Source organism: Aquarana catesbeiana, linkage group LG06 (genome assembly GCF_042186555.1).
Source record: "Aquarana catesbeiana isolate 2022-GZ linkage group LG06, ASM4218655v1, whole genome shotgun sequence".
Taxonomy (NCBI): Eukaryota; Metazoa; Chordata; class Amphibia; order Anura; family Ranidae; genus Aquarana; species Aquarana catesbeiana.
The window spans coordinates 38214388-38286476 of NC_133329.1; the positions used below are offsets into that span (position 1 = coordinate 38214388).

The following is a 72089-nucleotide window of genomic DNA, read 5'->3' on the forward strand; positions in this document are numbered from 1 at the left end:
TTTCATTCTCCCAGCTTTATGAGAACAGTTTGGGGATGGCCCCTTCCTGTTCCAACATCACTGCTCACCAGTGCACAAAGCAAGGTCCATAAAGACATGGATGAGCGAATTTGGGGTGGAGGGACTCGACTGGCCTGCACAGAGTCCTGACCTCAACCCGATAGAACACCTTTGGAATGAATTAGAGTGGAGACTGTGAGCCAGGCCTTCTCATCCAACATTAGTGCCTGACCTCACAAATGAGCTTTTGGAAGAATGGTCAAACATTCCCATAGACACTCCTAAACCTTGTGGACAGCCTTCCCAGAAGAGTTGAAGCTGTTATAGCTGCAAAGGGTGGGCCAACTCAATATTGAACCCTACGGACTAAGACTGGGATGCCATTAAAGTTTGTGTGTAAAGGCAGGCGTCCCAATACTTTTGGTAATAGTGTGTGTGTGTGTGTGTGTGTGTATGTATGTGTGTGTGTGTGTGTGTGTGTGTGTGTGTGTGTGTGTATGCCTCTTTCCAATACTTAAATTTGGCATTTACTTGAAAACTTTACAGCCTCTCAGCAGCTTCGTGTCCAGCCACCTATAAAGGAAATGGTGCCTCAGCCATTTTTTTTATTAACTACATAACTGAATTACATGGTGTTCTTTATAAATGAACAGTGTACATTAGTTACCCTTTGTTGGGGCACACATCAGCCTGTAGATTAGAAGGTAAAATTATAAACAAAAGACACAACATAAATGATAAGATTTCAAATCAGTTTATTGTGAACACATTGCATGATTATTTGCTATGTGTAACAAGTATTAAGAATTGGAAACAACATTATTATGGGTTATAAAATATATAAGAAAAGATAACAATGCAAAAAATATTCACTTCTAAATAAACATTTCCATTGTTCCACAGATACATTGGTTAGAAAAAAATGCATAGGAAATCAAGCTGACAAAACTTTAGCATGGAAAGCACATTGCTAAAAATGGTAAGAAAAATCTTAATCCCAAAAATAATAAAATTAAATTGAAAAATTACAATTCTGAGCTGTCCACTAGAGATGAAAGAGATCAAGGTCAATAAATGTCTCAGTAAATACAAGGAAAATGGTGATATTGATATAAAGTATGATGATCTCATTGATACAATGGCAAATGCTCGCCTAACAGTGATATAGTTCAGAAACTCCACAAAAAAAAAAAAAAAATTCTGACTAGGACCAGATTGCTTACATCCATAAGTCCTGGAAGAGTTAAGCTCAATCATTTCTTTTCTTAAATTGGGGTTCCCACTTAAAAAAAAAAAAAATTAAAAGTCAACAGCTACAAATACTGCAGCTGCTGACTTTTAATAATCAGACACTTACCTGTCCCACGGTCCAGTGATGCGGGGGATCGAAGTCCCGCTTGCCCCCCCTTCCGCTCGGCGGCGCCGGCATTTTAACTGTGGGCGCCCAGCTGTGGCTTCACAGCCGGGCACCCACTGCGCATACGCAAGCCATGCGCCGTGACTGGCCGCGCAATCATTTGGGACAGGTTACGTGTCCCAGATTGACAAGAGGGAGGGGGGAGAGGTGATCTCCCTTCCTGCGCCAAGGGAAGTGACGCCCGGAGCCCAGGCATCGAAGGAGGCAGACTACGCGGGACCTTTAGCAACAGGCATTTAGAGGTGAGTAAAAAAAAAAATTTCTCTTTTTTTTTTTTTTTTTTTTTTTTTTACTCACTGCTTTAAAGCGGAGCTGCACGGTAGCACCCGAGAGCCGATGAAAACATTGGTTGGGGTGCCGACATTGCGGGCTCCCTGGACAGATAAGTGCCCTAATAATAAAAGTCAGCATCTTCAGTATTTGTAGCTGTCGACTTAATTTTTTCAGTGGGAGGATGAAGCTCCTCTTTAAGAGCCGGTTCAAATATGTGTGGGACTGGTTTCCATGTGATTGATTTTTTTTTTTTTAAGAGTCCCATGCAGTTTCGTACACCGGTTCAGGTGTGAATGTTTAACATGTATGACATTTGAAATCGCACCTGAACTGGACAAAATCGCACTGGATTCTTTTTAAAAACACACTGCAGCCAGCTCGCACATATGTGAATCAGCTCCATAGAAATCAAGTTTGGTTCACATATATGCGTTTCGGATGTGGTTGTTTCCATTTACTAAACATTTGTAAATGTATATATAAAAAAACACCCACGCCCAAACAAACCACTTACTGTATAATAATATAGTGATGCAGCTGCTATCTGTTAGACAGTGCTTGCTAGTATAAACAATATATAAAATAATGTATGTTAAAATATGACATATGTGCTCAGTATAAAGAATTGTGCCACTCTGTGTGATCCAAACAAAACAGTTCATAATAAACCCAATATATTCAAAAAATGTATACTAAATTATACCTAATATGCTAAGTCCAGACAAATGTGCAATTCCTGCATAATCCAAACAAAGGAAAGTTCATAAGTAGTGAAGAAAAGTGTGTAGTGTTTAAAAACCAAAGCATAGCAGATCAGACTGATCTTTCCATATGGCATTAACCACCTGCCGACCAGCCGCTGTCATTATACTGTGGCAGGTCGGCACGATCCCACGTGCTGTAGTAGCTGTACGTCTGCTCCTTTAAGCGGGATAGCAGGCGCACGCGCGTGCCTGCTACACTGAGGGGGTGACGATACTCGTGGCTGGCAGTCATCGAGATCATGGGCATGAGAGGCAGAACAGGAACGTGTGTGTGTGTGTAAACACACAAATCCCTGTTCTGTGAGGAGAGGCATATCATGAGTTCCTAATAGCTAGGAACCACGATCTCTCTTCACTTATAGTCAGTCCCCTCCCCCTACAGTTAGAACACACACTAGGGAACACAGTTAACCCCTTGATCACCCCCTAGTGTTAACCTCTTCCCTGCCAGTGACATTTATACAGTATTCAGTGGATTTTTATAGCACTGATCGCTGTATGATTGTCAGTCATACCAAAAATGTGTCAAAAGTGTCCGATGCGTCCGCCATAATGTCGCAGTCCTGATAAAAATTGCAGATCGGCGCCATTACTAGTAAAAAAATAATAATAATAAAAATGCCATAAATATATCCAGTATTTTGTAGACGCTATAACTTTTGCGCAAATCAATCAATATACGCTTATTGAGATTTTTATTAACAAAAATATGTAGAAGAATACATATCGGCCTAAACTGAGGAAAAAATTGGCTTTTTTTAAAAAAAAAATAGGGGATATTTATTATAGCAAAAAGTACAAAATATTATTTTGTTTTTTTTTTAAATTGGCTTTTTTTGTTTATAGCGCAAACAAATAAAAACCGCAGAGGTGATCAAATACTACCAAAAGAAAGCTCTATTTGTGGGAAAACAAAGGACATCAATTTTGTTTGGGTACAGTGTTGCATGACCGCGCAATTGTCAGTTAAAGCGTCGCGGTGCCGTATCGCAAAAAAATTCATTGAGCAGCCAAATCTTCCGAGACTGAAGTGGTTAAAGAGGAAGTAAACCCTGATGGGTTTTACTTCCTCTTTTGCTCGCTGCTGCAGCCTGCAAATGAAAAGCATAATGGGCTAGTATGCATCGAATACTAGCTCATTATGTGCCACTTACCTGCAAAAGAATCCAGCGATGTCCCCTGTGTAGGCAGCGTCCATCTTCTGGCCCTTTTCCTTCTGGGCCGCAGACTCCGGGTCTGTGATTCGCCGGAGCCGCGTGACGTCACTCCCGCACATGCGCACGGGAGCCGCGATTAATGGCATAGCCTAGGGAAGAAACAGCACTTTGTTTCGTTTCTTCCCTGCGCATGTGCCGTTGGAATTTTCGGCGGACTACAAGTGAAATATCTCCTAAACGAAGCACGTTTAGGAGACATTTCCACTACCTATAGGTAAGCCTTACAACCACTTTAAGTAAGAAAAGGTCCCCATACTGACAAGGTACTATGGCTTTTGGATCGGTAGGAGGTGGTGATAGGGCATTATATTGTATGTGAGCTGCCTCTTCTTTCTTGGTCATTACTTTCCTGGTCATTGCCCTTTTAGGATTCATCGTTCTAAAGGATTGGAGATCACGCTGGACTGACTCACTCATTTGAGGGTCTGTAAGTGGGTGATGATGAGGGTGGATGGGGAGAGATCGCGTCCGATGATTCTGGCCCAACTTAGCAGAAGAGTGGCGGTGAGCCCTTTTGTGGGGCTTGGGCTGCTACCTCTGGGTATGGCCAAAGGGCCGTTTCTGTATTTACTTATAGGGATAGATAAATGGAGCACCCAGTATCCAATTAGAAGCAAAATGGAGGTAAATATGTAGTCATTTTTATTGACAGTAGCAAAAACTGATCAAGCCAACGCGTTTCAGGGGAACAGAGACTCCCCCTTCTTCAGGGCTGCTGCTGTATGTTAATAATGAATGGGGCTATATCCCAAATTGTTCTGTCTGTGACACCAAAATCTGGTTAGTTGCTGATTCGTTTGGCAGTGGTAGCATATTGAAGGCATAGAGCAGCAGCCCTGAAGAAGGGGGGAGTCTTTTTTTCCCCCAAAATGCATTGGCTTGATTCATTTTTGCTACTTTCAATAAAAATTACTACATTTTCACCTCCATTTTGCTTCTTATTGGATACTGGGCGCTCCATTTATCTACCCTTTTATGATTCATGTACAGTAGATAATAAAATAAGCAACACTTTTGGAATGGCTGTTACGATAGATAAAACAACTAGAATCACTCCTTTGGTCCCAATGCCCTATTACGCAATGCAGCCAGTGTCCTCAGAATTCTTAGAACTCAGGTCCCATTCACACCATTGCGCTGCAGTACAATTACCATTACCACATGCATTATCACAATGTACAGTAATACATGATTGCCATGTTGGTGCAATGCGGTGCTATCCATTCAGAATGGCTCCCTAACACACCTTGCTTATGAACATGATTTGCACTGCACAACAGTACATAGTGATGCACTATGTGTTCTGGCTTGGTACATTAAAAAAATAAGTAAATGCACATTTTGGTGCATTAGACAGCTCATTCAAATGGACTGCTTTAACACAACGCGCATTAACTTGTGGCATAAGGGGCATCAATACATGTGCGTTAAAGCATTGTGACAACATGAACCTAGCCTTAAGGCACACTTTAGGACAAATTTTAAAACAAGCTTTGAATCCAGCCATGTTCCCTTGTCTGATTTTGAATTGTCTCACTGGCATCAACCCTGTCATTCACCTTTATGCAAAGCCTGAGATGATGAAGGTGGCCTCTTGCACAGTTCCCATCTAAGCACTCCTGAAAGTTGAGACAGTGTCTGCAGGGGTGAAGGAAAGGTACAAGTGCCAAGGTGGTGAAACTGGTTGCTGGAACTTGAGAGCGCTGGTATTAGGTGAGCAGGAGTACAGCTGGCAGTGCACGGTAAATGTGCCAAGTTAATTTAAAGGTGGAAACAGGTTCCAAGCCAGGTCTAGCCACAGCTGAGCTGTAAGACGCCAAGTCATAGTGTGGGACAGGCAGAAGTTGGCATTGAGGCAAAAATTTGCTGGGCAGAAGTGTAGTCAATAGTCCAGTCTGAATTCGGTAATGAATCTTCAACAAATTTTATGAATTCGACAACGAACATAAGCATGAAATCTGAAAGCAGGTCAGGAGGAAGCTGGGTCAGTAACAGGATCAGGATCACGGGAACAAGACTGAAGACCATACAGTAAAGAGGTTGTGTAGAGTTCAAGTTTTTAAATAGCCTGCTTAGTGGCAGTTAATGTGTGTGCTAGTCCTCACATGAGCATGCTCATGCTTGTACATGTAGTCTGACATTGTGCATATTTATGTGCACATACATTCGCTTGGCAGCTACTGTTCCTCATAAACGCTTACTAATTGCAAGGTTTTTTTGGTCCAGGGAGACAAATGTCAGAGTATGCAAATGAGGATTTTAGATAGAATTGTTATACTAAAAACTATATTTAGAAAAATTATGTCTTCAATGTTCAAAACCAACATATACAGTATACTGTATATGTGAGTAATGGCACAAATACAGCCATATGATTTTTATTTGATTTTAAAAGATTCCTGTAAACTTGCTAGAGCCTGATCTTCTGTGATCTTCTTCCAGTCTTTTTGAAGCTCGGCTGAGTTTGCAGCATATTCGTATGCAAATTCATTATTAAAACGTACAAAAACGTATTTCCAGTAATCTGAGGATTTGAGGCTGTTGTCAGGCTGAATTGCCCAGTCTGGATAGTATTTACGATATTCTTTGTATGGGTGAAATTTTCCTTCTGTGTCAGAATTTTTAAATCTAGCATTTGATACCACAGAAGTAGAGCAGATGTCAGTGACTAAAGTCTCATTGCTGACCCATCTGTATCTTCCCAGTCCCTGAGGTCTATGGAGAGATGCAGAGTGCTCCTGGTGATCACCACCGGTATTCTCACAGGGGACCTTACAGAAAGGACATAGCTTACCACAGCCAATAACTTTATTCAACAATTCTTCCTGGGGCTTCAGTGTGACTCTGGAGAGAAGGTGTTTAATGTCCAACAATTCTGTGTCTGATAAAATTTGCTCCTTTACGCTAGTAAGATAGAAACCAATGTCCTCAGAGAACTGGATGACATTTGCTGTATTGTGGAAAGTGATCACTTTCATTTCATTCTGTGAAATCACTATTTCTTTGTCTAGTGACTTGCAGAAACTTTCCAGAAATGTCACAATGGCTTCTGTTTTTAAACATTCCTCACTCTTCAGAACATATTCAATTTTTTCTATGATTGGAGATAAAAGTTTTTCTTCTAAGGTTTTAAGAGTTGATGGACTCTGGTATTTCTCAGTTATGTACTGATAGACCCAGTCTTTCAAAAAGGTCCTATAATGATTAATGTACAACAAATATTGTTTAAATTCATTTTTCTTCAGCAAGTCCCCCAGCACAGTTAACTGGAAATCACTTCTGCTGTTAAATATGTGACCGTCAGAACTTTTCAGAATGTCATCAATGATTTCCTTGCCAAGATGTCGTAGTATATAATCAGTTAGTGCTGGCTTCAGGCAGAGCTCACAGAATTTTTTGGCCCTACTCTGACACTCATCTTTCTCATGGAATATGCTCTCAAATGTGGTCAAGTATTGAGGTTTTAATTTTTCAAGGCAAATTTTGGGATCGTTTTCTTCAATGAACCTGTCATGTAAGTCTTGAAATGCTCTAGATGCTTTTCCAAAGATAAAAAGTTTTATATCTAGCTCAAATTTGGAAGAAAAATGAAGTTTTGTAGTGGTTTTATCTTTGAGTTTAGCATTGATCGTGTGTAGCAACTCCTGAAAGTAAGTATCATCATAATCTCCTGTGTTGCCTGCCTTCTCTTTGATGTACGAGTTACATATATCTATCAAAGTTGTTGCAAGATCTCCTATCTTTTCCAGGTGTGTCGGACTTATATAGACTAGATTGCGACTTAAAGAAAAGTAAGTCCAGTCAACATGGATTTTGTCAGTAACAAATGGATTGATCCCATAGTCATCTAACCTCATCACATTGTTTAGATCTTCATTAATACCACCTCCCTTTACTCCCATTTCATTCTTAAGCTGTTGAAGAATCATTTGTCCAATGTTGCGTCTTGTCAGCTCCTCTATTTGTAAATCAGACAGTGTTTTCTTCCACATCTCTTCAAATTCTTGCTTTGCTTCTATGTCAACAAGTTCACAATTTCTTTCTCTGCAGCTTTTTAGGAGATTTGTTAATTCTTCTTCTATCAGTTTCTGAGATGTCTTCTGAATATCCAGAATCTTGAATTTGCCTTTTTGGATTGAAACCGCCTCATTAAGTTTATTAAGAGCATTCCTTTCCAGTTCTTTTTTCAGGAACTTCACACTCATGAAGAAATCTTCCTTGTATCGCTCAATGAGATGAACATTCTCACATTTGTTTTCAAAGTATTTTTCTAGTAGCTTCAGCATTGTATTTTCCTCTTCTAACAGTAAACTCTGAAGATTACCTTTAAACTGCATGCACAACTCAGTATTGAGACTACCTGCAGATTGATTTCTGATGTAAGTTTCTTTGGTGATCATCCAGCCATGAATTTTTTTGGTAAATTCCCATTCCCACAGAGAGTATTGCATAGACAGTTTGGTGTAAGCTTCAGCCACCAGACTGTTTCTGAAACTAAAGATGAATTTCTCATGTTTAACTGCTCTCCACAAACTATCTACCCATGTGATGAAGTCGGGAATTTTGCACTGAGTGTTGTTGGAGCTTTGTGATTTAAAAAATCCCAACAAATACTTCTTTAATTCATAAACATTTTCACTGTAGCCAAAGTTTACTGGAGCCATTGGTGGAACCCCTTGCCACAGTCCAGGAATGTACCAATTGTGCTTCTCTGGATCATAATTCATCACATCACTGAAACAGGTAATTCCACGTTTCTTTTCCATATTTGCAGCTACTCTTGTCATTTCATCAAGTTGTTCCAGAAATTTCTTCCGGTCTCTCATGTTCTTATCATGAGCAGACACATCACTGACATTTTGATGTACAAACTGGCAGTTGGGTTTCTTTCCAATTTCTTTCATGCGAAGAAAAGCATGGACCACAATCTGTAAAATATCCTTCATTTCTGATGTGTTCTCCATGGCCATATTAATGATGGTGATATCACTCAACCCCACCACTAGTGTGGCCAGTTCATTGTCATGTTCATAACTGTCCTCCAAAGAGGCCAACTCTGGAGCTTTCAGCCCCTCGGTGTCAATCACCAGGATGAAGTGACAGCCCAGCTCATTCTGGAAGTTCTCTTTCACTCTTAAAAGAGTCATGAAGGCTCCTCGTGTGCATCTTCCACTGGCCACCGGGAATTGCAGACCAAACATGGTGTTCAGAAGGGTGGACTTCCCTGTACTCTGCACTCCCAGCACAGTTATCACTCTCATTTTGCATTGTCGTCCTGTCTTTTTGTCCAGCTCAATCAGAACATCAGTTATCCACTGTAAAGGAATATTAGAGGCATCCCCATCAATCAACTCCAATGGGAATCCATCAAGTAGGAGATCAGCAGCAATTCCTGGGAGTTTAGTGAATTGTCTTGTGTATTTATTATTCTGTTTAACAACTGTAGAATACTCAGCCTCATAAAACTGTCCCAGCTCACGTAGAAAATGTTCTATTCCTAAAGAACTGTCTGAGATCTTCTTATCCAGCTGCTTAAGTTCTGAGGTATCGGATTTACTGTTACATTTTTCCTTGTATTTAGACTGCAACAAGGAAATATTATTTCTTGCAATTGAATCCAGTTCAAATTTCATCCATTTCAAGAAATAATGTTTTTCAGCCTTGGAGAGGTCAGTAATTGCTGCAGTAAAATTAAATATGCCTACAGGAATGTGATGCTGGTATTGTTTTTCATGGAGTGAACTGAGCTTTTGTTTGAGCTCGGATTGATATTTTTGAGCATCTTTTTCCCCTTGATTCGTCATTCTGCAAATTTCTTTTTCTACTTTTGACAATTCTTTCCACAAATCTCCCTGTAATTTCAGGGTTTCCTTTTTATATCCTTCCACATCTTTTATTACAGAAGTAATCTGGCTTGCATTTTCTTTTGCTTTTCGACATTCAAAGGAATTCTCATCAACAAAGATATGAAGTCCTTCAATTTTATTTTTAGTATTAAACAGATTTTGTCTTTCTTTCTGACAGTCCTTTAAAACATTCTCAATGCCATTTTGAATTTTTTTCACCAATGCTGCATCATTTTCTGTGCTGGTTTTGAGAACAATATTTGTTGCACTTATCTTTAAAATTGTCATTAGATTTTTTATGTGCTTCGAGGTCTCCGGGTTTATTTTTTTACCTTTTTCTGGAGTAAAAATAATATAAAACTGGATGTCAATGTTATTGAATGATGATAACAGTTTGAACTGTTTCTCAGAAATACTTTCAATGAATATAAACACAGCTGATGAGACTCGAGTCAGAAACATAAACTGGTCCCAGTTGGTCTCCAGGTCTCCTCGTAGGTTGGTCACTGCGATGGGTTCTGGGAAAACATCAGACTTGCCACAGGGAAAATACCAGGACATTTCCACCAGTCCATCAGATATTTTCCTCTCAATGTTTCCGCCCTCCATATCATTGTGTATGAAGAAGTTTTGGTGTTGTTGGGCTGAATTAAGGACTTGATTTAAGATTTTAGACTTGGATAGCTTGGTGTTACCCAGTCTGATGAAGGAGAAAATTGGCATGGAAATATTTACCACATTTTCCTCACTGAACCCTTTACTGTCAGATAGTGACTGAGGTCTCCACTTCTTAACAATGTCCCTCATAGCCCAAAGCATGAGGGTGCAGTGTGACCCATCACAAGCAGGGAGAAGCAGAGGGACAGCAAACTGGCACATAGACAATTTGGATACAATCTCTTGTTGTAGAAAACTATCTGAACAATGCAGGAAAACACACAGGACATCCAGAGGGTGAATAGATTCATTTGGACGATTTTCCTCTTCAGTCATTGACTCAAACATGTTTTCAATTGAATTGATTATTTGTGCATCTTTTCCATACTGAGTATTAAGTGCAGCTCTGTTCAAGGCCATCAGCTTTCTCAGAAAATGCCATGGTACATCTTGAATAGTCTGGGGATGGACATCACTCAGAGTCTCTGCGCCAATTTCTAGGATTCGACTCAATGTCAGTTTGGAATCCGTTAAATTCTCCATTTTTAAACTGACAAGAAGTTCACAGAAAATCTTAACTTTATCTGTAAAAGAACATAATGGTTTTAATAGATAACCTAATGTTAAGCATTACCATAATACATGGTTTAAAACAAATGTGCATGCGAATGGTTTTCTACCTTGAAAAACAAGGACAATCATCTTTTTCAGTGAAGAAAGTCCATTACTTGGAGACTCCCACATTTTTATAATGCTACTTTGGGCATTAGATTTGGAAACCCGCTAAATTTAATACATTTCAAATGGAATGGCCATGTTCTTTGGCTACGTCAGGGTTCTGGGTATGAAACAATGGTCTCAATACATATGTGAATACGTTAGTGCTGTAGGTATATTACAAGCTGAAATAGCTGGCTGGTAGGGGAGTTCTCCTGTAGGGATGACGGGGTGCCAAAAGTAATAAAAAATGTTGCAGTTCCAGGGGAAACACTGCTCAGGCATTGGGAATTGTTAAAGTAAAATATACAGTATATATATTAGATTGTGGCTTTCCGATTGTCCTGAGAAAGTTTTCAGATAGTAAGTGACATGGTGGTTGGCCAGAATAATTTTAGCTGTATTTTGTAATGGTTTAAATAAAAAAAAGTGAATGAAGCAGAGAGTGCCCTATGAAAAATTTAGATAAAACAACAATAAACAATACAAAATTAAGTGCCAAATATCACAAAATAGAAATATCTAACTCATTTGTTTAAGGGATTTTTTTAGTGAAATACTCCTATAGCTGAGGTGACTCACTTTCTGGAAAGTACTTGGACAGATAACTTAGTGCTGGAAATCTGGGGATCATGTTCTCAAGTTGACACAGGAATGTCTGACAGTGTTCATCTTTCTGTAGTATGATGTTCATCATTTTTTCAATTCTCCCTCTTGGATCTTCATAATGTTGGAGTGGAATCATCTCATTCGGGGTTATGAGGCCTTGAGATCCCAACTCATCACACAGACCCTCTACATCCTCCTCAAACACTTCCGTTAATTTCCATCGAAGGCGTTTAATCATCTCTGCGGCATCTGTGCCAGAAGTCATGATTTCTTTATTTCAGAATCTAAAAATAAACAAATAAATAAAATGACAAGTTAATGTGCAACTATTCATTTTTAAAATTAAAATGTATTTTAATAACCACATAATTTACCCTATTTTACCTAAATCGTGTATGTAAAAGCAAAATAATTCTGGATGGAGTAGGGAAGGATTGGATCTTTTGTCTGTTTTTTTTTATTGCTAGCTGTGTCCCCACTGGGGAGATGCACCTGATCATTGCCACCAAGACAGAAACTGAGGGGAAATTATAAAGATTTTTACACTGTCACAGGAAGTGAGACTAAATCTTCCAATGGGTCACCTGTTCCGGTGACAACTGTATAAAAAGGGAATTCATCTCATTTTGATGCACTCAATTCCTGTTGTGGCTTCAGGGACAAGAATATAACCTCCCTGGCGGTATGGTTATTTCAGATTTTTGGTGCTGAAAGCTGTACCATTATTTTGCATGGAAGTTTTTTATATTGTAGGCCTGTAATTCTTAGGAATAACACACTTGAATCTGTCCAAACAAGTCTAGTAGACATCCCGGGTATGAAAGTTTGAAACACAAAATCATAAATTCTAATAGAATGAATAACTATAAATAATTATAAGAAATAATATAATAATAAAAATGATTCAATAATTTAAACAAATAAAAAACACTGATTTGCTCAGTTGCAGAATTGTCGCTGTCATTACTTTCAGTGTTTGATGGATTTCTCCACAAATCACTATCGCTCAATTCTGCAAGTGATTCTAATTTACTAACGCTGGTTTCTAGCTGGTCTAAAACCATTTTTGATGTAAAGGGCCCATTTTGGTTGCTATGGACTGTAACGATATCAAGTACGGGACATGAAAAGCTGTAGCTAGCTGCCATCTTGTGTGGAAGTAGCCATGACAGTTTGGCTAACCATGTAACCTCACAGAGAACTCTGAACTCTCTCCGTTCCCCATCTTAGGAATTCAAAGCTTTTTAAGTTCAACAGAAAAGGTTATCTCAACAGAGAAAACAGAACCAGGTTAGGTCAGTAGAAAACATTTGTTGTAAGGGCAGTGTTCAGGCCTGTCGTAAAACTGTCACCCTCCCCATTCAGAGCCCTAACAGGCCTCGGTTGTAAAAATGTCTGAATACACCTCACTAGAATAAGTATGAAATTTCAGCATGTTTCATAACTTCTGACTTAGTAATAGCACAGCCATAATCTGGACATATTTAGCTTCCTCAGATAATATGGAACGTTTCAAGTCCAGACACCCCTATGTCAGGTCATATGGGAAACCCCTGGGACCACTTATTCCTCCAAAGCAGGCTATACGTTATAGATATGGCATGTTTAGACTTGTTTTGAAGGAAATCTCAAGTTGAATAATAATATGGATATTTGGAGTCTGTAAACACTATAGATGCAGATATATGAGTATGTATTACAAAATCTACCTGGGACGTGGTCATGAGTGTAGACACCTCCCAGCAACCAACCCCTAAAACAGGATGACCAGATGATTGGTTACTGGTCGCTGTCAACACCCCCTTTGATTTGACAGAAAAGAGGAGATGCCAAGACAATGGGGAGTTCTCCTTTTACCATCCAAGAAGAAACATCTGCCAAGTCGAGAACCGATTACCTAGCTCATCGATCGAACTCTGATCAACCCTCGGACATTAATTGCAAGTATTCTTCCTTCTCAATTCTACCTTATTGCTTTGTGGCTGTATATTGTCTTTATCTTTTGAAACATCTTTTTTCTGTAAATATTTTATTTGCATCAACTTTGACCTTTTCATAATAAACCCTTATGTTGAAAAGTGTTAACCTTGTCTCTAAAGCTCTTAATGCAAGCTATAAACGAACCTGCCTCTTGAAGGGCGCTACTGTTGTAGAGTAAGACTCCGAGCAAACCTGTCTGTGGTGGCAGTGTGTGTGGCAGACGCTTATTCTAAAATTATAATTGGTATTGCTAAATTACGAGTCTCCCCCGGCTCAGTCTTTTAAACGGGGGTGGTGGCAGTTAAAGGGTTAATTGTGTAATTAGCCCAGTGACAATCACTCTCAGGCTGCTCGCACCTAGATTGTGGTCCCGCAAGCTGTAAAATCTTTGTGCTGGGCACAGCTGAGAGTGGCATTGTTACGTAAGTGACAGCGTGGTGTGAGGTTGGCTGGTCCTTTGTCGCGAGTTAGCGAGGAGGGCAGGGATCTGACACCCGCGTTCGTCACATATTGGCTGGCAGCGTAGTGGGATAGTTTTGAATGAAGAGCATTCAGTGCATTGTTAGGAATTAGCTCTGCACTGAAGGATTGTAACCTTTGTGGAAACAGTCCTTAGAGACAAGCTGGTGCATATTTTTTTATTTTTATTTTTTCAAGAGAGACATACAGCAACAGCTCCTTCCTACACCTTCTTCCTATCTCTTCTTTCTGTTCTATCTTTTCTGCTTGCAAAATGTCTGGGTTATCAGCATATAAAAAGATGAACAAGAATGAACTGACTGTCGAGTGCGCAGAAAGAGAAATTGACGTCGGTGGCAAAAATCGTGAAGGCTTGATACATGCCTTACAGGAGTTTGATATCCGTGCAGACCAAAACCTGGGGGAAACTGGACCAGAAAGGGTTTCCGCTACTCCAGAGCCCAGTGGTTCAGAGGCGGCCTCACCAGATGGGCAAGCAGAGACTGACACTGGAATACCACGGATTGTTACCTCCAAGTCACCACAAGAGCAGGCCAGCATCAGATTGCCTGAAACCATCATAGACTCTCTTCAAATGCAAGAAACTCTACAAAACCTCAGGAAGACAGATCCTGTGGTGTACCTGCAGTTTCTTGAGCGCCAGGCTGTGGCCGAGAGAGAGGCTGTGGAACGCAGGGCTGAGCGAGAGGCGGCAGAACACCAGGCTGAGAGGGAGGCTGATGGTCGGCACGAATTGGAGATGGCTAGGCTCCAGCAGCAGCGACAGGCTCAGAACCTCGGATCCCTAGAGCACAGGGATGCCTCTCTGCCAGTGATCCCGGCAGCCAAATTTCCAGTTATGGAAAAGGACAGTGACATTGACGTGTATCTACTGTCGTTTGAAAAAACTTGCCGTCAGTACCATCTGCCCCCAGCACAATGGGCCCGGTACCTGACGCCAGGGCTACGAGGCAAGGCCCTGGATGCTTATGTTGAACTGTCAGAAGAGCAGTGCGATGATTATGAGGCCCTAAAGGCTGCAATCATCCAAAAGTTTCAGCTAACCCCGGAAGTGTACCGGAAGCGTTTTAGGTCCCTGCTTACGTACCACATTCCGGCAGTGGACTAAAGGCTTGAAAGCCGATTCTTTTGAATCCCTGGAAGATCTTATGATTGCAGATCAACTTTTGCACATCTGTCCTACAGACGTCAGACAGTTTGTGCTGGAGCGAAAGCCAGCCTCTGCCAAAGCAGCAGCAGAACTGGCAGTTACCTATATCCACTCTCGGGTATCTGACCATCACAAGGCTCCTCTGAATGGCTGGAAAGGAGGGAAATCGCACACGGCAACCCCTCCTCTGCCTACCAACCAAGTTCCTCAGCAGCCGGAACCTGCAGCTTCTGGAGCCAAGGCCTTCCTAACTGACAAACGCAAATGCTACAACTATGCAAAGAAGGAAGAAGTGTATCACCACGCGGAGTGGCACCGTGGATACACACAGCATATAAAAATGTGCCGCGTCCTATCAAGTATATGAAAAACGAACAAGAGGGACTTTTGGACTTTTTAGGCACAACTACAACAAATTAATTATATAAAAGATACCATTTTATTAACTTGAAAAGTACATAACAAAGAAAAAGACATTACTTAAAAAACCATAACATATGTATGTATTGAGGTACTCGCTATACAACACCATCTATCATATCTAGTTATTCGGACGTCTGGATATACATCTCACATCTATAGATCAATCCGAAATGATGGCTCGGTAGCAAGTCTGTAGTCAATTCATATCACATAACTCTTTAATGCTCGACATGTTTCGCGTATCATTACGCTTCTTCAAGAGCGATGCAGGATATGTTGTAGATTGTAAAATATGTATAAAATCACCAAAGAAGTAATGCTCCGCACACCCTCTGCGGTCAGAAAAAAACCAGCAAGTTGGTGCATCTATACACATCGGGATAAATGTGGGCTAATATAGCTTAATACATAAGCCTATTCCAGTATTATTTATTATAGGTATTCATCCATATTTATTGCCTCTTCTGTATGTCCCTAGGTTCCACAAAAGGGCTCAGGTAATCCTAGATTAGGGGTGCCATCGGCCCAGTGTTATCAAAGGTGGTATGCCAGTAGTATGTCCTGAGTGTAGTAGAAAAGGACCTGCGACGTGCGGTATCCTCCTGAGGCTGGAACGGCACTCCGTTCCAGCCTCAGGAGGATACCGCACGTCGCAGGTCCTTTTCTACTACACTCAGGACATACTACTGGCATACCACCTTTGATAACACTGGGCCGATGGCACCCCTAATCTAGGATTACCCGAGCCCTTTTGTGGAACCTAGGGACATACAGAAGAGGCAATAAATATGGATGAATACCTATAATAAATAATACTGGAATAGGCTTATGTATTAAGCTATATTAGCCCACATTTATCCCGATGTGTATAGATGCACCAACTTGCTGGTTTTTTTCTGACCGCAGAGGGTGTGCGGAGCATTACTTCTTTGGTGATTTTATACATATTTTACAATCTACAACATATCCTGCATCGCTCTTGAAGAAGCGTAATGATACGCGAAACATGTCGAGCATTAAAGAGTTATGTGATATGAATTGACTACAGACTTGCTACCGAGCCATCATTTCGGATTGATCTATAAATGTGAGATGTATATCCAGACGTCCGAATAACTAGATATGATAGATGGTGTTGTATAGCGAGTACCTCAATACATACATATGTTGTGGTTTTTTAAGTAATGTCTTTTTCTTTGTTATGTACTTTTCAAGTTAATAAAATGGTATCTTTTATATAATGCTACAACTGTGGTGAAGCCGGACATCTCAGGGCGCAGTGCCCTGAGCAGAAGTTGACATCACCTGGCCATCCGGCCAGCAACCCTTCTTCCGTGCTGTTCGTCCGCAGGAAAACTCGGGTAACCACCGCCAACTTGCAGCCAGTCACCGTGGGCCACCGGATCCTTACTGGGTTCCGGGACACAGGAGCTGAAGTCACTTTGGTCAGACCAGAGGTGATAGAAAGAAGGGACATCATCCCTGGAAAGTTTTTTACCCTCACCGGAGTCGGGGGGACCCGCTCACGAGTACCCCGTGCCTATGTTTTCATTGATTGGGGTGCCGGAAGTGGGATGAGAGAAGTGGGAGTCTCGGAGGAGATCCCCACTGTGGTGTTGTTGGGTGCTGATTTAGGTACCCTTGTTTCTTACTATGCCCCTGCTAAAAACACCCAGGATGCTCCCACGGAACTCTCTGGACCTACCAAGGTACTGTTTACAGATGTTGGGGTAATATCTGGGCAACCTGTGGATGGACAGAGGGAGGGGGAGGGTGGAGTGGAGGTTCAGGGGTCTTCTTCACCTACAGAAGGAGAGGAGGCCCCCTTGCATGTGCCAATATCAAATGCTTGTGTAGCTGATGTTAAGAATGTAATTACTGAATGTAATGATGTTATGTCATTGTTGGAGGTCACCCACAATGCTGGGAGGGTGGAGAAGATAGAGTCTCTGGCGGGAGAGCCCAGGAGTGGCCCAGGTGGCCCCATTCCTGACTCTGACCCAGAATATTCTGCCTTGACTACACCCCAGCAGTTGTCCTTGTGTGTCACAGGACGGCTGGTTGGTACTTGTAGTCCCTCGCCTCAGCCAGCACTGCTGAGAGACAAAGGCTTTGCAGTGTTCAGCAGGCCAGCTGTTAGCTCCCCTGCTGAGAAAAATAAACAAAAGCATGATAGGGACAGTGGGCATAGAGGCTGTACTGGTCTACAGGCAGGAGGCCTGGAGACTGAAAGGGTTAAACAGTTGCTCACTGTGTCCAGTCAGCCTAAGGGGAATGTGTTGAAGGTGTCACCTGATCTGGTCTGTGATGGTCCAGGTGAAATCAGGAAGGCCAGGGTTGGAGTGAAACACAATGGTTTGTGGCCTAACTTGATGTTCACACAATGTCCCAGCACAGCGCCTGTCATTGGCAGAGACCGTATACCTGAACGGAAAGAGTTAGGTGCCCTGGTAGAAGTGATAGCTGACACTGAGGGAGTGGGCTTAGGCCTTCAGTCCCACTCACCTTTCCTTCCACTCCAGGCACCCATGATGCTGGCAGTGCTTACAGCATGCCGTGTTTGGGTCATGGGAAACCCTGGGAGGGCACCCCATGGCGTCCACAAGATGGGCGACCGGGTGTATCCTTCCCTCACCCTTGCAGCCCACCTTGCCTTGCAGGAGGCGCAGACAGGCGGGGCAAAGGAGACTGAGGAAATTATGCAGTTAGGGGTCGTTCAGGGAGCTCGGACAGTCTGGGCGCCACTGGTAGTCTTGGTCCCCAAAAAGGACCAGACGACCAGGTTCTTTGTGGACTACCGGAAGCTAAATGTCATCACTACTGCAGATGCCTAGCCCATGCCCCGGATTGATGAGTTGTTAGATAGGCTGGCGGCCGCCCGTTATATAACAATCATGGATCTGAGCAGGGGGTACTGGCAAATTCCTCTGGCCCCTGACGCTCGGGAAAAGTCGGCCTTCATCACCCCATTCGGATTGTTCGAGTTTACCGTCATGCCGTTTGGGATGAAGACTGCCCCAGCTACCTTCCAGAGAGTCATGAATGACTTACTGGAGGGGCTGGAAACCTTTGCCGTAGCCTACCTGGATGACATCGCCGTGTTCAGCCCTACCTGGGAAGAACACCTGGTGCACCTGTCACAGGTCCTAGACCAACTGACAGCTGCCAATCTGACTGTCAAACCCAGTAAGTGTCAGATTGGCATGACTGATGTGCAGTACTTGGGACACCAGGTAGGAGGAGGTACCCTGAAACCCGAGACAGGGAAGGTTGAGGCCATCCTGGCCTGGCCTACCCCTCAAACCAAAAAGCAGGTTATGTCTTTCTTGGGGACTGCTGGCTACTATAGGAAATTTGTATGTAACTATAGTAGCCTGGCCAAACCTCTGACTGACCTAACCAAAAAGAAACTGCCCAAGGTGGTGTCTTGGACACCAGAATGTGAGCAGGCATTTCAGGCCTTGAAGGAGGCGCTGGCCAGTGCCCCTGTGCTGCAGGCTCCAGACTTCACCCGCCGTTTCCTTGTGCAGACGGATGCCTCTGCCTACGGATTGGGTGCAGTCCTGAGCCAGGTGGACGAGGCCGGAGAGGAGCATCCCATCCTCTACCTGAGCAGGAAGCTGCTTCCCAGGGAAGTAGCATATGCCACGATCGAAAAGGAGTGTCTTGCGATCGTGTGGGCTCTCCAGAAGTTACAAACGTACCTTTATGGACGGCACTTCACTGTGATCACGGATCACAATCCCTTGAGCTGGCTAAATCGTGTTGCTGGGGAGAATGGCAAACTACTTCGGTGGAGCCTAATTCTTCAGCAATACAATTTCACCATCCAGCATAAGAAAGGCAGCGCCCATGGCAATGCTGATGGGCTGTCACGACAAGCCGAGCCCGCAGGAGTCGGTTGCGTCAGGAGGGAAATTGTAGTTCCCTCCAATGCAACCACCTAAGGGGGGAGGTGTAACGATATCAAGTACGGGACATGAAAAGCTGTAGCTAGCTGCCATCTTGTGTGGAAGTAGCCATGACAGTTTGGCTAACCATGTAACCTCACAGAGAACTCTGAACTCTCTCCGTTCCCCATCTTAGGAATTCAAAGCTTTTTAAGTTCAACAGAAAAGGTTATCTCAACAGAGAAAACAGAACCAGGTTAGGTCAGTAGAAAACATTTGTTGTAAGGGCAGTGTTCAGGCCTGTCGTAAAACTGTCACCCTCCCCATTCAGAGCCTTAACAGGCCTCGGTTGTAAAAATGTCTGAATACACCTCACTAGAATAAGTATGAAATTTCAGCATGTTTCATAACTTCTGACTTAGTAATAGCACAGCCATAATCTGGACATATTTAGCTTCCTCAGATAATATGGAACGTTTCAAGTCCAGACACCCCTATGTCAGGTCATATGGGAAACCCCTGGGACCACTTATTCCTACAAAGCAGGCTATACGTTATAGATATGGCATGTTTAGACTTGTTTTGAAGGAAATCTCAAGTTGAATAATAATATGGATATTTGGAGTCTGTAAACACTATAGATGCAGATATATGAGTATGTATTACAAAATCTACCTGGGACGTGGTCATGAGTGTAGACACCTCCCAGCAACCAACCCCTAAAACAGGATGACCAGATGATTGGTTACTGGTCGCTGTCAACACCCCCTTTGATTTGACAGAAAAGAGGAGATGCCAAGACAATGGGGAGTTCTCCTTTTACCATCCAAGAAGAAACATCTGCCAAGTCGAGAACCGATTACCTAGCTCATCGATCGAACTCTGATCAACCCTCGGACATTAATTGCAAGTATTCTTCCTTCTCAATTCTACCTTATTGCTTTGTGGCTGTATATTGTCTTTATCTTTTGAAACATCTTTTTTCTGTAAATATTTTATTTGCATCAACTTTGACCTTTTCATAATAAACCCTTATGTTGAAAAGTGTTAACCTTGTCTCTAAAGCTCTTAATGCAAGCTATAAACAAACCTGCCTCTTGAAGGGCGCTACTGTTGTAGAGTAAGACTCTGAGCAAACCTGTCTGGTGGCAGTGTGTGTGGCAGACGCTTATTCTAAAATTATAATTGGTATTGCTAAATTACGAGTCTCCCCCGGCTCAGTCTTTTAAACGGGGGTGGTGGCAGTTAAAGGGTTAATTGTGTAATTAGCCCAGTGACAATCACTCTCAGGCTGCTCGCACCTAGATTGTGGTCCCGCAAGCTGGAAAATCTTTGTGCTGGGCACAGCTGAGAGTGGCATTGTTAAGTAAGTGACAGCGTGGTGTGAGGTTGGCTGGTCCTTTGTCGCGAGTTAGCGAGGAGGGCAGGGATCTGACACCCGCGTTCGTCACATGGACAATCTCCAGTTTCCAGGCAAAAAGAATGTTTTTTTTATAATATAAAACTGCATGCAGGGCACTGGAGAAACTACTAGAGAGAAAAGGGATGTGAAATAAATTGATACAGTACACTGTAATCTTGCAGATTACTGTATGTGTATTGTGTGTGTTACTTTTTGAATTTTGCGCCATTCTTCATCCCCGTGCGTCGCAACGCTCGCAGGTAACGGAGCTCGGGCACAGTGATAGATCGAGTGGAGGACGGCTCGCTCACACTGCGGGGAGACATCGCAGGATCCAGGGGACAAGGCAAGTAAGCTCTTCCTGGATCCTGCGATCCTGAGTCTGGCTCGGGGTTACCACTTTTGGTACTGAAAATCCACCCCAAGCCAGACTCGGGAATACCACCAGGGGGGGTTAAGGGATATCCACAAACACAAAGAAAAAACCTCACTGGGATTTTAATCCTCCCCTTCTCTATCCAAAACATAAAACAAAGTTTGGCCTATACATGGATTTTACGTGAATTAACTGTGCCGAATTTGTAGAGGCCAATCTGCTGACAGTCTAAAGAATAAATGCCCCTCAGGACTCTGGGCTTCAACAAAATGGCAGCCTTTAGCAAGCGAAAACAGGAACAATGTTGGAGACAATTTACATCACACACTATTTTTAGTAGTATAATTATTTATGTGGAATGTATGTTCCTTGCTAAAGAACATTTTTTACGTTGTTTTGGGTAAAGTTCTGCTTTAAGACTTGACATGTTTGGTACCTACTTATTTGACGCAACCCTGTATTTTACATTTTTATTTTAGTATTTTTTATTTTTTTTCTTGAAAATATGCATTTGATCATGCCATATGACGTCCGGCCGGGATAACACAATCACTTTGCACACGTCATATTGCTATATGTTGGGCGGGAAGTGGTTAAAACATTAAAAAATTGGTAGGCAAGTAGTTAAAAAAGGTCTCAGAGACCATAAAAAGCCAGATTTGTGCAGTGCACGACTAATAGTTGTACTGTGGACAGATTCTCCCACCTGAGCTGTGGATTAGGGATGAGCTTCATGTTCGAGTCGAACCTATGTTCGACTCAAACATCGTGTGTTCGGTCGTTCACCGAAATAAAGAATGATATGGTCCGTTTACGCCAAATTTGAGTTGCGCGTCACGGCCCATAATTCACTGCGGCATCGCAGTGCATTGCTGGCTGATGATTGGCCAAGCATGCACTATGACCTGCATGCTTGGCCAATCACAGCGCTGTGTGTACAGAGAGCCGTAATTGGCAAAAGCCAAGGAGGCTTTGGCCAATTATGGCTCAGGGTTTAGTACACGCCCCACACTATATAAGTCCGCCTACACGTCGGCCCTGTGTAGTGTGTTTCGGCATTGAGATAGAGACAGTGTCATTTGATTTAAGTTAGAGTAGGTAGGTCGAGTCAGTTAGCTGCAGTTAGTGTATTGTGTGTATGTAGGTATGTATGTAGCTAGATCCTGTTCTTCTCTTCCTAATATACAGGCAGGTGTTTTTACAGTATTTCCAGTTACTGTACTGTGTACCCCACACAGTCTCTCCTACAGTATAGCTACCTGCAACCAGGTGTTTGTGTAGGCTCTTTGAAGTATTTCCAGTTACTGTACTGTGTACCCCACACAGTCTCACCTACAGTATAGCTACCTGCAGCCAGGTGCTTGTGTAGGCTCTTTGAAGTATTTCCAGTTACTGTACTGTGTACCCCACACAGTCTCACCTACAGTATAGCTACCTGCAGCCAGGTGCTTGTGTAGGCTCTTTTGAAGGAGGGCAAGCAGGCTCTGTGTCTAGAGGCAACAGTGCTGGTCGTGGACACGGTGCATCCTCATCAGCACGTGGCCGTGGGACACGCTTGGCCTTTTTTTCGGCAGCTGGCCATGTTGAGCCGCAACATGCGGAAGACTTAGTCGAGTGAATGACCAAGCAGCCCTCATCCTCCTCATCCTCTCTCACCCAGGCTCAGGGTACTTTGTCTGGCAAAGCACCTGCCAACGCGGCCTCTTCCCTCGGCTCAATGGCATCAGTGACTCCTTCCCTAGCCCCACCATGTCCTCCTGAGGAATCCCTCAAACTGTTTGACCACAGTGTTGGGTACATGCTCCAGGAGGATGCCCAGCGTTTTGAAGCCTCTGATGATGGTACTGAGCTAGATGAAGGCAGTAATGTGAGCCCGGACAGAGGGGGTGCCCAAGGACAGCAATCTGGCAGTCATGTTCCCCCTGCTGCAGCATACTGCCAGGTTTGCTCCAGTGATGAGGGAGGGGATGATGAGGTCACTGACTCAACGTGGGTGCCTGATAGGAGAGAGGAGGAGGCACATCACCAACGAGGCAGAATGCCCTCCAGGGGCCAGCCTAAGGGCAGCACACTGACTGCATCACACCGCAGAGCTCCGCATGTGCAGGGCACTGCTGTCTGTGTGTTATTCCAAAAGTTCTTTGGTGTGGACCTTTTTTGAGATGAGTGCATCAGATCGCACCGCTGCTATTTGCAACATATGTCTCAAGCGTATCTCGCGTGGCCAAAACCTCTTCCGCTTGAGCACCACATGCTTGACCAGACGTATGTTGACCTGCCATGCTGTTCGTTGGCAAGTGTACCTAAAAGACCTACACCAAAGAACAAAGAGGACCTCTCCTTGCTCCTCATCAGCTGGGATCTCCAACCCCACTATACCTTCAGTCCTCTCTGAGACCTGCACTGAGAGGAATAAAAGTGTAGAATTAGGTGTGTCACAGCCAAGTACTTGCGGGCAATCTGCTATTGGTACACCAACGTCAGATTGTACCAGGCAAATTTCCCTGCCCCAGCTGCTGCACTGCAGAAAGAAGTTTGCTCCCAGACATCCACATGCCCAGCGGTTGAATGCTAGCTTGGCAACATTGCTAGCACTTCAACTGCTACCTTTTCAGTTGGTAGTCTCTGCCCCCTTCCATGAGTTTGTGGAATGTGCGGTTCCTCAGTGGCAGGTTCCCAAATGCCACTTTTTCTCACAGAAGGCGATTCTGGCTCTCTATCGGCATGTGGAAGGCAATGTCTTGGCCTCGCTGGACAGGGCGGTCAGCGGTAAGGTGCATATTACTGCTGACTTATGGTCTAACAGGCATGGACAGGGACGTTGCCTAGGTTTCACGGTGCATTGGGTGACTCTGCTGGCAGCTGGGAAGGATGCAGGACAAGGTGCAGTAGTGTTGGAGGTTGTTCCATCACTACGCCTCCAAAATGCCACTACTGGTGATTTTGACACACCTCTCCTCCACCCCCTCCTCTACTTCTTCCTCCATGGCCTCTTCCTGTGCTTTGTCCTCGGAAACCAGCGGTGCTCCGTAGGCATTCAAGGGACTACACAAGTATGCAGGCCAAAAGATGCCATGCGGTGCTTGAACTGGTGTGCTTGGGGGACAGGAGCCACACTGGGGCAGAGATTCTGTCAGCTCTGCAGGGGCAGGTTCAGAGGTGGTTGACGCCACGCCAACTTAAGGCAGGAATGGTGGTTTGCAACAATGGCACCAACCTCCTCTCCGCCCTCCGACGAACAACTGACCCATGTGCCCTGTTTGGCTCACGTCCTTAACTTGGTGGTGCAGCGGTTCTTGGGCAGGTACCCGGGCTTACAGGATCTCCTGAGGCAGGCCAGGAAAGTCTGTGTGCATTTCTGCCGGTCATATAATGCCAGTGCTCGGCTGGCAGACCTCCAAAAGGAATTTAACCTGCCCAAGAACCGCCTAATCCGTGACAAGCCCACCAGGTGGAACTCAACGTTGGCCATGCTGCAGAGGCTGCACATGCAGCAGAGGGCCATCAATGAGTACCTGTGCGACTATGGCACCACGACAGGGTCAGGGGAGCTTGGTTTTTTTTCCCCACGCCAGTGGGCTATGATCAGGGATGCATGCACTGTCCTGTCACTATTTGATGAGGCCACGAGGATGGTGAGCAGTGATAGTGCATGCATCAGTGACACTGTCCCCCTTGTCCACCTGTTGGAGTACACGCTGCGTGGAATAATGGACAGGGCACTTGAGGCAGAACAGAGGCAGGAAGAGGAGGACTTCCTTAGCTCTCAAGGCCCCCTTTATCTAGACAGTGTTTCTGTGTGTTCGCTGATCAAACAGGAAGAGGATGAGGAGGATTGTGTCAGCATGGAGGTGGAGCCTGACACTCAGCATCAGCAGCAGTCTTTAAGGGATCATTTACAGTCCCAAGAAACCCATGGACCTGTACGTGGCTGGGAGGAGGTGGCTGCGGATCATGTCGTCCTTAGTGACCCAGAGGACTCCGGACCGAATGCCTCAGCAAACCTACGCTGCATGGCCTCCCAAAACCTGCAAAGTCTGCGGAAGGATCCTCGTATTCGTGGTATCAAGAGAGGGATAAATACTGGCTTGTAACCCTCCTTGATCCACGTTACAAGGGTAAGGTTGTGGACCTCATCTTGCCATCGCAGAGGGAGCAGAGGATGAAACATCTTCGGGAGGCCTTGCAGAAAGGTCTGTGCAACGCGTTCCCAGAGACTGGGAGGTTACAAACTCCTGTTCCTGGACAACGTGTTGCTGAGGCTTCGGTCAGTCAAAGGAGTGGTGGAGAAGGTGGCTGTCTGACCAATGCGTTCAGACCATTTTTCAGTCTGCAGCCCCAAGGTATGATCGGTTCCAGCAACCATTGCCAGCATCTGTTTTACATGGTGCAGGAATGCCTAGGGGCAAGATCTGACTTGGACACCTTTCCCACCGAAAATCTTCTGGGTTACTGGGTCTTGAGGATGGATCACTGGCCAGAGCTTGCACAGAATGCAGTTGAGCTACTGGCCTGTCCTGCATCCAGCGTTCTTTCGGAACGCACATTCAGTGCTGCCGGAGGCTTTGTAACCGATCACAGGAGCGTCTGTCCACCGACTCGGTCGATCGACTGACCTTCATAGAAATGAATCAGTCTTGGATCACCACCAGCTACCAAGCACCTGATGCTGTTGTAACCGAATAATTTTTTGAAATGTCAGATCCCTTCAAGACTGTGTATGCTGATGCTGAGTGACTATCCTGTAATGCTGAGTGATTATCCTCTTCCTCCTCAATGATCATGCTGATAGCTTGTAAGAACATTTTTGGTTCTGGGCGCCGCCACCAGTGGCTAAGGCCCATTTTCTCAGCCCCTGTTTAACAGGGGCATGTAATTACAATTTTTGATGCAATACTTTGCAGCAGGTCTCATTCCTGCACTCCAACTAGAGTATCTGTGAGTGGTTGCAGTGTTGTGGCACCAGCACCAGTGCCTAAGGCCCAATTTTTCTGCCCCTGTTTAACAGGGACATGTAATTACAATTCTTGATCTAATATTTCACAGCAGGGTCAGTTCTAGTGCCCACCAAGAGTAACTGTGAGGACTTATGTCCTGTACACACGATCGGACATTGATCGGACATCTCGACAACAAAATCCATGGATTTTTTCTGACGGATGTTGGCTCAAACTTGTCTTGCATACACACGGTTGCACAAAGTTGTTGGAATTTCCGCTCGCCAAGAACGCGGTGACGTACACCACGTACGACGAGACTAGAAAAGGCCAGTTCAGAACCAAGCACAGCACCCTTTGGACTCCTTTTGCTAATCTCAAGTTAGTAAAAGTTTTGGTGAGAGACGATTCGCGCTTTTTCAGACTCGTGGCTTTCAGATCGTTTTCTGCTGTTCAGTTTGTGCTTGTGGGTTTGTATCTGCTCTTCAGTGCATGCAGTCAGTTCGTATTGGATTTTTATGTGCGATCTTGTCCGCTCATTGCTGTTTTTCAGGTCGCTCTTCACAGGCCTTGCTGTTCTTTAGTGCGTTCTGTTACTTCGTTCTGAGCAGCCAACCGTTTTCTAGCCATGTTGCATATACATACTCCTTGTAGAGTTCGTGCTGTGTGGGGGCTTGGTGTTGGGGTCCTTTCCTTGACACAAGCCCAGTCCATGAATAGGGTGGGGAGGAGTTCATGGACCAAGAATTGGTTACTCCAGCATGACCAGTTCTGTCACATGCCTTTGCTCCGTGAGAATAATCCTGATGATTTCAGGAACTTTCTCCGGATGACGGACCCCGTATTTTACCGTTTGTTGGCTTTGCTGACCCCCTATATCAGCAGGCAGGATACCTGCATGAGGCAAGCCATCACTCCGGAGCAGAGGCTAGTCGCCACCCTGCGGTACTTGGCGATGGGGAGAAGCCTTCAGGACCTCAAGTTCTCGACAGGCATCTCCCCCCAGGCTCTGGGGATCATTATCCCAGAGACCTGTTCTGCCATCATCCAGGTCCTGCAGAAGGATTATATTAAGGTAAGATTTTTATCCTTTAATATCACATTTTATTGTATTTAATGTTTGATAATATATTGTATTTCTTTCCTCATTCCCTAATTACCATGATTGTAATATGCTGTGAATGTCCCCTTTGTTCTCATGCATGCTGGATTTTTATGTAATTTTTTTTTTGGCCTTTATACATATTTGCCTTCACTTACCTCCCCAGCATGGTCTCCTGGCCCTATATTCACCTCATGTAGTCACTTAACAATCTATTTTGTCAGCTCCATAGTAGTGCTTTACCCTAAAAACCCCCTAAAATGTGTAAAATTGGGATTTGTGCTTTAAATTCAGGCAGATTTCCAGAGGCTTTTTTTTTGGTGTCCCCAAATCATTTTGAACCCTCCCTCCCCCCAACTGCTAAGTCAGCTGATACCAATTCTCTATCTATCAATCATCTATCTGCTGACTTTGCCAAACCCATACACACTATACCCATCTCTTTTGCGGTCAGATGTATGGATGAATTCCCCAAAGCATGTAGTGCAAGGGCCTGCCTGTATACTTTCAAATGGTACTGTTTAAAGTTTTTGTATACTATTATTATCTTGATAGGTAATAGCAGAATGTCCAAACGTGCTAAAATGTGTACAATGTGTATTTATATCTTTGTATTATGACACTTCTTACCTGTCCAGTGGGCTGTCAATAGTGTAAGTAAGGAGGGGCTGGCCAAAGTAATACACATTATTTAGGCATTCATCTCTCAATGAAGTGTAGAGGGTGACCTGTCCAAAAGATCTCCACCCTAAAATGTTAGAAATGTCCCATGAGGGGGGGGGGGGATCTGATAGGTGGACCTTATACCTTGGTCTTTCAAAACTCCCTAAAATAAATGTTATACTGATGTTGGCCATGAATGTTTGTGTCTAATCTGCTTTCCCTGTTTATGTTCAAAATGATTAATTTATTTTTATTGTTTGACTCCACAGTTTCCTTCCAACCCACAGGAATGGCAGACTGTGGACTCCCACATTGCCCATCGGTGGGACTTTCCTAACTGCGGAGGGGCAATTGATGGGAAACACGTCCACATCATCCCACCACCCAACTCGGGGTCATACTATTACAACTACAAGGGGTTCTATAGTATTGTGATGTTGGCAGTGGTGTCGGCTACTTACGAGTTCCTTTATGTGGATGTGGGAAAGAATGGCCGGATGTCCGATGGTGGAGTCATCGCCCAGACGGAGTTCTACAGGCGTCTCCAGAATGGCAGCTTGGACCTGCCACCTCCAGAAGACAATGTGGAAGGACTCCCATTCGTCTTTGTTGCTGATGAAGCGTTTGCGCTGGGGGACCATCTTATGCGGCCATTCCCGATGAGGACCCTCACCCCGGACCAGAGGGTTTTTAATTACCGGCTGGCCAGAGCCAGAAGAGTGGTGGAGAACATATTTGGAATCATGGCCAGCCGGTTCTGCCTATTTCTTACACCCATACACATGGCGGAGTACAAACTGAATCATATCATCCTGGCGTGCTGTGTTCTACACAACTTTTTAAGGCAAAATTCTGCCAGCTATGCTGCCTCAGTTGGGCCTGAGGCCGGAATTCCTAATGAACCCACCCTGACGGCGCTTGAAAGTGGCCGTCCTGGCTTGCCCCCCCCCGAGTGCCCGTGAGCTCCGTCTAAGATACCTTGAATACTTTGCGGGTAGGGGGGCCATCAATATGCCAGACAATGGCTGAAACATTTTTCAAATAAAAAAATCATTTTAACTACTAAAATCTTTGGTGACATTTACTGCTTGTCTTTCTTTTAACTGACCCTGACAGAAATGTGGTGAGTCCTGAAAATGGCGTGATTGTGTAACATTACAAAGCACTGTTGGGTGTTATTTACTAAAGGCAAAGACACTTTGCACTACAAGTGCACTTGAAACTGCACTGAAACTGCACTTGTAGTGCAAAGTGGATTTTCCCTTAGGAAATAACCCCCATTGTCACAGAAAACACCAATTTTAGCACAACAAAAGTTTTGGAGCGTTGAAACAATAATCCACACATTCTTGATTATCAATCTTTTTAATACCAGCACAATCACATGTGCATTTAGAAAAGGTTTTTAAAACAATCCAACATGTTTGTTGTATAACAATTTTTTAGGTCACATTACGGAAAGTAGAAATGTCCATTTAAGGTAAAACAGGCATGTTTAAAACCAACAAGAAAGACACAAATCTGGAACTTACAAAGTTCAACTTTTAAAGAAATTTAAGGCAATATCAGACATGAGTATTTAGAAACTGTGTTTGATATTGCGTTCAGATGGGGTGAAGCCACCCCTGGAAACGCCAAATTTTGAAGATGCACACAAATTGCCGAATGTAATCATGTGCTACCTGCCATCACGGGGGATCAAGGACGTGTTTTGGAGGTGCAACCCCTTCCTCCCAGCTACTTTATTGTTGAGGAAGGGGTTTCACCCCAAAACGCATACATTGATCTCCCGTGATGGCAGATAGCACATCTTGACACACTGTGTGCATCTTTAAAATTTGGCTTTTCTTGAATCTGTCAAAAAAAGGAGACATTTTGGTATTACAAAAAGCACCAAAGAGGGAAGGGATTTGGAGGTGTTTCAAACTCGCCCTAAAACATCAGTGAGGTTCTTCATTTTTTTTTTTTTTTTTAACTTCATTGATGTTTTTCTGGATGTTTTCCAAGTCCCTATTACACCCCATGATTTCCCCGATCAGGATCTGTGCACTTTCACTGGTGAAATGCCCTGGATCCACAACATCACGATCACCTAAAAAGATAGAAACAAAAGCACACCATGTATTATAAATATGCCAGCATCCATCTCTTACCTGAGCCTGTGGTCGCAGATACTCACCTGTTGTGGTGACTAGTTCCACCACGTCTCCTTCCTCCTCCTCCTCCTGTTGTCTTTGGTGGGTCTCCACTTCTTCCTGAGGTGGGGGGTCTGTGGTCTCCACGGGTGAGTGTTGTCCTCTGAGTCTTTTATCCCCCTATGTAAAAAAAAAAAAAAAAATAGGTATACTTAGCACAGAGATATTTGATGGCAGAAATATGAAGCATTGCTTGGAAGTGGGGTACAATTGTCTGTTTTGGCAGAGTTCCATGATGAAGAAATTTTTTTTTCCTTTGTCAAGCTTGAATACTTACCTGTTTTGTACAAGCTTCACAGATGGAGACACCTTTATAGTATACACTGGAGCACTTGTGTGGGACCCCCTAATAAAAAGGGTGTTCTTGTGTCCCACACTAGTGCTCCAGCGTCCAGATGTGAAAACTGCTGCTGAGTGTCCTCTCCTTACACAGAATCTAGTTTGCATTACATTCTAGTTACAAACCCATCTACACAACAAAATAATTTTAAGAGAAGTAGGCCATAAAAAATGTATTCAAATGTATATGGCCAAAACAATGGTGTTTTCTAGGCCGAATGAATGTTTCATATGAACGAACAATGTGCCCATGAACATGAAAGTTGCCATTTTTTTAAACTGTACAACAGGAAAGAAAAGCACATGGAGCAGCACGAACGTAATAAAAATAAAGAATAGGAACACAGCACAACTACTTACTTTTTTGCAGCACTCTCCTGATCCTTCTGTACTGCTCATGCTCCCTTAATTTGAGGTCAGACCACCGCTTCCTGAGCTGATCGTTCGATCATCGTACCCCGAAATTCCGGTGCAGACTCCTGACCACTTTCGCCATTATCTTGGTCTTTCTGACATTAGGGTTGGGGTAAGTTCCATACTTCCCGTCATAGTCGGCCCTCTTCAGGATGTCCACCATCTCCAACATCTCCCAAAAGGACATATTTGATGCCTTAAATCGTCTCCTTCTGGATCGGGACGTTTCAGGCTCCGGCTTTCTTCCTCCTCCTCGTTGGTGTAGTTATCTCACACCTGCTCTGTCTCCGCAATGTGCTCTTCCCCACTGCGCCGAATGAGAAGGGGCAGAGAATAGACTAGAAAGAACGTCATGGGCGGGCGGAGTTTCATGCATGCGCAGTGTCTATAAAGCGTAACACGCGAGCGTAGTACGTACGATCTGTGAGCGGAGGAAGGAGTATCGGAGGCGCCGATCGTGATAATGAAGGTAAGATTTAAAATTGAGCCTATACGTCTTCTAGATTGAGGCCTGTATTTGGACAAGTTTAGAAGACTTTAGGCTGACATTAGGGTTTGTCTTGTGTTGTGTCTTGCAGTGAAAATGGATCTAGTCAATGATCAGGACTTTATGCCAATCTTCATAGATATGTTCAGGGAGCTGCCCTGTCTGTGGCAGATAAATTACCCTGATTATAAGAACCAAACAAAGAGGAAGGCAGTGGTGGATAATTTGCTGCAATTTGTGAAGCCAGTGATCCCCACGGCAGACATCAGCTATTTGAAGTTTCTAATTGGTGACATGAGGAGCACTTATATAAGGGAGCGCAAGAAGGTCCAGGATTCCCAGAGATCAGGAGCTGCAGATGACGTTTATGTCCCCAGGCTGTGGTACTATGACGGGCTGCATTTTCTGGCAGGTCAGACTGAACCCAGGCCAGCACTCTCCAGTCTTCCTTCCAAGCTTCCTTCCCCCCCCAGCTGAGGCTTCAGACGCCCAACCTGGGCCTTCCAGGCAGCAACATGTGGAGGAGCCCAGCTTGAGCCAGGTATAGCATTCTTCTAAATATTGCTGGTTGTCCAATCAATGATGTTAAATAGATGTTAGTTTGGAGTACTAATTTATGATTGTGATTGATGAACCAAAAACTAAAACCATGTCCCTTTTTCATACACAGGGAAGTCTCAGCCAGGAGGTGGCCGGGCCAAGCAGGCTGCCTGATATCCAGGTCCCTCCCCTCTGCCTTCAAAGACAAAGTGGCAGGAAGAGGAGTAACCTGGAGGAGGCTGCCATAGGCCAATTTTGGAAGGCTAACGAGGCCCTCAGAACACCCCGCAGTGTGGAGGAGGACTTTGCTGCCATAACTGCCTGCAAAATGATGCAGATGGAGGAGAGCCAACGACTCATATGTGAGTTTTTAATTTCGGAAGCTGTAAATAAGGGGTTGAGAGGACAACTCACATGTGCAACCCACATTTGTCAGCTCACCCATAGTCCTCCTCCTCCTCCTCCAGGTCCTCCTCCTCCTCCTCCACCTCCAACACCAGAGCCACAGCGTGGAAGGAAGCGTCTAAGGAAGACCAGAGAGTGATGACCCTGGGTTCAGTCTGGTCTGGCAAAATATGCAGCCTCTTGTAGTACCACAGCCTGGGAACATAGATGTCATCTGCTGCTTTCCTGATCTCTGGGACCTCTGGACCAGACTGCACTTCCTTACATATGGACTCCTCGGGCTACCAATTTTGCTGTAAAATCATTGATGTCTGCCCTTGGGGGGTCAAAGGCTTCGCCAATAACGATGTTTATCCAGCGTTGCCTCCCTCTTTGTTTGGTTCTGAGCCCTTAAAGGAATTTTTGTTTCAATTATACTCGCCTATGTGTGTTTTCCTTCAAAAAGGACAGTTTGTTTGTGAGGAGGCAGGTACATTTCAAAAATACAATGTGAAATTAACAAGGGACACCAACACCAAACAATCTCCTTGAGATTTAATAATACAAGATAATAATGGTGTTGTGGTAACTTGACACACAAAACACACCAAAAAATATTCAGGATATAAAATAAAAAAATAAACATAATTACCAACAAGATCAGGCTTGAAAACAATACAAACCAAAAAAAAAAAAAAAAAAAATCAAGCTTGAAAAAAATCCAAACCAAAAATAAAATAATATATATATTTTTTGTCAGATGTGACAAATCAAAATATATTGAGAGAATCTCGAGAAATAATAAAGAAAGAAGTTTGTGAGAAGTCTGTGTGAATATGAGCAGCAAAACTACTTCATTCTTCTAGCATTATAAAAAAGAAGAGAGTGCGCTGTATTAAACAATTTTAAACATTGCAGCCTGACGAAAGTGCTCTATCCATTCCGAATGCTAATTTTACCAGACCGAGCTGTTCCATCTCGGAATTTCTTCTGAGCATTTTGTGCGTCGGAATTGGCCACACACGGTCGGAATTGACACGATCGGATTTTGTTGTCGGAAAACTTTATAGCCTGCTCTCAAACTTTGTGTGTCGGAAAATCTGATGGAAAATGTCCGATGGAGCCCACACACGGTCGGAATTTCCAACAACAAGCTCCAATCGCACATTTTCCGTCGGAAGGTCCGACCGTGTGTACGGGGCATTACAGTGTTGTGGCTCCAACACCACCACCACCAAAGGCCCAATTTTTCTGCCCTGTCCAACAGGTGCATGTAATTACAATTCTTGATCTAATATTTCACAGCAGTGCCTGTTTCTGCGCCCACCAAGAGTAACTGTGAGGACTTACAGTGTTGTGGCACCAGCACCACCACCATCACCAAAGGCCCAATTTTTCTGCCCCTGTTCAACAGGGGCATGTAATTACAATTCTTGATCTAATATTTCACAGCAGGGCCCTGTGAGGGCTTACAGTGTTGTGGCAACACCAACACCTAAGGTCACAATTTCTGCAGAGTATATAGGGCAGGCCCCTACTTTTAAAACATCCAACTTACAAACGACTCCTACTTGCAAACGGAAGGAGACAACAGGAAGTGAGATGAAATCTACCCCTAGGAAGGGAAATTCTCTCCTGTAAGAGTTAATATGGGAAAAACGTTTCTCCTTTCCACTGATGCTTTATCACCAATCCTTGTTTCACTAAAAACCCCAAATCTTCAAAAAACATTTGTCATTGGGACAGAAAGTGAGGTGAAATCTTCTGAAGAGGAGCACAGACAGCAAAACAAATGTCACAGGGGTGATAACCCTTCCCTTTGTTTTCCAAAAAGCTTAAAATAGATTTTTTTGGCTGTAGCTAAACACGTTAAAAATGTACCAGTTCAAAATTACAAACAGATTCTACTTAACAACAAACCTACAGTCCCTGTCTTGTTTGCACCTCCTGTATACTGCTGTTCAGAGCATATAGGGCCTGGTGGCCCCACACCTTTCCTTATTTTAATTTGGGTGCGGGGTTCCCCTTAATATCCATACAAGACCCAAAGGGCCTGGTAATGGACTGGGGGGTACCCATGCGTTTGTCTCACTGATTTTCATCCATATTGCCAGGACCCGACATTACATTAAAGCCGCAAGCACTTTTAAATGACTTTTTTTCCTTTAAAAATGTCATTTTGTGCAGGGACTGTTCTAAGCACGGGAAACACGCGCCACTTTACAGGCATACTATAGACACCCCCCCATGTACGATATTTAAAGGAATATTTCACTTTTTTTTTCTTTACTTTAAGTATCATTAAAATCACTGCTCCCGAAAAAACGTCCGTTTTTAAAACTTTTTTTTTGCATTGATACATGTCCCCTGGGGCAGGACCCGAGTCTCCAAACCCTTTTTAGGACAATACCATGCAAATTAGCCTTTAAAATTAACACTTTTGATTTTGAACGTTCGAGTCCCATAGACGTCAATGGGGTTCTAACGTTCGTGCAAATTTTCAGTCCGTTCACAGGTTCTGGTGCGAACTGAACCGGGGGGTGTTCGGCTCATCCCTACTGTGGATCTCTGCAGCTCCTCCAGAGTTACCATGGACCTCTTGGCTGCTTCTCTAAGGACTGCTCTCCTTGCCTGGCCTGTCAGTTTAGGTGGACAGCCGTGTCTTGGTAGGTTTGCAATACTCTTTCCACTTTCGAATGATGGACTGAACAGTGCTCTTTGAGATGTTCAAAGCTTGGGATACTTTTTTATAACCTAACCCTGCTTTAAACTTCTCCACAACTTTATCCCTGACCTGTCCGGTTGTGTCCACACAGGTTGACTCTAATTAATAATTAGGTGACTTCTGAAGGCAATTGGTTCCATTAGATTTTAGTTAGGGGTATCAGAGTAAAGGGGGCTGAATACAAATGCCCCCCCCCCCCTCCACTTTTCACATATTTTTTTGTAAAAAAAAAAATTGAATACCATTTTTCATTTTTCTTCCACTTCACAATTATATGCCACTTTTTGTTGGTCTATCACATAAAATCCCAATAAAATACATTTATGTTTTTGGTTGTAATATGATGAAATGTGGAAAATTCCAAGAGGTATTAATATTTTTTCATGGCACTGTATTTGAATGAATATTTAATAACATTTGTTATAAGACATTTTTAAACAGTTTTTTTTTTAAACAATTTATTTGATTAACATACCTAGTGTATATCAGATGCTAGATCCTGCTAGACTTCGCAGGAAAAAACAGTGGACTAGTTGAAAAATCTTATGTTCAAAAGAAAAACACTACTAGTAACATATCCTATGTAATAAACAGTGTGAATTATGTGTGCATCATAAAGCTAAACCCAAACCCTCAAATCGAACACAAGCATGTATGGTAGAAATTGGGGTGGGGATATGTGGCAGGTCCCTGGGGTTTTGGACAGTTCATTGAATCAAGCGTAGAAAACCTGTTCGATTTGAGGGTTTGGGTTTAGCTTTATGATGCACACATAATTCACACTGTTTATTACATAGGATATGTTACTAGTAGTGTTTTTCTTTTGAACATAAGATTTTTCAACTAGTCCACTGTTTTTTCCTGCGAAGTCTAGCAGGATCTAGCATCTGATATACACTAGGTATGTTACTCAATATACTTTATATTGTTGCTGATTGACACATTATAGCGCTACACTTTTTCGTTCTTATATTTATCTTTACAATTAGTCTAATTGGTGGTGTTGGCTGCTTGTTGTTCATTTGTTTATTTGGTTGGCGCAGCAGATTTTTCTTGTTTTAATTTATTTGATTAAACATTATTTGTTTAATGAGATTTTAAAAAAAATTCACCCCTCTACCTATTATTCAGTTTGAAGTCCCTAAGTGTATTTCCTAGTCCAGTAGTTGAAGACATCTCTGCCCTTTTCCTGTGCCGCTGTTCTGTCAAATTGTCCAACCTGTCAACAATTCCAACTACTTAACTTCCGGTTTCTTTAAACCAGCAGTAATTGGAGTTTCTGACAAATTGGTGGTTGGACACAACACCGGCCACTGAATAGAGTCCGGTGCAGGATATTATGAGTGGAGATACATATAATGAAAGGATTCCCCTAAGTGGACTTTAACGGCACTTGTAAAAATGTATAGATAGTAAAAAGATATAGTGATATATAAAAAGTAAAAAAGTTTATTTAACAACAACATGTATTAAAACATTGTATACATAAGGTTCAACGAAACATCTGTATAATGCATACATTCAGTGTAGTCACCAAATGGTGAATTTTTTACACAGACGCTCTTTTCACACCCAACGCGTTTCGGGATATACAGTATTTTAGTCCTTCAGGGGTGTGGAAGAAAAGAGAAATTCATCTAGGATAACTAGAATATGAAATCATAAATAAGTTATCACTACACGTGGAAATGTATATATGAATCCACTTGAAGTTAAATATTCAACAAATCACTTACATGGTCTGTTTCCTTGATTTGTTTAAAAAAGAAGTTGAAAGTAGAATAGCATTGAACATTTGTACTGGTAGAGTTGCTGTCCCTTTGACATCACAGTTGTTATAATAGGATTGTCACTAGGTAATAATCTCATTAAGGAGGTGTGTTATTTCACCTACCCCCGTCCTCCATGGCTGCGTAACGGCCGGAGCGGTATACTGGGTGTCGGTGGGCCAGGTGTGCGTGGCGCCGCTCCAACGTGGCGCCGCTCCAACGTGGCTACACTGCCGTGTGCGGTAGGGGCGGCGCCACGCACTCACAGCTCAGGGGGCGGTTCGGAGGTTCCCCTGACAATAAGCTCCATTAGTCAGCTGAGCGCAATTACTGGCGCCAGCTGATTCGGAGCTCACCATATAAAAACACAAGATTCACTCACTCCCAGCTCAAGCGTTTTACATGCTGGATGCTGGGATGCGTGACTGGCTTACCTCTGAACCTGCTCTAAAAGGTATTTTTGAAAAATGTATATACCCCTCAAGTTGGTCTTTACGTTTACATTATATACTTCCTTTTTAAAAAATATTTTTCCTCTCTAAAGGCTTAATACTATTGCTACCTCAAGTTAACATACAATTATGTTTGTTGCCAAAAGACCTTGCTCATATCAACTATCTTAGCTGTCAACCCTATAAGATATTCAAACAAATATTTCCCATTGATTATACTTATGCCTATAACAATAGATTCTTTTGGATACAATGTTATTACTTACAGGCACCAGCTAATGTTTATAACATTATCTACATATCCAATGTCAGAATTAGGCTATAATGAGGTTTATCCATACTAACTATTTTCTCTCTTTTTTACATAAACAAACTATAATACCTACTCAATAAAAATAGCCATTGAGCTACATAAGTATACAAGGCTATATAAGCAGTATAAGTAATCCTACTTATTGTTTACATTAAGAATATTGTTATCGCCTTTGTTTATCCCTATCAATACACTAATATATAATTACAGTCTAGCAATATTAATTTTATTTGCTATTTCTCAAAACACACTGTTTCCCTTTATGATACCTCTCCACCCATACCAATATAATATCATATCAGCTTATACTCCTCTATATTATTTTTGCTCTCAGCTATTAAGCTTACTTACTATCAAGATGCATTACATATGCCTCAACCTGTAGCAGACATATGATATTTATATACCATCTGGCAAACACATTCCTTGTTTCACATTATATATTTAGAAACTGTTTTGAAGCCTCACTATATTAACATCACTTCTCTACGATTCTCTACTTCCCAAACTGTACCTAAATTCCCCTCTTCTTCTACACATAGGGATTTCTCTTTTTTGCCCCAGTATACCGCTCCGGCCATTACGCAGCCATGGAGGACAGGGGTAGGTGAAATAACACACCTCCTTAACCACTTGAGCCCCGGACCATTATGCTGCCTAAGGACCAGAGGTCTTTTTCCAATTTGGCACTGCGTCGCTTTAACTGCTAATTGCGCGGTCATGCAATGCTGTACCCAAACGAAATTTGCGTCCTTTTCTTCCCACAAATAGAGCTTTCTTTTGATGGTATTTGATCACCTCTGCCGTTTTTATTTTTTGCGCTATAAACGGAAAAAGACCGAAAATTTTGAAAAAAAATGATATTTTCTACTTTTTGTTATAAAAAAAATCCAATAAACTCAATTTTAGTCATACATTTAGGCCAAAATTTATTCGGCCACATGTCTTTGGTAAAAAAAAAGTTAATAAGCGTATATTTATTGGTTTGCGCAAAAGTTATAGCGTCTACAAACTAGGGTACATTTTCTGGAATTTACACAGCTTTTAGTTTATGACTGCCTATGTCATTTCATGAGGTGCTAAAATGGCAGGGCAGTACAAAACCCCCCCAAATGACCCCATTTTGGAAAGTAGACACCCCAAGGAAATTGCCGAGAGGCATGTAGAACCCATTGAATATTTATTTTTTTGTCCCAAGTGATTGAATAATGACAAAAAAAAAAAAAAAATATTTACAAAAAGTTGTCACTAAATGATATATTGCTCACACAGGCCATGGGCCTATGTGGAATTGCACCCCAAAATACATTCAGCTGCTTCTCCTGAGTATGGGGATACCACATGTGTGGGACTTTTTGGGAGCCTAGCCACGTACGGGGCCCCGAAAACCAATCACCGCCTTCAGGATTTCTAAGGGCATAAATTTTTGATTTCATTCCTCACTACCTATCACAGTTTTGAAGGCCATAAAATGCCCAGATGGCACAAAACCCCCCCAAATGACCCCATTTTGGAAAGTAGACACCCCAAGCTATTTGCTGAGAGGCATGTTGAGTCCATGGAATACTTTCTTTTTTGACACAAGTTGCGGGAAAGTGACAATTTTTTTTTTTTTTGCACAAAGTTGTCACTAAATGATATATTTCTCACACAGGCCATGGGCATATGTGGAATTGCACCCCAAAATACATTTAGCTGCTTCTCCTGAGTATGGGGATACCACATGTGTGGGACTTTTTGGGAGCCTAGCCGCATACGGGGGCCCGAAAACCAAGCACCGCCTTCAGGATTTCTAAGGGCATAATGTTGTGATTTGACTCCTCACTACCTATCACAGTTTTGAAGGCCATAAAATGCCAAGATGGCACAAACCTCCCCCAAATGACCCCATTTTGGAAAGTAGACACCCCAAACTATTTGCTGAGAGGCATGTTGAGTCCATGGAATATTTTATATTTTGACACAAGTTGCGGGAAAGTAACACTTTTTTTTTTTTTTTTTTTTTTTTGCACAAAGTTGTCACTAAATGATATATTGCTCAAACATGCCATGGGCATATGTGGAATTACACCCCAAAATACATTCTGCTGCTTCTCCTGAGTATGGGGATACCACATGTTTAGGACTTTTTGGGAGCCTAGCCGCGTACGGGGCCCCGAAAACCAATCACCGCCTTCAGGATTTCTAAGGGCATAAATTTTTGATTTCATTCCTCACTACCTATCACAGTTTTGAAGGCCATAAAATGCCCAGATGGCACAAAACCCCCCCAAATGACCCCATTTTGGAAAGTAGACACCCCAAACTATTTGCTGAGAGGCATGTTGAGTCCATGGAATATTTTATTTTTTGACACAAGTTGCGGGAAAGTGACAATTTTTTTTTTTTTTTTTGCACAAAGTTGTCACTAAATGATATATTGCTCAAACATGCCATGGGCATATGTGGAATTACACCCCAAAATATATTCTGCTGCTTCTCCTGAGTATGGGGATACCACATGTGTGGGACTTTTTGGGAGCCTAGCCGCATACGGGGCCCCGAAAACCAAGCACCGGCTTCAGGATTTCTAAGGGCGTTAAGTTGTGATTCCACTCCTCACTACCTATCACAGTTTTGAAGGCCATAAAATGCCAAGATGGCAAAACCCCCCCCCAAATGACCCCATTTTGGAAAGTAGACACCCCAAGCTATTTGCTGAGAGGCATGGTGAGTATTTTGCAGCTCTCATTTGTTTTTGAAAATGAAGAAAGACAAGAAAAATGTATTTTTTTTTTCTTTTTTCAATTTTCGAAAGTTTGTGACAAAAAGTGAGGTCTGCAAAATACTCACTATACCTCTCAGCAAATAGCTTGGGGTGTCTACTTTCCAAAATGGGGTCATTTGGGGGGGGTTTGTGCCATCTGGGCATTCCATGGCCTCCGAAACTGTGCTAGGCAGTGAAGAGTGAAATAAAAAATTTACGCCCTTAGAAAGCCTGAAGGCGGGGCTTGGTTTTCGGGGTCCCGTGCGCGGCTAGGCTCCCAAAAAGTCCCACACATGTGGTATCCCCATACTCAGGAGAAGCAACAGAATGTATTTTGGGGTATAATTTCACATATTCCCATGGCATGTTTGAGCAATATATCATTTAGTGACATCTTTGTGCAAAAAAAAAAAAAAAAAAAAAAAAGATTTGTCTCTTTCCCGCAACTTGTGTCACAATATAAAATATTCCATGGACTCGACATGCCTCTCAGCAAATAGCTTGGGGTGTCTACTTTCCAAAATGGGGTCATTTGGGGGGGGTTTGAACTGTCCTGGCATTTTATGCACAACATTTAGAAGCTTATGTCACACATCACCCACTCTTCTAACCACTTGAAGACAAAGCCCTTTCTGACACTTTTTGATTACATGAAAAAAATAATTTTTTTTTGCAAGAAAATTACTTTGAACCCCCAAACATTATATATTTTTTTTAAAGCAAATGCCCTACAGATTAAAATGGTGGGTGTTTCATATTTTTTTTTCACACAGTATTTGCGCAGCGATTTTTCAAACGCATTTTTTGGGGAAAAAACACACTTTTTAAAATTTTAATGCACTAAAACACACTATATTGCCCAAATGTTTGATGAAATAAAAAAGATGATCTTAGGCCGAGTACATGGATACCAAACATGACATGTTTTAAAATTGCGCACAAACGCGCAGCGGCGACAAAATAAATACATTTTTAAAAGCCTTTAAAAGCCTTTACAGGTTACCACTTTAGATTTACAGAGGAGGTCTACTGCTAAAATTACTGCCCTCGTTCTGTCCTTCGCGGTGATACCTCACATGCATGGTGCAATTGCTGTTTACATTTGACGCCAGACCGACGCTTGCGTTCGCCTTTGCGCGAGAGCAGGGGGGGACAGGGGTGCTTTTTTTTTTTTTTTTTTTTTTTCTTTATTATTTTTTTGCTTTTTTATCTTATTTTTAAACTGTTCCTTTCATTTTTATTTTTTTTTAATTAATTTTATTGTTATCTCAGGGAATGTAAATATCCCCTATGATAGCAATAGGTAGTGACAGGTACTCTTTTTTTAAAAAATTGGGCTCTATTAGACCCTAGATCTCTCCTCTGCCCTCAAAGCATCTGACCACACCAAGATCGGTGTGATAAAATGCTTTCCCAATTTCCCAATGGCGCTGTTTACATTCGGCGAAATCTAAGTCATGAAATGCTCGTAGCTTCCGGTTTCTTAGGCCATAGAGATGTTTGGAGCCATTCTGGTCTCTGATCAGCTCTATGGTCAGCTGGCTGAATCACCGGCTGCATTTTCAGGTTCCCTGTTGGGACAGGAAAGCCAGAGAAAAACATGGAAGACGGTGGGGGAGGGGGGGCATTCCCTCCCACTGCTTGCAAAAGCAGTCTAGAGGCTAATTAGCCGCTAGGATTGCTTTTACATGAAAGCCGACCGCTGGCTGAAAAGAATGATACCAAGATGATACCTAAACCTGCAGGCATCATTCTGGTATAACCACTCAAAGTCCAGCAACATACCAGTACGTTGCTGGTCCTTGTTAGGCATATATTGTAAACTTTTTTTTCATGCAGCCTGTGGGCTGAACGAAAAAAAGATATTGATCGGTGGGTATGCCCACCATTAGAATACCTCCCTTCATCCACCCACTTCTAATGATGGGCATACATGCACCATTTATATATGCCGAAGCATGGGGGCATCCTCCCGCAAAAGGCAGGAGCAAATTGCTCCTCCACCCACTGCTGCCCCCACGCTTCGGCATATATGCTGAAGTATGTAACTGTGGTGGTGAAATCACCTCCGACAGCGTTGGAGTCACGGCTTTATATATCGTGGGAGCAAACGCTGTTGCTGTCAAGATAAATAAATCTGCGCTGCAACTGAATGGCGTACCTGCTAAGCAAATGATGGTTAACAATAAAACAAAGCAACATTACAGTATAACAGTAAGACTTACCATACCTGCAAAGCAAATACAAAAAAAAAAATAGTAAAAAATAAAACATTTAACGCAACCTGTGCCTAAAATATATATATGCCGAAGCATGGGGGCATCCTCCCGCAAAAGGCAGGAGCAAATCGCTCCTCCACCCACTTCTGCCCCCACGCTTCGGCATATATGCTGAAGTATGTAACTGTGGTGGTGAAATCACCTCCGACAGCGTTGGAGTCACGGCTTTATATATCGTGGGAGCAAACGCTGTTGCTGTCAAGATAAATAAATCCGCGCTGCAACTGAATGGCGTACCTGCTAAGCAAATGATGGTTAACAATAAAACAAAGCAACATTACAGTATAACAGTAAGACTTACCATACCTGCAAAGCAAATACAAAAAAAAAAATAGTAAAAAATAAAACATTTAACGCAACCTGTGCCTAAAATATATATATGCCGAAGCATGGGGGCATCCTCCCGCAAAAGGCAGGAGCAAATCGCTCCTCCACCCACTTCTGCCCCCACGCTTCGGCATATATGCTGAAGTATGTAACTGTGGTGGTGAAATCACCTCCGACAGCGTTGGAGTCACGGCTTTATATATCGTGGGAGCAAACGCTGTTGCTGTCAAGATAAATAAATCCGCGCTGCAACTGAATGGCGTACCTGAAAACAATAAAATGGTTACCAACAAAACACAGTAAACGGTAAAGTATGAAAAATCTGAAAAGGAAACATGGTAAAACATAATAACAATAAAACATTGCAGAATAGAATAGAGTAAAAAAGAGAAGAACAATAGAGAGAGAATAGAGAGAGAGAGAACAATAAAACAACAACTATTTTTGTTTTTTTTATTTTATATTTTTTTTTGTGTTTTTATTTTTTTTTATTTTTTTTTATTTTTTTTTTTTACACTTTTTTTTAGTAACTTTTAACTTTTGTAACTTTTGTTCCAGGTTTGGGTCTCTCAAAATGCAATGGCATCTTGGGAGACCCTGTGTTAGTGTGCCTAGTCTGTGCAGTGCTGAACCCTACGCTAATACTCAACTAATGTATGGTAGCGTTCAAAGCATTCACCCATGCAAAGACCAGGATTGCCAGGACAGGAGGGACAATAAGTCCGGGTGTCACGCCTAAATCCGCGCTTGCTGCAGACACGACATCTTTTTTGGGGGGCTTGTTGGGTAGGGGTACTCGGGATGGCATAAATAAAATGCCGCTCATGCAGCCGGCTTACTGCATTTGGTTGGGGAAGGTGAGGTAGAGCACCGTCTGGAAACAGAAGGGCTCTGACGATCTCTTCCTGGAATTTAAGGAAGGATCCAGTCTGTCCTGAAGCTCTGTATAGCACATGAGCATTCAGCAAAGCCAATTGAAATAAGTATACAGACACTTTTTTGTACCAGCGTCTGGCCTTACGGGCAACTAAGTACGGCGCCAACAACTGGTCATTGAGGTCCACCCCTCCCATATTAAGGTTGTATTCGTGGACACAGAGGGGTTTCTCCACAACACCAGTCGCCGTAGAAATTTGGGTCATCGTGTCTGCATGAAGGGAGGTGAGAACGAAAACATTCTTCTTATCCCTCCACTTCATAGCGAGCAAATTATTATACTTCAAGCAGGCTCTCTCCCCCAGCCTAAGACGGGAATCTACAAGCCGCTGGGGAAAGCCCCGGCGATTAGGTCGCACGGTGCCACATGCTCCAATCTGCTGATCAAACAAGTGACTAAAAAGTGGCACGCTCGTATAATAATTGTCCACGTACAAGTGGTACCCCTTTCCGAATAAGGGTGACACCAAGTCCCACACTATCTTGCCAGCGCTTCCTATGTAGTCAGGGCAGTTTGTCGGCTCTACGTGACTATCTCTTCCCTCGTAAACCATAAATCTACATGTATAGCCTGTGGCCCTGTCACAGAGCTTATACATCTTGACCCCGTATCTGGCACGCTTGCTGGGAAGGTACTGTTTGAATGACAAGCGGCCAGAAAACTTAATCAGGGACTCATCAACGCAGACAACTTGATGGGGGGTAAACAAGTCTGCAAAACGTTGGTTGAAGTGGTTTACGAGGGGCCGAATTTTGTAGAGCCGATCGTATGCAGGGTCTCCACGAGGACGACAGAGTTCATTGTCGTTGAAGTGCATGAACCGCAAAATCTGCTCGTATCGTGCCCTGGTCATGGAAGCAGAGAACAAGGGTGAATGGTAAATTGGGTCAGTGGACCAATATGACCGCAACTTACTCTTTTTATTCAACCCCATGAGGAGGGAAAGGCCCAGAAAGGTCTTAAATTCGGAGACCGTAATTGGTCTCCAATCTCTGGCAAGGGAGGACTGGGGATTAGCGGCGATGTGTTGACCAGCGTACAAATTGCTTTGGTCCACAATAGATCTATAGAGATCTTCGGTGAAAAACAGTGAATAAAAATCCAGTGGCATAAAGTCAACTGTTTCCACCTGAATTCCGGGTTGGCCAGTGAAAGGGGGAAGTACGGGTGCTGCAGAAGTGGAAGGTTCCCAATTCGGATTGGCCAATGCAGCAGGAAGGGCACTATGGGCACGACGGGCCTGTCTTTGTCTTCTTGGTGGCAGCGGGACACTACTACTGCTTGCCACCTCGCCAGCTTGAACTGCACTTATGGGACTCGCCACGTCACCACGTGATACTGCAGTGCTGGATGTACGACCAGGGTGTACTAGGCCGCTGGTGCTTGCCAGTTCACCAGAAGGAATAGCAGCGCTAGTACTGCTCTGCTCCATACGAGAGCCCTGCGGTTCTTGCACTTCAAGGACAGCATAAGTTCGGGGTCTGGTACGCCTGACTCTAGCAGGGACCACAACTCTGTCGTCAGAGCTATCTGTCATGGAGCCGCTGTCCTCTACAGGTTCGTATTCTGAGCCTGAACTTGACAGATGAGTGACTTCCTCTTCACTATCTGTCATGCTCAGAATCCTGTAGGCCTCTTCACTAGTGTACCTTGGATTTGCCATTTTGGCCTCTAAATTTAGGGGTACACTAGTGAGACTCACAGGCAAAAAAGCTCCTGACTGTTGGCGACTGTATCAAAACGCTACCAAAAAACTGTTAGCGATCGCAGGGATCAGGCCTGACTCTGCGACCGCTGCAGTTATGTGTGCTTAGTGTTTTGTAAGTGTCAGTAATCGATCGATACTGCACTTGGGTGGGCTGGGCAGGGCTGGGCCGAGGAGCAAAACGCAGGTGCTAGCAGGTATCTGGGCTGATCCCGCTAACACTGCGTTTCAGGGAACCCTAAACTGCTGGGGAGTATAGATCTGATCGGATCAGATATTGATCCGTTCAGATACTATAGCACTAAGGGAGGTGTATGCTGCGTGCGTGGGTTTTAGCGGTACTGGCGCTAACCTGACGCTGCCTGGGGCGACGCAGACCTTATCTGATCCTAAAAACTTAACTTCTATCACCGCCAGGCAATTAGGGGGTTAAACCTTTATAGGGTAATAAACGGCGGGTGCCCTAAAACTATAATAAACTATAATAAACTGTAATAAACTGTAATAAACTACAAAAAACAAACTAGCTAACCAGCGTCACCCGTAACACTTATACGGTGATCGCTGGTGAAAGGGTTAACTAGGGGGCAATCAGGGGGTTAAAACCTTTAGCAGGTAGTATATGGGGGTCCCTGTCGCTATAAAACACTGACAGCGAACCTATATACTTACCTCCCTAACTAGCGTCACCTGTGTCACTAATACAGCGATCAGAAAAACGATCGCTTAGCGTCACTGGTGACGGGGGGTAATCAAGGGGTTAACTTTTATTAGGGGGGATTAGGAGGGTACCCTGGACCTAAGGGGGGTACCCTAGACCTAAAGGGGGCTAACCTAACTGCCCTAACACTTCTAACTGACACAAACTGACACCAATGCAAAAAAAAAAAAAAATGCTATTGGTGTCAGAGTGACAGGGGGTACAGGGGGGTGATCGGGGGGTGATCGGGGGGTGATCGGGGGTGACAAGTGTGCCTGGCGTGTTCTACTGGATGTGTAGTGTTGTGCAGACTTACTTGGATGTCTTCTCTCCTCGGCGCGGCGACGAAAAGACCGCTCGAGGAGAGATTACATCACTTCCTTTCCCTCTGTTTACATTACAGAGGGAAAGGAAGCATTTTCATTCGCCGGGAGCGATCGGGAGGGGGTGGCCAACAATGGATGGCCTCCCCCTCACCTCTCATCGCCCGGGAACAAATGGCGACCGCCTCGGGCACCGGGGGGGGACCGATCGGACCCCCCACCCGCGGAAGGCAAATCACGTACCCTGTACGTGATTTTGCCTGTCCGTGCCACCTTGCCAACGTACATCGGCGTGAGGCGGTCGTCAAGTGGTTAATGAGATTATTACCTAGTGACAATCCTATTATAACAACTGTGATGTCAAAGGGACAGCAACTCTACCAGTACAAATGTTCAATGCTATTCTACTTTCAACTTCTTTTTTAAACAAATCAAGGAAACAGACCATGTAAGTGATTTGTTGAATATTTAACTTCAAGTGGATTCATATATACATTTCCACGTGTAGTGATAACTTATTTATGATTTCATATTCTAGTTATCCTAGATGAATTTCTCTTTTCTTCCACACCCCTGAAGAAGGACTAAAATACTGTATATCCCAAAACGCGTTGGGTGTGAAAAGAGCGTCTGGGTAAACAATTCACTATTTGGTGACTACACTGAATGTATGCATTATACAGATGTTTCATTGAACCTTATGTATACAATGTTTAAATACATGTTGTTGTTAAATAAACTTTTTTACTTTTTATATATCACTATATCTTTTTACTATCTATACTTTTTTACAAGTGCCGTTAAAGTCCACTTAGGGGAATCCTTTCTTTATATGTATTTATACACTGGATGTGACACTGCCTTTAAAACCTAGGGGAACTAGTCACTCCCTATTCTGTCATTTATGAGTGGAGATTGTCACTCCGACACTAGCCAACAAAATGGCCGCCTCGGAGGTGGCGACAACTTTGTCCCTGTTAGCCGCTGTGCTGTCAAACAGCTCAATCTTCCTATACTGGACAGTATTCGGTTGCCGGTGTTGTGTCCAACCACCAATTTGTCAAAATCTCCAATTACTGAGGCTTAAATAAACCGGAAGTGACATGATTGGAGTTTCTGACGGGTTGGAGCAATTGACAGAACACCGGCATCATGAAACATGATTTTATCCACACCTGTGCAGTTCTCTGCTCCTCTACCAACAATCTTTATCAAACAGAGCTGAAGATAAGAACACTGCATATAATGTCCTCCTCCTCCAGACATTAACCCTTCATCCACTGTGCATTTTTAAAAACAAACTTGTTTTTTTTTCCCATCCATACTGTTTGTGTATAAATAAAAAATGTAAATTGGACTTTCACTCATTTAGAAAATTTCTTCTGGTCTGCTTCCTCCCTTTAACACAAAAATGTTTTTTTTTTTTTTTACTATGCCTAAATACCTTCCTGTCTCCTTCTTCTACTTTTTGTCATTTATTTCATGGTGTATTTATCCAGAGGATTTATCCTTGTCATTCTATCCTCTCTAGCTATGTATACTTTTTTATATCTCTGATACACTTCAGATTTTTTTTCCCTAAAGTGAATGTATGAGCTGTGTACCTGACAACACATGGACAGACTTCAAGCTTATTTATATAGAAAATGAGAATTCTACACATTGTTAAATTATTTCTTGCTGAACAATCTCATCATTCAACACACGAAGGCTCGCATTTCATCCAAACACACAATATGTATGCAATATCCGGCCCTTGGGGCACTATTTATTCCACTAATATGCAGGGCTGGACTGGGACACAAATTTGGCCCTGGACTTCCTCATGACCGGCCCACTTTAATTTTGAGTGTCCCCAAAAGTGCCCTCCTTACATCAGAGTGTCCCCAACAGCACCCCCTACATCAGAGTGTCCCCCACAGCGCCCCCCTCTTACATCAGAGTGTCCCCAACAGTGCCCCCTTACAACAGAGTGTCCCCAACAGCGTCCCCCTTACATCAGAGTGTCCCCAACAGCATCCCCCTTACAACAGAGTGTCCCCAACAGCGTCCCCCTTACAACAGAGTGTCCCCAACAGCGTCCCCCTTACATCAGAGTGTCCCCAACAGTGCCCCCCTTACATCATAGGGTCCCCAACAGCGTCCCCCTTACATCAGAGTGTCCCCAACAGCGACCCTCTTACATCATAATGTCCCCAACAGAATCCCCTTTACATCAGAGAGTCCCCATCAGCAGCTTCCTTCACATCAGTGTGTCCTCCCTCTCCTCCCCCTCCCACATGTACTCACAGTTTTGAAGGCAGCTTCTCGTTCTTCTCTCCAGTCATGTGATAACAAGTGATAGGGGAGAGAGGAAGGAAAGTCTGCCGTTGGTCTATCTCCCCCTGCAGGCTAGAGGCAGCAGAAAGCCTAATGCTCTCTCCAGCATATGACGGAGGCTGCTCCTCCTGACAGGAGTGAAATTGCGATTACTCACTGTCAGAGATGAGTGGCTCCAGGACCGCACCTGACTGGCCCACTGAGCCATCGGCCCACCAGGAATCTCCCGGTAGTCCCGATGGCCAGTACATGCCTGCTAATATGAGATACTATTCTTCCCACTAACACCAAAAATGGGGCATAATTCCCGCCACTGACATCAACAATGGGGCACCATTTCTTCCACTGACACCAACAATGGGGTGAAATTCCTCCCCTAATACAAAATATTGGGCACTGTTTCCTCCCAGAAAAAATGTTCTATTCCAGCTGGTCACAGTTCACCCCCCAAAAAAAAGTCTGAAGGCCAGTAAACTAGTCCTTTGTTTACAAGGTTTGGGGGCCCCGGCACTACATGATCATAAAATAATATTTTGTGGAATTTACTGAATCATGAAAACCTTCTAGATTTACTTTTCAAAGATTAACTGGACAAGCTGAAGATAGAAACCCATTGGTTGTCACGCACAACTCCTCCACTTTTAATTCCCTGACTCAATGTATAACTCACAGGGGATGGAGCTGATAATTAATTACACTTTGCACAGCTACATTTACAAGGCAAAAAAGCAGCTATTTACACAACTTCAATGATGTTCTTACTCGTAACAATTATCTAGGCCAGCCTTTTTCAACCAGGATGCCTTCTAGACACTTCAGGGGTGCCTTGGCAAAATGCCTAAAAATTGCCCAAAAATTGTCAGCAAACCAAAGGGTGGATGAAGACTGCCTGTTTTGTTACACAAAGCCACAGTGTTTTAATGTGCAGCTTTACAAGTTTGGGGATTGTGTTGGCCAGCTGCTAGTTTCCCAACAACTGATGATGGCATTTGTAAATCAGAAGGATGCCAGGAGCCTGAGGACATCCTAGCTCTGGAATGAAGCTGGAAGCTGGAATGCTAGTCAGTACCAGTGTGCAAAGGTACATTGCATTTTTAAGAATAAATCATCTCTAATGTTGGGTGTTCTATGTGTGTGGATGCTGCTGCGATATGTAAAACTATTAAGTTAAGTTTTGACATTTTAGAATGGGGTGCATCCAGATTGTGCAAAATCATAAAGGGTGCCTTGACAGAATAAAGATTGAGAAACACAGATCTAGTATATGCAATAGCCCTATCAAAAGATTTATATTCGTAGAACCTAACGAGAACTAAGGATTCCTCTTAGGAAACATTTTTCCAATATTTTAAAGGCATCCTCTGTCTAAACACATTAAGGAATTCCAAAACCACAGCCCCAATGTTTTTGAGAATAGAGACAGCCGGACAGGACTGGGGTGAAAATGATATAAATATATATGGATAGCTTCTCCAGATCCTGTCTGCTCCAGTCTTAGTAAATTCCTCTCAGTGTACCTACCTATTACTCCATCAATGTCACCTGTTTGCTTTCAGCAGTGTCTTGGTAGTCTCCTCTGTGCTGATCCTGTAATCAGGTTTTACCAGACATATATATAGAGGAATTGGGCAGGGCAAATATTTCAAGAATCAGACCATTTACAAGAAATGAAAAGGAATGAATGCTGCTTTCACTTTCATTATAACTCATTCTACTATGCTACACTTTATCATTTTATATATAAAACTGTGTCCTATGCACTATAGGGTGACCACATTTCCAAACTGCCATTCAGGGACACCCCCCCTTTCTTGAGGGACATGTTTCATGGAACAAACTTTTGCCAATTACCAGGGGGTGGAGGCAACTGGCGGATGGGTGGTGGTGTGCAAAGTGGTATGTAGTCTCGAGAGTTGACGGGGAATTTGGCAGCGGGTAGTTTGTTGGGCGAATGGCTGGTGTTAGCACTTTAATTATCCTGACACTATTCTTGATATGGTGTCAGGATGATCTAATCACATTATTTCTATTACTGCATTATAATATACAATGAAATAGTTCAACTCACCATAATGCAGAATCAGTGGGAGCCCTGAGCTTGTCACTTGCCACCAGATGCAGTGGGTCCAATTTGTCCACTGCAACATTGCAGTCCTGCTATAAGTCGCTGTTTGCCACCATTACGAGTAGAATTAAAATGAATAAAAATTCCATAAATGTTCCATGTAGATGCTATAAACATATAGGCGCAAACCAATCAATATACGTTTATTGTGATTTTTTACCACAAATATGTAGCAGAATACATATTGGCCTAAATTGATGAAGAATTTTTTTTTCATTTTTTTTATTGGATGGTCTATAGCAGTAAAAAAAATATTTTTTTTTCAAAATTGACGCTCTTTTTTGTTTATTGTGCAAAAAATGAAAACCGCAGAGGTGATCAAATACCACCAAAAGAAAGTTCTGTTTGTGGGAACAAAAAGGATATCTTTCATTTTTATTTGGTTACAGCGTTGGATGACTGCGCAATTGTCAGTTCAAATAACGCAGTGACTTTTTGCAAAAATGGCCTGGTCATTAAGGAGGGGTAAATCTTTCAGAGAGCAAGTGGATAATAAGGACCGTTTCTTTAATGGACTTTCTCTGTACATCGGGGACTGCTTGCCAAACAGGGATTGGAACTATGATAGTTACACTTGGTAGAGGGACAGAAGACAATAAAAGGACAGAGGGGTTTATTTATAAAACAGAGACTGTGACTATTAATCAGGGAAAATGCCATATACAGTAGTGGGTGAAGGAGAGGGACTGGTCTCCAGGTCAGGGACTGTCTCTCTGTGTACTGTGACATGCTGTGAGTGGGTGAGCAGTCTCTCTGCACACAGCCAGTTTTGTCTCATGTTTCAGTGTCGCAGGCATAGGCAGTAGACATGTACAAACACACTGACAGCTGTACATTCCCCTCTCCCTCCTGAGCACTGGTTTATGGTCCTCTCACAGTGATTTATGATTCTTCTAGCATGGCCACCGCAGGGCATTCCAAGCCAGGCAGGTTAGGGAGGGGGAGGTGAAAAAATGGACTGACAAGGAGGCTCATCCATCTAACAGACAGCTTTATAGAACTCCTACAACTCCCTCTGACAATCCAGAGTGTCCCCAGCGATTCTCCTTATGGTGTGGGCAGAGGCTGGTGGCTCCCCCCTACTAGAATAACACTCACTGTGCGATCACACGGATCGAGGAACATCGCTGGTGTCAGCTGCTCTGTGCTGTGAAGGGTCAGATGCCCAGTAGAGATCTCTGTGGAGACTGGAAGTGAAGTAGCAGAGACTCTTCTTTGGGATGCTGTGAGTGGGGCCCCCACTGACACCTGACCCAGATGCCGTGTCACTTGCCAGAGGATAAAAGAGGTGGGAGGTCATCCAGCGTGGTGGAGAGCACTAGGCGCGGAGGAGGAGGAAGATAAATCCTCCTCCGCTTTGAGTGCTGAGCAGGGAGTCGCATCTTTTACGTCACTGGTTGCTACACGCCAGGCGGCTGTAGCAACCATTGGCCAGTAGAGTATCAGGTGGAGGCGGAGTGAGCACCAGTGCTACAGCAGGGTTTGCCCACTCTGTCAGTATCATTCCGGGGCACTGTACTGTCCCGGAATGAAGGTGCCCGGGACCCGGGACAGACCTGTTAATTGCGGGATTGTCCCGGGCAATCCGGGACACGCGGGCACCCTAGGTGTGAGTGCTCAGTAGGCAAGTGGTTAAAGAGGTGGAGATCTACCTGAACATCATGGGAGAAGTCAAAGATTATCGGGCACAGTGTCACCTCCTCACACCTGATTTAAACCTCTAATTACCGTACTACCACTTTGCCATCATGTTCATTGTACACACAGCAATCATGGAGCCTCCTTACCACCTATCAAACACAATCAGATCGCTTTTCAGGAGAGCAACAGTGACTGCTGCACTTCTGAATGAGCCCTTTGTTGCATTTGGCAGCACACCTGTAGAATTTTCATGCTGTTTAACCACTTCAATACCGAGCACTTTTACCCCCTTCCTTCCAAGGCCAATTTTCAGCTTTCATCACTGTAACACTTTGAGTGACAACATGATGCAACGCTGTACCCAAATGAAGTTTTTAACCAGTTACCAACCGACTCATAGCCAAATGATGGCTGCAAGGCGGTTGAATAACTCCGGGAGCACGTCATATGACGTGATCCCAGAAAGCAGCTCCCGTGCGCCCCCTGGGGCGCGCACACGGGAACATCCGTGACCTGGCGCATCACGGATCAGGTAAACGGTCGCTGATCGTGGCCATTTACCATGTGATCGCTCCGTCAAATGACGGAGCGATCACATGTAAACAAACCGGCGTCATGTCATGACACCGGTTCCTCCCTCCCCTCTCTGTATCGATCGGTACAGAGGGGGAGGGATCGGATGGAAGCCGCGCTGTGGGCTGGATGTGTAGTGCCCACAACGCTGCTCAGTGACAAGTGCAGTCACATCCATCCATCCCTCCATGCTCAGCCATCCCCCCATGCTCAGCAATACCCAGCACTACTCTGCAATTCCCTGTGCAATACTCTGCAATACCCTGCAATACTCTGCAATGCCCCGCAATACTCTGCAATGCCCCACAATATCCCGCAATACTCTGCAATACTCTGCATTACTCTGCAATACCCTACAATACTCTGCAATACTCTGCAATACTCTGCAATGCCCTACAATACTCTGCAATACTCTGCAATACCCTGCAATACTCTGCAATGCCCCGCAATACTCTGCAATGCCCCACAATATCCCGCAATACTCTGCAATACTCTGCAATACTCTGCAATGCCCCACAATACTCTGCAATACTCTGCAATACTCTGCAATACTCTGCAATGCCCTACAATACTCTGCATTACTCTGCAATGCCCTACAATACTCTGCATTACTCTGCAATGCCCTACAATACTCTGCAATACTCTGCAATACTCTGCAATGCCCTACAATACTCTGCATTACTCTGCAATGCCCTACAATACTCTGCAATACTCTGCAATACCCTGCAATACTCTGCAATGCACCGCAATACTCTGCAATACTCTGCAATGCCCCGTAATACTCTGCAATACCCTGCAATACTCTGCAATGCCCCACAATACTCTGCAATACCCCGAAATACTCTGCAATACTGTGCAATGCCCTGCAATACCCCGCAATACCCCGCAATACCCAGCAATACCCTGCAATACCCTGCAATACTCTGCAATACCCAGCAATACCCTGCAATACTCTGCAATACCCAGCAATACCCTGCAGTACTCTGCAATACCCAGCCATACCCAGCCATACCCTGCCATACCCAGCCATACCCTGCCATACCCAGCCATACCCAGCCATACCCAGCCATACTCGGCTGTACTCGGCCTCTGTATGTGGCCAGGCTGTTGAAGTCTCACACATGTGGTATCGTCGTACTCAGGAGGAGTAGGAGAATCTATTTTGGTGTATCATTTTTGGTATGTACATGTATAAATGGACAACTTTGTGTTAAAAAAAAAAGTGTTTTAAGCACTTCCCGCCCACCGGCTGTCATACGACATCCTTGACTTTGTGCGGGAATATCTGAATGATGGGTGCAGCTACAGGCATCATTCAGATATCAGTTTTTTCAGCCGGCGATTCCCTAAACCATGAAAACGATCATAGCAGCTGTTCCACTGCTTGATCGTTCTTACGGGAGGCAAGAGGGGACGTCCCCCCCTCCCTCCGCCCTCAGGTGCTTCTACTGACTCACCGCTACGATCAAAGCCAGGATGTCAGAATTGGCCTGGGTGCTCCAGAACGCCTGAAGGTGCTCCCTGCATGTTGGGCCTCTGTATGTGGCCAGGCTGTGTAAAAGTCTCACACATGTGGTATCGCCATACTCAGGAGTAATAGCAGAATGTGTTTTGGGGTGTAATTTGTGGTATGCATATGCTGTGTGTGAGAAATAACCTGCTAATATGACAATTTTGTGAAAAAAAAAAAAGAAAAAAGAAATCTTGATTTTGCAAAGAATTGTGGGAAAAAATTACAACTTCAAAAAACTCACCATGCATCTTTCTAAACACCTTGGAATGTCTTCTTTCCAAAAAGGGGTCATTTGGGGGGTATTTGTACTTTTCTGGCATGTTAGGGTCTCAAGAAATGAGATAGGCCGTCAGTACTTCAGGTGTGATCAATTTTCAGAGATTGGCACCATAGCTTGTGGACTCTATAACTTTCACAAAGACCAAATAATATACGTTGATTTGGGTTATTTTTACCAAAGATATGTAGCGGCATAAATTTTGGCCAAAATATATGAAGAAAAAATAATTACTTTGCTAAATTTTATAACAGAAGCAAAGAAAAATTCATTTTTTTACAGAATTTTCTGTCTTTTTTCTTTTATAGCGCAAAAATAAACAAACCCAGCGGTGATTAAATACCACCAAAAGAAAGCTCTATTTGTGTGAAAAAAAGGACAAAAATTTCATTTAGGTACAGTATTACATGACTGAGTAATTGTCATTCAAAGTGTGAGAGCACCGAAAGCCGAAAATTGGTCTGGTTATTAAAGGGGTTTAAGTGCCCAGTGGTCAAGTGGTTAATATATTTTCACACAAATAGAGCTTTCTTTTGGTGGTAATTACTGCTGTTTTTGTTTTTTTATAAAAAAAAAGAAAAAAAGACCAAAATTTCTTTTTTTAAAAATGTTTTTAAAAAATGTTTTTGTCAGAAAATTTTGTAAATAAGTAATTTTTCTCCTTCACTGATGTGCGTAAATGAGGCGTCACTGATAGGCACTGATGGGCACTGATGAGGCGGCACTGATGGGCATTTATGAGGAGGCACTAATGGGCATTGATGAGATGGCACTGATGGGCATTGATGAGGTGGCACTGATGGGCATTGATGAGGTGGCACTGATGGGCATTGATGAGGTGGTACTGATGGGCATTGATGAGGTGGCACTGATGGGCATTGATGAGGTGGCACTGATGGGCATTGATGAGGCGGCACTGATGGGCATTGATGAGGCGGCACTGATGGGCATTGATGAGGTGGCACTGATGGGCATTGAGGCGGCACTGATGGGCATTGATGTGGCGGCACTGATGGGCATTGATGAGGTGGCACTGATGGGCATTGATGAGGTGGCACTGATGGGCATTGATGAGGCGGCACTGATGGGCATTGATGAGGCGGCACTGATGGGCATTGATGAGGTGGCACTGATGGGCATTGAGGCGGCACTGATGGGCATTGATGTGGCGGCACTGATGGGCATTGATGAGGTGGCACTGATGGGCATTGAGGCGGCACTGATGGGCATTGATGAGGTGGCACCGATGGGCATTGATGTGGCGGCACTGATGGGCATTGATGAGGTGGCACTGATGAGCATTGATGAGGCAGCACTGATGGCCATTGATGAGGCAGCACTGATGGGCACTGATGAGGAGGCACTAATCTGCCACATTGATGGGCACTGAAGGGTGGCACTGATAAGTAGGCACAGAAAGGCAGCTCTAATTGATGTCACTTATGGGCACTGTTTGGTGTCACTGATGGGCACAGACTGGCATGACTGCTAGGGCTGCACTGATGATCAGTATCCTGATTATCTGTACAGGTCTCCTTTTCGAGGAGATGCAGCTGATGAGCTCTCATCTCTTCACACCCTCTGTCAGTGTGAGACGAGGAGAGGTGCTAAATGGCACTTCCGTGTTTACGTGTAATCAGACGTGATTGGACACAGCCAATCACATGGGTAAAGAGCCATGTTATCAGTTCTTTACCGAGATTGGGGCTGCGCCTTGTCCTAGGGACCCTGATCACCACCCTGCACGCCCCCCCCCGCGAGCGTGTGAGAGCGGTGACACTGGGGCGACGTCATATGACATCATCCCTGAACGATAGGAGATCCCGCCCACCGTCATTTTACTATATGGCGGGCAGGAAGTGGTTAGGCAACATTGCCTATGGAAGGCTTGTATCCAACATTCTGGGTCTTCCAACTCTAGGAGAGGCTGAACCTGGAGGGGTAGGTACGATAGGGGGATATACTTGCAACAGCCAAAGTACTTACCAACTCCAATCAACAGGTGGCCTGGAGTATGACCACAAAAGAAGAACACTTCAGTGGGGGAGGGACTGTTTTTTATTTATCTAGGAAGAGGTGGTCCTGTGGGTTCCAGAGGTGGCGTTATCTCATCGTGTGCTGACGTGAGGTAGGACCAGGAATCTAATATAACATAACAATACATGTATAATAAATAATAATCAAATACATGTAATATAATAATATATATACATGTAATATAATAATAATATATATACATGTAATATAATAATAATATATATACATGTAATATAATAATAATAATATATATACATGTAATATAATAATAAATATATATAAATGTAACAAATTTAAAGTGACATGTAACAAATTCCAATTTGGCTGCTAAAGTGGAAATACACTTTAAAGTCCACTTAAAACTACAAGTCCATCAAAGGGTGACATCCCTGCGGCACAATGAACAGTGTTGTTGCAGGGAGTGTAACAGATCTTCTGGCAGGATGAACAGGTAATAAAACAATATTATGGAGGAAAACGAGGACTCAGAATAACAAAAACGTCTGTGTTAACGACAGACTGCTTCATACACTTATATTACCAAAAATATTGAGACGCCTGCATTTACACGCACATGAATTTTAATGACATCCCAGTTATAGTCCGTAGGGTTCAATATTGGGTTGGCCCACCCTTTGTTTAGGAGTGTGTCTATGGGAATGTCTGACCATTCTTCCAGAAGCGCATTTGTGAGGTCAGGCACTGATGTTGGATGAGAAGGCCTGGCTCACAGTCTCCGCTCTAATTCATCCTAAATGTGTTCTATTTGGTTGAGGTCAGGACTCTGTGCAGGCCAGTCAAGTTCTCCCACCCCAAACTCGCTCATCCATGTCTTTATGGACCTTGCTTTGTGCATTGGTGTGCAGTCATGTTGAAACAGGAAGGGGCCGTCCCCAAACTGTTCCCACAAAGTTTGGAGGATGAAATTGTCCAATAAGTCTTGGTATACTGACACCTTAAGAGTTCCCTTCACTGGAACTAAGGGGCCAAACCCAACCCCTGAAAAATAACCCCCCCACCATAATCCCCCCTCCACCAAATGATTTGTACCAGTGCACAAAGCAAGGTCCATAAAGACATGGATGAGCGAGTTTGGGGTGGAGGAACTTGACTGACCTGCATAGAGTCCTGACCTCAACCAGATAGAAAACCTTTGGGATGAATTAGAGCGGAGAATGCGAGCCAGGCCTTCTCATCCAACATCAGTGCCTGACCTCACAAATGCTCTTCTGGAAGAATGGTCAAACATTCCCATAGACACTCCTAAACCTTGTGGACGGCCTTCCCAGAAGAGTTGAAGCTGTTATAGCTGTAAAGGGTGGGCCAACTCAATATTGAACCCTACAGAATAAGACTGGGATGGCATTCAATTTCCTGTGCGTGTAAAGGCAGGTGTCCCAATACTTTTGGTAATATAGTGTAAATGTAATTTTGTTAACATTCCATTTCAAGCCATTCTGAGGGATTACCTATAAACAGTCTCCTCTCTTTTAGTTTTCTTTGATAAAAATTGGGTCCAAATCGTATGTAAACTGGAGTATGAGAGAATTCCTTGTATCCGGAAAGAGATTTCAGTGTTGCAGAAGAACATTTCAGAACCTCCAGCATTCTTCCATGCATCTTAATATATATGTATTATTTCTTATCGTGTTCACAGGAACGGGACGCATACATGAAGGAAAGAGCTAACAAAGAAGTCCAAGAAATTCACTGAAAATTAGATGAATCATATAGGAAGATGGACAACCGATCATTATGTGTAATATTATAGACGCAATGTCCTTCTCTGTGCCGCTCAGTTTCAGGATACAACCATTAATTAACCACTTGCTCACAGGGCACTTAATCCCCCCTCCTATCCAGACCAATTTTCAGCTTTCAGCGCTGATGCACTTTGAATGACAATTGCGCGGTCATACAACACTGTACCCAAATGAAATTTTTATCATTTTTTCCCCACAAATAGAGCTTTCTTTTGGTGGTATTTAATCACCTCTGCAGTTTTTACTTTTTGTTAAAAAAATGTAAAATAATGAATTAAAAAAAAAAAAAAAATTTTATTTTTTTATATTTTGTTATAAAAAATTTAAAACGGGTATTTTTCTCCTTCATTGATGTACACTGATGAGGCGGCAGTGATAGGCACTGATGGGTGGCAGTGATGGGCAGCACTGCCAGGTGGCACTGATTGGCACTACAGTTGGGCATTGATAGGTGGCACTGTTTAGTGGCACTGTGGGCACTGCTAGGAGGCACTGTGGGCTCTTTTAAATTGGCACTAGTAATTGGCACTGATGAGGCAGATGTGCCTCTTCCATCCCAGCCGGTGATCGGCTTTTTTTTCTACTCACGCTGTCAGCGTGAGTAAAAAAATAAAATGATTACCGATCTTTTTGTTTACATCATGTGATCAGCTGTCATTGGCTGACAGCTGATCACATGGTCAGGGGCCGGGACCGGCCCCTTACTCGGATCGGTGATCAGCCGAGTCTCAGTGACTCGATGATCACATCGCGCCCGGCGCGCGCCCTGCAGGGCGCACGCAGGGAGCGTGCACAGGGGAGGCCGTCATATAACGGCCTCCCGGGAATGCAGGTCCGCGCTGTGGTCGTCATTCAGCTATAGCGCGGACGTCAGGAGGTTAAAAGCTGTATTTATTAGATTATACATTTCTCAACATGTGTTTTTTTTTTTTTTTCTGGGCTTGTAACTACAAACTATTATTAAAGTGGTTGTAAACCTTTCCATATACCTAGTAAAGGGACTATCCTCAGGTGAGACAAGTCCTACTACACAGTGACGTAGCGTGGGTTGTCAGCACCCGGGGCAAGGCAAGTAATTTGCGCCCCCCCCAACCTGCGGACTTTTAGCTATCCCTGAGTCCCTTCAAATACAATAGTACTGATCTACCTGATTCCTATACTGACCACTACACTAACCTACTTGATTTCAACACTGACCAATCTGATTCCTTTACTGACCATTACACACTACACTGACCACTATACTATACTGTCCACTACACTGAGAACTAAAGAAGAAAAAAGAGAGCGCACCAGCCTAGTGCATTATCCTTGACAGATTTATTTGATTAAAAACAAGATAAAAACTACTCACAAAAGTTGAAGAAAAAATCGCATAGTGATCGCACAGAGGCAATTATTCCAGTGATAGCAGTTATCCAGGTCCCAGGAAGGAGGCATACGGACTACTGCTGGCTAACGAGTTTCGAAGGTTACCCTTCTTCATCAGAGCCTCCGAAGGCTCTGATGAAGAAGGGTAACCTTCGAAACGCGTTAGCCAGCAGTAGTCCGTATGCCTCCTTCCTGGGACCTGGATAACTGCTATCACTGGAATAATTGCCTCTGTGCGATCACTATGCGATTTTTTCTTCAACTTTTGTGAGTAGTTTTTATCTTGTTTTTAATCAAATAAATTTGTCAAGGATAATGCACTAGGCTGGTGCGCTCTCTTTTTTCTTCTTTTCTTTTAACACTAGGACAATCCCATCCTTTGAGAGCAGCAAAGCCGAAATCCATAGTCCTTCTTGAACCCTTGGGACTTTTTGGCCAACACACCTGTGCGCAAGAGTATTTTTTGCTTTGTCTTTTTATACACTGAGAACTACACTGACCACTACACTGTCCACTACACTATACTGTCCACTATACTATACTGTCCACTACACTACACCGTCCACTACACTACACTGACCACTATACTATACTGTCCACTACACGACACCGTCCACTATACTATACTGTCCACTACACTACACTGACCACTATACTATACTGTCCACTACACTACACTGACCACTATACTATACTGTCCACTACACTACACTGTCCACTACACTGACCACTATGCTATACTGTCCACTACACTACACTGACCACTATACTATACTGTCCACTACACTACACTGACCACTGTACTATACTGTCCACTACACTACACTGACCACTATACTACACTGACCACTATACTGTCCACTACACTACACTGACCACTATACTACACTGACCACTATACTATACTGTCCACTACACTACACTGACCACTATACTATACTGTCCACTACACTACACTGACCACTGTACTATACTGTCCACTACACTATACTGTCCACTACACTACACTGACCACTATACTATACTGTCCACTACACTATACTGTCCACTACACTATACTGACCACTATACTGACCACCATACTGTCCACTACACTACACTGACCATTATACTGTCCACTACACTACAGTGTCCACTACACTAAACTGACCACTATACTACACTGTCCACTACACTACACTGACCACTGTACTATACTGTCCACTACACTACACTGTCCACTACACTACACTGTCCACTACACTGACCACTATACTGTCCACTACACTACACTGACCACTATACTATACTGTCCACTACACTATACTGTCCACTACACTAAACTGACCACTAAACTATACTGTCAACTACACTGACCACCATACTACCCTACACTGACCACCATACTACACTACACTGACCATTTACTACACTGACCATATCCTACAGTAACTGACCACCATACTACATGAACTGACCTTCTCTCTCTCTATCCCCCGCCCCCCCCCCCGGGGGCCAGTAACACGACTCTCAGGAGGGAGTCTCACTCACCTTCATGTCTGGCTGGCCTGCATCAGTCCGGAGGAGGAGAAGACAGCGGCGTCTCACATTGCTTCTCTCCCCCGCGCTGTAGCTGCCATGTTCAGTGTCCGGCGCAGCGCACTGTGATTGGGCGTATGGGGGTCATGTGAGGAGGTGGGACTTCAGGAGCGATCGCAGACAGGCCAGCCCTACGCCTCACATGACCCCCATATGCCCAATCACAGGGCGCCGGACACTGAACATGGCGGCCAGAGCGCGGGGGACACAGGAATTTAAAATTAGGAGGAGGCAGCCAGTGACACATACTGGCTCCCCCCTAAATGTCGCGCCCGGGGCCACGGCACCCCCTGCACCCCCCACGCTATGCCACTGCTCCTACATACAGTACATTGTATCAGTTTATCTTCATCCCTCTCTTATCCACAGTCATTCAAAGTGTATAGTGAGCACGGCATTTCTGAGCTTCCTGGGGACAGGGGTCAGGGGGTCTGATGTCACACACTGCACTGCATTAAAAAAGCGAACTGAGTGTAATCTGAGACTTGAATGGAAGAAACGGACACACACACCCTGCATCGTCCCATAGGGAACCATGCACAGCTAAGGCTGTCAATCACAGTCTGTGTGCTGGATCCCCTGTCACCCATGCTAACTTGGAGTCAGTGTAACCTGTCAGAAGTGGCTCATTTAGATAGCAGAGGAAGGAGACAGCAGACAGAAATCACACTTGGAGCTTTGGATTGAGGCAAGTACACATTATATAAGGATAAGCTTTGTTCATTTTTCATTTCAGAGGTTTACAACTACTTCAAGTTATCATAAAATGTTTATTTTTAGTAAATGTCCTTACTGTTAAAATGAAAGCATGATTTCATTGGGTGGAGATGCTCACATAAACCAAACCTATACAGGGAGACAGAACGAAAAATGTCTGGGCACTGGTACTTGTGGACAAGGTATGGTGAGAATTACTCCTGCGCTTGTGAAGGCGTTTGTTGTGTAAATAGGTAGTATTGTAGAAGGTGGAATGACTGGAGGAGATAGTAATGCGTGTCCTGCTGCCTCAACTGACCAGGGGTGGTCTGGAGAAGACTGTGTGGAAGGAGGTGGATGGAGGGCGCGTGATCTAACGCTTACCTCAAAACATGTTTGGTTTGTTCATGTAAAATGGAATACAAACATATAAATAATACAAATACTACGTTTCGTAAAAACAGGTGACAAAATAAGCACTAAAATGTTAAAATTGGGGTATGCCCGTGTTGAGGCAGGTATTTAAAATAGGCTGACGCGTTTCGAGGGTGACCTCTTCATCAGAGTCGGGAGAACAGGAGCACAGTCTGTATGGGCCGGTAGGCCGACCTGTGTACATGGGGAGGAGTGGCTAGTTGGAAGGTATGTCCTGTGATGGATGATTAGTTATACTAAGCTCCATACCAGTCCACGTCCAAGCGTTCTAGGTGGAATACAGATCATACTATACTGTTTTGATCTGTATTCCACCTAGAACTGGCTCGCCCGGATAAGGGTCTGGTATGGATTTTGGGGGGGCCCCACGCCGTTTTTCATTATTATTTTTTTGTATTGCCAGGAATAACTTGCAGCCGCAATAATCAATTTAAATGTCTTTTTATTTTTCTTTACAAATGTCAGTTTTGCTGCAGCAGATTCTATACATAGTACAGATGCGCCACTTTACAGGCAGACTGAGGGGACCCCCCAGGCACGATATTTAAAGGGATTTTTCATTTTTATTGTTTCACTTTATGCATCATTAAAATCACTGCTCCTTTAACCAGTTGCCGACCGCCGCACGCCGATATACGTCAGCACAATGGCAGCGATGGGCAAATGGGCGTACCTGTATGTCCCCTTTAATTGGCGGGGCTAGCGTACAGCGTGACCATGCCCGCGGGACGGGCAGACTCGATGTCCACCGGACTCCCGGCGATCGCGTCAAGGAGCCGCAGAACGGGGATGATGCCTATGTAAACAAGGCATTTCCCTGTTTTGCCTAGTGACATGACAGAGATCACTGCTCCCTGTTATCGGTACCAGTGATCTCTGTCATGTGAGTGGAAGCTCATCCCCCCCACAGGTAGAATCACTCCCTAGGACACACTTAACCCCTTGATCGCCCCCTAGTGTTTAACCCCTTCCCTGCCAGTGTCATTTACACAGTAATAAGTGCATTTTTCATAGCACTGATCGCTGTATAAATGACAATAGTCCCAAAAATGTGTCAAAATTGTCCGATGTATCCGCCATAATGGCGCAGTCCCGATAAAAATCACAGATCGCGGCAATTACTATTAAAAAAAATAAATAAATAAAAATGCCATAAAACTATCGCCTATTTTGTAGACGCTATAACTTTTGCGCAAACCAATCAATATACGCTTATTGCAATTTTTTTTTACCAAAAATATGTAGAAGAATACATATCGGCCAAAACTGAGGAATAAAAATTGTTTTTTTATATATTTTTTGGGGATATTTATTATAGCAAAAAGTAAAAAATATTGATTTTTTTTCAAAATTGTCGCTCTTTTTTTGTTTATAGCGCAAAAAATAAAAACTGCAGAGGTGATCAAATACCACCAAAAGAAAGCTCTATTTGTGGGAAAAAAAAACACGTCAATTTTGTTTGGGAGCCACGTCGCACGACCGCGCAATTGTCAGTTAAAGCGACACAGTGCCGAATCGCAAAAAGTGCTCTGGTCTGGAAGGTTATAAAATCTTCCGGGGCTGAAGTGGTTGAAAAATTGGAAGTTTTTTGGGCATTGATACATGCCCCATGGGGCAGTACCTGGGCCCCCATATCCTTTTATGACCAATAACTTGCATATAAGCCTTCAAAATGCGGACTTTTGGTCTTTATGTTTGGGTCCCATAGACTTTAATAGAGTTTGTTGCTCGGGTCCTAACTTTTTCTCTGTTCGGGAGTTCTGGTGCAAACTGAACTGGGGGGTGTTCGGCCCTGCACTACTAATCATCTGTTATCTCTGTTACCTCCCACATCTCTTTCCTATTTTTCTCTACTTGGAAGTTGTAAATCTTTTTCTAATGCTATTAAATGTATATCAACTCCTTTAACCACTTACAGAGCGGAAGATTTGCCCCCTTAATGACCAGGCCATTTTTTGCGATTCGGCACTGCGACGATTTAACTGACAATTGCGTGGTCGTGCGGCGCTGCACCCAAACAAAATTGAAGCATTTTTTTTCCCACAAACAGAGTTTTCTTTTGGTGGTATTTGATCACCTCTGCGGTTTTTATTTTTTGCGCTATAAACAAAAAAGAGCAACAATTTTGAAAAAAAAAAACAATATTTTTTTACTTTTTGCTATAATAAATATCCAAAAAAAATGTAAATAAACAAATGTATTCATCAGTTTAGGCCGATATGTATTCTTCTACATATTTTTGGTAAAAAATTTGCAATAATCGTATATTGATTGGTTTGCGCAAAAGTTATAGCATCTACAAAATAGGGGATAGATTTATGTCATTTTTATTATTATTATTTTTTTTACTAGACATTGTGGTGGACACATTCAACACTTTTGACACTTTTTTGGGACCATTGACATTTATACAGCGATCAGTGCTATAAAAAAATGCACTAATTACTGTATAAATGGTACTGGCAGGGAAGGGGTTAACACTAGGGGGCGATCAAGGGGTTAAATGTGTTGCCTCGTGTGTGTTTCTAACTGTGGGGGGATAGGACTCACTGGAGGAGGAGACATATCGCTGTTCCTAATTACTAATTACACACGATCTGTCTGTCCTCTCCTGTCAGAATGTGGATGTGCGTTTACACACACACATACCTGTTCTGGCTCTCATGCCCGCGATCGCAAGAGGCCGGAGGTCATCGCGACCCGCCAGCCACGCGCCCGCTATTGCCCTTAAAGGTGCCAATGTACACCTACGCGATTTGCAGGATCATGCCAACCTGCCGCAGTATAATGAAGGCGGCTGCTCGGCAAGTGATTAAAGATGTGGGGTCTACCAATGCTTCTAACTCCTCTTTTTCAACTTCTGGAACGTTTTCATTACCCCAGCTAAATATGGTTGCAACAATCTTACCACCCCTTCTGTTTCCACTAGGGATGAGCCGAACACCCCCCTGTTCGGTTCGCACCAGAACATGCGAACAGGAAAAAAGTTTGTTCGAACACGCGAACACCGTTAAAGTCTATGGGACACGAACATGAATAATCAAAAGTGCTCATTTTAAAGGCTAATATGCAAGTTATTGTCATAAAAAGTGTTTGCGGACCAGGGTCCTGCCCCAGAGGACATGGATCAATGCAAAAAAAATTTTTAAAAACGGCCATTTTTTCAGGAGCAGTGATTTTAATAATGCTTAAAGTCAAACAATAAAAGTGTAATATCCCTTTAAATTTCGTACCTGGGGGGTGTCTATAGTATGCCTGTAAAGGGGCGCATGTTTCCTGTGTTTAGAACAGCCTGACAGCAAAATGACATTTTGAAGGAAAAAAGCCATTTAAAACTACCCGCGGCTATTGCATTGCCGACAATACACATAGAAGTTCATTGATAAAAACGGCATGGGAATTCCCCAAAGGGGAACCCCGAACCAAAATTAAAAAAAAAAAATGACGTGGGGGTCCCCCTAAATTCCATACCAGGCCCTTCAGGTCTGGTATGGATATTAAGGGGAACCCCGGCCAAAATTAAAAAAAAAAAATGACGTGGGGTTCCCCCTAAATTCCATACCAGACCCTTATCCGAGCACGCAACCTGGCAGGCCGCAGGAAAAGAGGGGGGGACGACAGTGCGCCCCCCCCTCCTGAACCGTACCAGGCCACATGCCCTCAACATTGGGAGGGTGCTTTGGGGTAGCCCCCCAAAACACCTTGTCCCCATGTTGATGAGGACAAGGGCCTCATCCCCACAACCCTGGCCGGTGGTTGTGGGGGTCTGCGGGCGGGGGGCTTATCGGAATCTGGAAGCCCCCTTTAACAAGGGGACCCCCAGATCCCGGCCCCCCCCCTGTGTGAAATGGTAAGGGGGTACAAAAGTACCCCTACCATTTCACTAAAAAACTGTCAAAAATGTTAAAAATGACAAGAGACAGTTTTTGACAATTCCTTTATTTAAATACTTCTTCTTTCTTCTATCTTCCTTCATCTTCTGGTTCTTCTGGTTCTTCTGGCTCTTCTGGTTCTTCCTCCGGTGTTCTCGTCCAGCATCTCCTCCGCGGCGTCTTCTATATTCTTCTCCTCGGGCCGCTCCGCACCCATGACATGGGGGGAGGCTCCCGCTCTTCTCTTGGGGACAAGGTGTTTTGGGGGGCTACCCCAAAGCACCCTCCCAATGTTGAGGGCATGTGGCCTGGTACGGTTCAGGAGGGGGGGGGGCGCACTCTCGTCCCCCCCTCTTTTCCTGCGGCCTGCCAGGTTGCGTGCTCGGATAAGGGTCTGGTATGGATTTTTGGGGGGAACCCCACGCCGTTTTTTTTTTTTTTTGGCGCGGGGTTCCCCTTAAAATCCATACCAGACTTGAAGGGTCTGGTATGGAATTTAGGGGGAACCCCACGTCATTTTTTTTTTTAAATTTTGGCCGGGGTTCCCCTTAATATCCATATCAGACCTGAAGGGCCTGGTATGGAATTTAGGGGGACTCCTACGTCATTTTTTTTTTTTAAATTTTGGTTCGGGGTTCCCCTTTGGGGAATTCCCATGCCGTTTTTATCAATGAACTTCTATGTGTATTGTCGGCAATGCAATAGCCGCGGTAGTTTTAAATGAGTTTTTTCCTTCAAAATGTAATTTTGCTGTCAGACTGTTCTAAACACAGGAAACATGCGCCCCTTTACAGGCATACTATAGACACCCCCCAGGTACGAAATTTAAAGGGATATTACACTTTTATTGTTTGACTTTAAGCATTATAAAAATCACTGCTCCTGAAAAAACAGCCATTTTTAAAAAAATTTTTTGCATTGATCCATGTCCCCTGGGGCAGGACCCAGGTCCCCAAACACTTTTTATGACAATAACTTGCATATTAGCCTTTAAAATTAGCACTTTTGATTTCTCCCATAGACTTTTAAAGGGTGTTCCGCGGCATTCGAATTTGCCGCGAACACCCCAAATTGTTCGCTGTTCGGCGAACTTGCGAACAGCCAATGTTCGAGTCGAACATGAGTTCGACTCGAACTCGAAGCTCATCCCTAGTTTCCAGTTATTGAAATTCTCCAACCCCTCAAGCTCAGGTAAGTTTGTATTACCCCATATGTGCGGATACACTGTAAACCTTATGTAACGAAACAAGGACCTTGTTATATTCCACGCGTTCGATAACAAATGTATCGTAGGGCGATGACCCTCCTTCTTCAGTGAGTCTGCTTCTTATGCTTCAACCAATGAAGTATGCAGAGTGCAGGATTTCTGGCATTAGTAGTGGCCAACAATTGTTTTCCAATGAAATGGCACACTATTTCATGTAATTTCCTCTTCCCTTCTTGTTCCCTTCTTGTCACTGGAGAAGGACTGAGAACCTTTTATGTGATGTTTCTTTGGCCTGACAGACATTGGAATAGTTAATAGAAACTTCTGTAGGATTCTTTATATTAGGTGTGTCTGAAATTTCTTTTATATCTCTATTCCTAATAGACGTGTGCATGACGAAAAATGTGTTTATTTTGTTTTGTTTATATTTGTTAATCTAGTTATTTAGTTTTGTTAAATTCGGTTGATTCGTTCAATTCGTATTCGGGATTTGTATTCTGAATTTGTATTCTGAATTCGTTTTATGCATTTCCCTCAAATTTACCAATTTTTTTTTTTTTTTTATTCGAAACACTCAAACCGATAAATTTCGAACCGGTCGAATCAAAAAATGTAGATTTTTTTTCAATTTGAATGCAGCAGCCGAAATGTTTACATTTTAAAAGTGCATTTTGATTACAATGACTCTTTAAGTCACCTTTGGCTTAACTAAAACAGCATTATTTCGAAATGGTGCACTAATAACACAAGCAGTCTTTTATTTCAGAAATATGTTTACAGTTCAAATTTGAATGGAATTTGATGTAAAATTTGATTAGAATTTCGGAAATTCAGACGAATTTTGTTTCGTTATTCTGAGCATTCGGTAAACTTTGTTCATACTGTAATTTGGGTATTTGGATATATCCAAATCTCCGAATAACAAAAAACATGTCTGAATATTTATTCGGAAGGAAACTAACCGCACATGGCGAATTCCTAACTCCTCTGAGTGCTCCCTCATTGCATGGGGTGCTTCTGATACTATATTCAAGTCAGTTCTGTGGATCCTATCTCTTTTTTTGTTTTAGTGTGAAATGAAAGGCTTGTTTTTTTTTTTTTTTAACAAACATGTCATACTTACCTGCAACCGAGAAGAGGAGGATAAGGGCTGCTCTGTGTAAACAATTGCACAGACCAGCCCCGATCCTCCTCATCTCGATAGCCCCGATGGTGCTCCTGGTCCCTTCCCTCTGCTGAGTGCCCCCATAGCAAGCCGCTTGCTATGGGGGCACTCATGCGTGTGCACTCCTGAGCCAAGCTCTGTGTGACACACAAAGCGCTGCTCAGCCACACCCCACGCTCTCTCCTCACTGGCTGTTATTGACAGCAGTGGCAGCCAGTGGCTCCCGCTGCTGTGTCTCAGCCAATCAGAGATCACAATAGTACACAGTGAATGGCTATGAATGAAACGCATTCATTGTGTACATTTTACTTGTGATTGCTGTGATCGGTCACAGCGATCACATTGTACCAGTCTCGGCCTGGCACAACAAGCTGTCATCCGCTGTGAACACAGGTGTGCACCTGGAGGACTTCATATGATGTGTGCTCTCATTCGACTGTTTTTTTTTTTCTTTACTATGGACCGGGCGGGAGGCAGTTGATTTCCTGACAAATTTAGTCAAATTAATATAAGCTTTAAAACTATTCAGATTAGTTTTTGGGGCAAACCTAAGACCCAAGTCGAGAACCTTTTTATTCTTCCTTAGTTAAACTGACTGAATTAAGATTACATATTCCTTGGCCTACCACTCTATTTTCCTTTTTTGGTCTTCCTCCTCTCTCTGCAGCCACTTCTTCTAATCATCCATTTTTCTCCCTTCTTCAATCTCCTCTGTATCTCTTTTTTCATCTATTTCCTCTCTGGGAGAAGCCTTGCTGAAATCCTTCTTGATGAAACATGTGTGACTAAGTGTAGATGAATGCAGATGTGAATATACAAAGCAAATGTCGATGACCCCAAGCTCACGGTGTGCATTCCAGAAACCAGAAAGTGCGTTCCAAGGAGCAGTAAATGACGTCAGTGCCACCGGAAATACGTCGACATGTTTCACACACCTACAGGGCGTTATCACAGACCTGTATGTGGCGGGGAGCTGTGGGAACAAACATGCAATAGACACAGGCTGCATTGATGGGTACAGGCTGCATTGTTGGGCACAGGCAAGCTGCATTGATGGACACAGGCAGGCTGCATTGATGGACACAGGCTGCATTGTTGGGCACAGGCAGGCTGTTTGATGAACACAGGTAGGCTGAATTGATGGGCACAGGTAGGCTGCATTGTTGGGCACGGGTGAAGCGGCATTGATGGACACAGGTAGGTTGCAATGTTGGGCACAGGTGAAGCGGCATTGATGGACACAGGTAGGCTGCATTATTGGGCACAGGTGAAGCGGCATTGATGGACACAGGTAGGTTGCAATGTTGGGCACAGGTGAAGCGACATTGATGGACACAGGTAGGCTGCATTGTTGGGCACAGGTGAAGCGGCATTGATGGACACAGGTAGGCTGCATTGTTGGGCACAGGTGAAGCGGCATTGATGGACACAGGTAGGCTGCATTGTTGGGCACAGGTGAAGCGGCATTGATGGACACAGGTAGGCTGCTTTGTTGGGCACAGGTGAAGCGGCATTGATGGACACAGGTAGGTTGCAATGTTGGGCACAGGTGAAGCGGCATTGATGGACACAGGTAGGCTGCATTGTTGGGCACAGGTGAAGCGGCATTGATGGACACAGGTAGGCTGCATTGTTGGGCACAGGTGAAGCGGCATTGATGGACACAGGTAGGCTGCATTGTTGGGCACAGGTGAAGCGGCATTGATGGACACAGGTAGGCTGCTTTGTTGGGCACAGGTGAAGCGGCATTGATGGACACAGGTAGGCTGCATTATTGGGCACAGGTGAAGCGGCATTGATGGACACAGGTAGGTTGCAATGTTGGGCACAGGTGAAGCGGCATTGATGGACACAGGTAGGCTGCATTGTTGGGCACAGGTGAAGCGGCATTGATGGACACAGGTAGGCTGCATTGTTGGGCACAGGTGAGGCTGCACTGATGAGCACTGATAAAGTTGTTGTTAATATTTTATTTTTATAACTTAATTCTGCATAAAAAAAAATATTTTTTAACAGAAACTGCATAAAACATTAAAGTGTCACGTCATGAGATCATTTATGAGGGTGTTTTTAGGGGTGGAATTAAGGGTGGGGCAGGGTAGGGTTGGGCGGGGCAACTGGTGGCGAGTAATTTTGGGGCCTGGCTAGTAGCTCAGGACTTGAAATTTTGAGCCCTGCTATGTTTTAATAAATCATCTACAGTCAGATGGTGATGCCCTCTTCTCTCTCTCTTTTTATGTTCATGTTGTAGATTAGAACATTGTATCTAGGAGACCCAATTCTATTTCTGTTAGTAATGGGACTATCTCTTAAATTACTGTTGATTAGTATTAATTGTTTCTTTGTTGAAGATCTCATGTCATGTGGGCTGAAGCTCTTTGAAATCAATTTTTTTTCCAACCAATCTATTTCCCAATTAAATATTTCTCTTGGGGAAGACTGAATTACAAATTTACACCTTATTTGATTCCCACCTGTATACCGTGTTTGTTTTATAATCAATAACTTCCCTCAGGAATTTCCTATGTTTTCTATTTCTTATCTACTAGGTCCTTTTTAGTAAGATGTTCCTGCAACTGTTTGGAGTCCAAACACTCTTGCAAATCATTAAACGTTTTTTATTTCTCTTTGAATTCTTTGATATAAGTTTCTGCTTTATCCAATTTTCTCTTTCTTCTGGATAAGAAGTTTTAACAACTTCTTCTTCTCACAGGTACTACAAAAACTTTCCACTCCACAAGGAAGTTATCATTTGGCGCCACATCACATATCAAACGTCTAGGTGTAATACTTTCCACAATACATCTTTCCAATGTGACTATATCCCACTATAAATGGACTTGTTGCTCCATAACATGTCCTACATTCCTAAAAGTGGTAACGCTTGTGGAGTGACATCACGTGGCCACATTGGAGCCCAGAGTATTTTCTGTTTTTATGCTTTGGATCTAACTTTTAATATGTATGCTCTTGCTATTG

At 43.6% G+C, this 72089-nt stretch overlaps 1 protein-coding gene across 1 annotated transcript; it reads right to left on the bottom strand.

Annotated features, from left to right (window-relative positions):
• Positions 1–4567: 4567 nt before the first annotated feature.
• On the bottom strand, positions 4568–50446 carry LOC141148317 (interferon-induced very large GTPase 1-like). The gene is made up of 3 exons (XM_073635644.1): positions 50379–50446; positions 11474–11784; positions 4568–10758 (listed from the first exon to the last, which is right to left on the bottom strand). The coding sequence occupies exons 2-3, from the start codon at positions 11763–11765 to the stop codon at positions 6050–6052; spliced, it is 5001 nt and encodes a 1666-aa protein (XP_073491745.1). The 5' UTR covers positions 11766–11784; positions 50379–50446; the 3' UTR covers positions 4568–6049.
• Between the last annotated feature and the right edge of the window lie 21643 nt (positions 50447–72089).

What these genes read in the sequence shown, in the direction of transcription:
- LOC141148317 (XM_073635644.1), bottom strand. Translation starts at nt 11,765, where the DNA reads ATGACTTCTGGCACAGATGCCGCAGAGATGATTAAACGCCTTCGATGG. An exon ending in GTCCAAGTACTTTCCAGAAA is followed by an intron (nt 10,759 to 11,473) that starts GTGAGTCACCTC and finishes GTTCTTTTACAG; the next exon opens with ATAAAGTTAAGATTTTCTGT.